The following is a 72,089-nucleotide window of genomic DNA, read 5'->3' as shown; positions in this document are numbered from 1 at the left end:
TAATTTTATAACCTGCTACTTTGCCAAAGTTTTGAATCAGCTTGAGTAATTTGGGAGTGGAGTCTATGGGATTCTTTAAATACAAGATCATGTCATCTGCAAAGAGGGAGAGTTTTATTTCTTCTTTCCCTATTTGGATCCCCTTTATGTCTGCATCTTGTCTTATTGCTGTAGCTAGGCATTCTAATACTAGATTGAAGAGAAGTGGAGAGAGTGGGCATCCTTGTCTTGTTCCTGAGTTAAGAGGAAATGGCTTTAGTTTTTCACCATTCAGTATAATGCTGGCTGTAGGTTTGTCATATACAGCCTTTATCGTATTGAGGAATGTTCCATGGATTCCTAATTTTTCCAAAACCTTCATCATAAAGGGGTGTTGGATCTTGTCGAATGCTTTTTCTGCGTCTATTGAGATAACCGTGTGGTTCTTATTCTTGCTCCTGTTGATGTGATGAGTAATATTAATTGATTTGCGTATATTGAACCAGCTTTGCATCCCTGAAATGAATCCTGTTTGATCGTGGTGTATGATTTTTTGGATGAATTGTTGAAGTCGATTGGCCAAAATTTTGTTGAGAAGTTTTGCATCAATGTTCATCAAAGAAATGGGTCTATAGTTCTCTTTCTTTGATGAGTCCCTGCCTGGTTTTGGGATGAGGGTTATGATGGCTTCATAGAATGTGTTCGGTAGTGAGCTTTCTCTTTCAATTTCATTGAAGAGTTGGAGGAGTATTGGTGTGAGCTCTGCTTTGAAGGCCTTGTAAAATTCCGCTGTAAAACCATCTGGTCCTGGACTTTTCTTAGCTGGGAGGTCTCTTATTGCTGTTTCTATTTCAATGCTTGATATGGGCCTGTTAAGCTGGTTTAACTCATCTTGGTTTAGTTTTGGCATGTCAATATTTGCTAGGAAAAGGTCCATTTCTGCCAAGTTCTCAAACTTATTAGCATAAAGTTTTGAGAAGTATTCCCTTATAATGTTCTGAATCTTGGTTGTTTCCGTGGTGATGTTTCCATTCTCATCTCTGAGTTTATTAATTTGGGTGTGTTCTCTTCTTTTTCTGATAAGATTTGCTAAGGGTCTGTCAATTTTGTTAAGTTTTTCGAAGAACCAACTCTTTGTTTTGTTGATTCTTTCTATAGTTTTTTTGGATTCTAATTCATTTAATTCTGATTTAATTTTGATTATTTCTTTCCGTCTACTGGATTGGGGTTTATCTTGCTGCTCTTTTTCAAGGAGGTTTAGATGTGTCATTAAATTGCTAGTTTCAGATCTCTCCAATTTGTTGATGTAGGAGCTCAGAGCTATAAACTTGCCTCTGAGTACTGCCTTTGCTGTGTCCCAGAGGAGCTGGTAATTTGTGTGTTCATTTTTGTTGAATAGCATGAACATTTGAATTTCCTTTCTAATCTCTTCCATGACCCACTCTTGATTCAGCAGTATGTTGTTCAGCCTCCATGTGATACTGCACTTTCTTTGGTGGCTTTTGGTGTTGAGTTCTAATTTTATTCCCTTGTGGTCAGAGAGAATGCAAGGTATAACTTCAATGTTTCTGAATTTAGACAAGTTTGCTTTGTGGCCTAAAATGTGGTCTATTTTAGAAAACGTTCCATGTGCTGCTGAGAAAAACGTGTATTCTCATGCTGCTGGGTGAAATGTTCGGTAGATGTCTGTTAAGTCTAGTTGAACTATGCAGCTGTTTAGATCTGCGGTTTCTCTGTTGAGTTTTTGCCGAGTTGATCTATCTAGTGGGGAGAGTGGTGTGTTAAAATCCCCAACAATTAATGTCTTTGGATCTATATGGGATTTGAGGGAAAGTAGTGTTTCTTTGATAAATTTGGGTGCTCCATTGTTTGGCGAATAGATATTTAGAATTGTAATATCCTCCTGAAGGAGAGATCCTTTAATTAGTATGTAGCGACCTTCTTTATCTCTTCTCACGAATTTTAATTTGAAGTCTATTTTATCTGATATTAAGATTGCAACTCCCGCCTGTTTATGGGGGCCGTTTGCTTGGTAGATTTTGTTCCAGCCTTTAACATTGAAAATGTGTTTGTTTTTACAGCAAGATGTGACTCCTGAAGGCAGCAGATAGAAGGGTCTTGATTTTTAATCCAACTAGACAGTCTATGTCGCTTAATTGGAGAGTTCAGTCCGTTAACGTTAAGAGATAAGACTGAGAGATATTTGGGAGTTCCTGCCATGTTATCCAGCTTCTTGGGGTCTGCGAAAACTGGGTTCTTCCTATGGTTCTTGGATTCTCAGTTTGGGTGCAGTTTCTTGGCCTTTGTTGCGGTCTTGTTGGTTTTCTATGTGTAGGACATCTTTAAGAATCTTTTGTAGGGCTGGTTTGGTGGAGATGTATTGTTTCAATTTTTCTTTGCTATGGAAGGTTTTTATTTGGCCTTCAGTTATGAAGGAGAGTTTAGCTGGGTACAGTATTCTTGGTTGATAGTTGTTTGTTTTTAGGGCATGGCATACATCATTCCAGGCTCTTCTTGCTTTGATTGTCTCTGCTGAGAAATCTGAGGTGATTCTAATTGGTTTCCCTTTATAGGTGATTACCCTTTTCTCCTTGACAGCTTTAAGGATCTTTTCCTTGGTCTGAGTTGATCCTGTATGGATTATAATGTGACGGTGGATGTCCTATTCTGGTCTGGTCTATTTGGGGTTCTAAAATCTTCTTGTATCTGAATAGGCCTATCTTTTTGTATGTTTGGGAAGTTCTCTGCTAGGATCCTGTTAAACAAATTTCCTAGACCATTAACTTCTGTTTCTAGGTGCTCCTCTACACCCATTATCCTTAGATTAGGCCTTCTGATGGTGTCTTCCAGGTGTTGGATAGATCTATCATACTTCTTGGACTTGTCTTGGATGGTTGTATGTTCTTTCTCTATAATATCTAGGCTGTCTTCAATCCCTGAGATTCGATCTTCTGCATGGTCTAACCTGCTGTCAAGACTCTCTACTTTGTTTTTTATCTCTTTTCCTTCTAATTGGTCAGCTTTGATGGCTTCAAGTTCTTTGTTGAAGCTCTGTTTTAGGTCTTGTATGAATTTCTTTACTTCCTTAATTTGGTGTTCAGTGTTTGTTCTCAAATCACTTAGTTATTGGTTATGGTTTCTTTGGACTCCCATTCCTTCTGTTGGGTTCCATTCAGCATTTCCTTTGTGGTCTCCCTGACTTCCTTCAGCTCTTTGTTAATGGATTCCATAAATGCCTTTAGTGATCTTTGTGTGTTCTCTACCTGGTCTCTCAATTCCTGAATTACTCTTTGATTAGCTTCCTCCCGTTTGTGGGATTCCTGCAGTTCTCTTTCCTCCCGTTAGTGGGATTCCTGCAGTTCTCTTTGAGTGTTCTCAGCCTGCTCACGCCATTCCTCCCTTTCTCTTTGAGTATTCTCAAGTTGTTCACGCAAATCCTCTATCAGTTTTTGAGTAGCTTCCTCACGCTTATGATATTCCTGTATAAACTTCTGGGATGCCTCCTCTCTCTCCCTATCACGCTCATACAGAGTCCTTTGTAAGTTGTCAAACTTCTCATTTATCATGTTTGCCACCAGTGTTTGTAGAGCTATTTGGGAACTCTCCTCTGGATTGTTCATTATCTGAGCTGACCCCTGATTATCAAGATTGGGAATTGAGATACCCGGATTTGCCATTTTTCTTGTGTTTTTCCGGCTTACTCTGCCCATTTGAGATGAAAATAGCACCAGTTTTGTGCTAGAACACTATCTTAAGGCAACCATCAACCAACGTTTGCATTTATACAGTCAATAGTCTACAGATACAATCTAGTTCAACAGATACATCTATTCAACATCAAACAACTATATGTTAATGGGCTTCGAACCGCAGAGAAGAATTTGGAAAACCAGAAATTTTTAGGGTTAGGGAGAGATGTGGGTAAAAATTAGGAATAGATTGGTGTGGGGAGGCACAGGGAGAGTTAACTATGTCCTAATCTCAATGCAGGAAATAGGTTGGGTAGGATGCAAGTAGAGAGGGAGAGAAAAAGAAGAAAGGGAAAGGGAAATGAAAAGAGACCAGAAAAAAAATTAGAAACGTAAAAATTAATATAGTTATGGAGATTCAAAGACCATCTATTTAGGGAGGAATGTGGATATAATGAGAAAACAGGAGGGAGATAAAGGAGATGTGAAAAACTTAAAAAATGCTTAAAATATTATATAGGTATAAAGAGGTAGTACTGCTATTAAGGAATTTAAGTCTCAGAGGTTTTGGATTGAGTAATAAATTTGTGGATTAAGTGTGTACACAATGGGGGATAGGGTCTACTAGTTAACTATGGGTTTATCTGAGGATGTGCAGGACAAGAGTTAAGTCACATACAGAAGAACAAAAGAAAGGAAAAGGTGAAAAGGATAAGAAAGGGAGAAAAAAAAAGATCAGAAGTTCAATAGAGCTAGACAAAAAACAAAAAGATAATTAAGAAAGAAAGAAAAAGAGAGAGAAGACAAGAAAAGAAAGGAAAACGTACATTCACGTATTCCTAAAATAAGAATTATAAGAGGGAAAAAAAAGTTACTGGAAAACAATTATTTTTTCAAAAAAGGCAAAAATTAAAGATTAATAAAAGTTTTAGAAAAGGAAAAAAAAATTTATATATATAAGGTACCAAAAAAAAAAAAAAGAAAAGAAAAAAGAAAAGAAGAAAAAAAAGTTCTTTGATTTTTTGGGGAGGGGTGGGAAGAATCCTGTATCTCCCTTTTGTCTGTACCCAGCCTCTTGTTGGAGTCTCTGGTCAGCTTGAGGTCCTGTGGCTTGATTGGTTTCTTGAGTCAGTTTGTTCAAACAGGCAGAAAAATGCTCTGCTTTACCCAAGATTTTGAGATCCCCCTCCCAGGTTAGTTTAATGGGAGGGTGATCTGCTTTGAGAATCACAAAAGAGGGGTGATGAGGCTAGGTTCTGGTAGAGTTGAGGCCTTTCAACAAACAGTAGCTTTTCCCTGGGGCTATTTTGTGAAAAATTCACAGAGCCCACCCTGGAGCCATTTCTGTTTTTCAATTGATTGTGGAGGCTGCTAGAGGGAGGGGCAGCCTCTGGCTCTGGTTACCCAGTGAGGAAAGCCACTCCAATGGCTGGTGCCTGAGCTGGGTGACTTTTCCCTGGATGGAGCTGAGTCTGGCAGGTCACTTTGCCGTTAAGTTCTTGTGACCTGTTATATGACTCGTTTTATTCCAAGGCCTGAGTTGGAGCTAGCAGCTCCTCCGAGCTTTGTCGGTATCCAAGATGGAGATCACCAGTGCTGGGGGGGGAGGGGTGGCCTTCCCTCCTCTGCTCCTGGAGAAGGAGTGAGGATGTCGGGCTTCTACTCACGCCAAATCTTGGATCCTGGGTCGTCTCTGGTCTGCAAACTGCAGGATGAAGATGTCCGCTCCTTGTCAGTTCTTGCTGGTGTTGAGTAGAATCCTCTCACCCGCTGCGTCTGGCTCCTTCGTCCCGGACTCTCTGTGTGAGCGCTCAGGTATGGCCGCGGCTGCGGTCACCGCCGCGACCCTGCCGCCGCCGCCGCGGGCTGGCTTTTTTCTTTTTGCTTGTGTGGTGCTGAGGAATCGAACCCAGGGCCTCAGGCATGCAAGGCAAGCGCTCTACCACTGAGCCACCTTCCCAGCCCTGGCTGATATTTTTCTTACTCTTATATTCTGGCCACATTCTAGATCTATGCAAATGCAATGTCAGAAGCAGAAGTAAAAATATTTTATATAAATAGTACGTATACACACATGTATATGTATATCTGTGCATGTGACTCCTATGTCCTAACAGGGAATTCATTACCAAAGAAAAGTATTGGGCAGAACTTTTTAATACGAAAGATGTAAACCAACAATACACCATAAATGTGTGACTCATTATACCAAGAATATAGACAACTGCCAGTGTTCGAGGAGCAGAAGCAATGCTTATCACACTCTAAGTAAAGTAGTAAAGGATGGATTTGGTTTATACAAAATATGAGTCAATACTAGACTATCAGCCTGAAGCCTATTCACTGGGGAACAAATCTCCCCATTACAAACCACATTGCTTAGATAGATTGACAATATTCAAGTCAGTGGTGGGCACTTATTGACCTAAATCAATCATCATGTTATCCACCTAAACATAGTGATAGATTTAGAAATATATGTGTATATAAAACATAAATTATTCTAGTTAACATAACATCCAGAATTTTAATTTTAAAGTTAGGGGACAAGGAGTAAATCTCTCTGAGTGAACAAGAAAAATATATCCATTTTACAAGGAATCACTCACATATGAAAACTATATTTTTGACATTGTTCAGTTAATAAATTTATTAAATCATACTTGATGTTGTATTATTTAATGTAATTTATACAGGATATTCAACTACCTGCAAAAAATACCCATAAATAATCCTGTGGTCTATTAAGACTTTAGAACACTTGCCTTAGGATAACCACAAGAAAGCAAGGGTTCAGGATGTGTCTTAGAAACTCAGTTGAAAAGAACTTGATGATATAAGCTAGTAACCTACTGTTGACCTGTGGTTCTGAGCTTGCCAACTTTTCCTACAGAACTACCTGCCTCTGGCAATGGCAAAAGAAAATCTTTGATGCCCTTAAGATCATCTGAAATCATGACAGGAGAAGCAATAAAACATAGAGGGAAAAAAGGAACTGAAAAAATTCCACAGGGTTTGCAGATAATTTAACCCTATACTACATATAGTCTGCCAACAAAAATAGAAGACATAAAAATCTACCAAGTTAACTAACTTGATAAATGTTAGGCAACCAGTACTTATTTTTGTTAATGACTTTCAGTTTGAGTGGAAGCCTTGGAAAAGCAAAGTCGCCCAATGAAAAAAAGCAGAAGATCAGAGAACACTACATTTCAATTCTAGGAACTGGAGAAAATTTGAAGAAGAATTTAGGGCTTGTAGGCATGATGAAATTTGGAAGAAAAGTTTAGATACTTCAAGATTAAAATCAAATCCACAAAATAAGTCGAGATGACATTGCACACTATGCTAACATAAGTAGTGTGATTTTACTTTCAGCATATCATTCTACAGAATCAGTGTAAAAATTCACTGTCACTTGACCCACAGAGGAGCCTTAAAATTGGTGGTGATCATTAACAAACCTAAACACATCTGCAGTGAGTACACATTGGTTAGAAGACATGGCCCAATAAGTATGCTTTAAATGAGCCGGCCTCAGAGTCAACAACTTTAAATTCTACTCCAAATGTTCTGATAATTAGCAAAGAGAGACTGGCTAAGTCTAATGGGGTGGGGGTGGGGCTAGTATTTGATTGCCTTTGGCTCATTGCATCAATGAAAAGAAAGAAGTAATGAACTTAAAATATTAACTCATTCCTTTAATATTCATCCTTGCTACTTAATATTTATTCCTTCAATATTTACCTAATTTCTGCTCCAGTTACTCTGCTAGCCTGTGGTAAAACACTAGTATGTATTTGTATATGGTTCTCCAACTTCCAAATTCTTTCTGACATGCTCAATTTCCTAATAAATTTCCCATGCAGGAGTACTGCAAGTGGATATGATGACCATGTCACTAATGAAGAAATGAGTAAAAAGATAGGGCAATGGCTAATGCTGACCAATGTTCTATAATTAGCAAATTAATTAATAAAAATTAGGACTTAAGATTCTTTATATCGTAACAGGATATTTGGACTGTGTGTATTTTATATTTACCTCCCCAAATAATTAAACTTTATAAAGAATAAATAAACTATCTAAAGACAATAATAAGTGATAAAGAAAATACATATCCCAATACACCAAAATGAAGACATTCTGGAGAAATAAAACTATTCAGATGGACAAGTTTGCAGCACGTAGACACTGGCATTTTTATGAAGGAATAATATCCCAGATCTGACTCAAGTAAAGCACAGTCATAAATTACAGTGCCCGAACTTCAGTGAGTTTTAAAAAAAAATACATCACCAACCAAAGATTGATCCCCAAGGCTCACAAGCCCTGTTCACAACACAGAAGAGTGAGTCGAGAGACAAATGGCTCAGAGACAGGAGGCCCTTAAAGGTGAAGAGCAGCGACAAGTAAAGTGCCCTGGGAATTGATGGGAAGACCACTGTGGTTTCTTTGCTTTGCTTTTCTTTGCTTTGTTTTTCTATTTTAATTTCCCAGGCTGGAACAGGAGCAAACCCTAAAAGCAGTGAAGCTTATAAATGCTAAGAGAGAAAAAAGGAGATTATATAGGAAAACATAAGTGAGTTCAGAATAACATTGAGAGAACTGGAGTCCAGAGAAATTATTTACTAATCTAAAACCATATAAGCAAATTAATATGAAATAATAAGACTAGAAATAAAAATACTATGACAAGTAACACACAGCAATGATAAAAAGAATCTGTAACTCTTAAGGTTTGCACATGCCCAAGGATACCACATAATCTGCACAATTGGGCACTGGATCCCTGCCTAAACGGAGTAGCATGGCACATCTATCTTTAGTATCTCAGTTGCAGAATGAAAATGAGGTGGTCTGCAACTCTCGCATTGTTCCACAAATTCTTTCTTTTATATGTTTGCCTGGTTGTATTTTCTCCTTCATCTCCTTGATCAATACACTTCTATTTTCCTTAATTATATCATTTGCTATGAGTTTTTGATCCTCTTTCACATATAAAATAACCTTTTTTTTTTCTTTCATACAAGTCAACCTAAGGGAATGACAACCCACCAGATTCAACAGCTTTTTCTTGTAGGTGATAATGTCGGTATCAATTTTCTATAAATCTAGAAGATGGTTTGGTCATATCAAGCTCTGAAACTTTTGAATATCTGCATGTCATTCCATATACAGTATGTGACTCTGGCCTAGTCCTGCCAGGCATTAACAAGGGAACACTTATAACCTGGGTGACTAATCCAGTTTATTGTGTGTGATAGTCCAGTTCTCACTGCTCGGCCATAAACCTGAGAGAAAAACAATTGACTGGGAGAAGTATTAATTTTTGCTCACAATTTCAAAGTCTTAGCCCCTGTGCTATGTGCTACACATTATGGTAGCAGGAGAGTGTGACACAGCCAAGTGGCTCACCTCGAGATAGCACTAGGAGGCAGAGGTAGATTGATGAGAAGTCCCAGGGACAAAATACACCCTCAAAAGCACTCCAAACTCAACCACCACTCAAAATAGTGCCACCAGCTGTGGACCATGACTTCAGGCCATGAGCCTATGGAGAACATTATATATTCTGACCATAACGCTGGCATACTTGCATTTATCCCAAATGTCCACAATATAAATGCTATATGTCTACATTTCTTAGCTCTAATGAATACTATTTTTGCACTTGTACTTGATAAGGGGAATTAACATTTCAACCTGAATTAGAAATGTTAGATTTAATAGCTTCCCCAGGATTATACTACTGGCTATAACTCCGAAATTCCCTTACAATTTACCATGGGACTCATTATCATCACTCTATACCTAATCTCAGCTCTGTGCCAAAGCTATTTCTGGTTTTCTTTCTTTAAGAATCATATTTTGTCCCTTGTAATGAGGACAGTGAGACCTGGGGACGGCCTGGACAGGAGTAGGAATTCAAAGGCCCTGAGACAGTAAAGACTCTGGTTTATCTCTAGAGCAGTGGCATCGCTAAAGATGATCTATTAGGTGAAAGACAGGCCAGAAGTGGAAGGGTTTTGAGGGGCTCATAGAATAGCATCACTGGAAATCTTAGTGAAGAGCTTGTTTAGCTACTGTGTCAGCCTGTCCTCCACTGTCTCCCCTGCCTTCCAACTCCACAAATACTCCCACCAGGGGTGCTAGGTCTGGCGAGATGTAAACCACTTCATAACAATAGAAAGAAAGATGAGCAAGAAAAAGCCTGCTCTGTTGAAAAGACAACCACAACCCAGCTCACATGGCCAAGAGCTCCCAAGACCAAATCATGGACTTCCTTTGTCCAAGGAACCTGCAAATATAAAATTTATGCACAGTATTGATTTCTTAGAACCTTGACAACTAAGTGAGTTTTATTTTTTAAAATATCATATTAACCACAGAAAATCTATCTTCAGGCCATCTGTATCCTATATCAGTGAATTGGCAATTTGCATCCTGGGCCAAATTCTAATGTGTAATACCAAATCATATCCATTCCAAATACATCTCATGATGATCTTATGTTCTTTGTTATTTTGTAGAATATAACATTTCTCCAAGTTTTCAATAAAAAAAGGAAACTGAGTCATGGGAATTTGTTGAAAGACCAGCAGGAAGTCTTGAATCATAGATTATCAGCTATCTAATTTCACTTTAATCTCTACAAAAATGTTTGAAAAATTGGACTCCTACTAACAGTGATTATAATAGTCTGTAAGTGTACTCAATGTCAAAACAAAAATATTGGCTATTATACCTTATCAACCTGTCAAAATGAAATTAAGACATATGACATCAAATATATATCTAAGATCTATGTTCATAATGACATAATAATTCATTGTAAGTTGTAATAATCAAGTGAAAGGAATGCTTTAAAGTCACTGATCTTGCTACACAGAAAGAATAGGCCTTGAGTAAACAAAATTCTATGACTTTATTATAAATATTAACATTGTTTGTGATCTTAGCTGTTTTGATTATTTTGGAGGGTCTGAAATATAGCTCCACTAATTAGTGTATGAGTAAGAATCAACTCAATGAGGAATGGATTTTTGTTTATTAGGCTTTTATTTTTAAGCCCCGCTTCCTTCATGTTTAGATGCTCAATAAGTCAAAAATGTTTAGATATACAAGTTTGTTCTTTTACTATAAAATAAAGATCCATAAAAAATAGACAATGAAAGTAAATAAGTTTAAAGAATAAGAAAAATAATCCCAATAACTTTTCAGAGTCAGATTTCAAATATTAGCAATCATCATCATCATGATATACAGTGCAAATTTATAATTCAAATGAAATTAGTTTGAATTAAGGAAAATCAGTGTTTGTAATTTTTTTCTAGGTATCAGTCCTGAGGCTTGAATTCGGGGACTGTATGCTGTCCCTAAGCATTTTTGCTCAAGGATAGCCTCTACCACTTAAGCCAGAGCTCTCCTTCTGGCTTTTTTGGTGATTGATTGAAGAAAAAGAGTCTTCTGAACTTTCCTGTCTAGGCTGGCTTCAAATCATGACCCTTAGATGTCAGCCTTCTGAGTAGGTAGAATTACAGGTATGAGACACTCACTTCTAGCTCAAAAATCAAATTTTAAGCCACAAAAATCATATTGTCATCCCAGCTACCTGGGAGGCTGACATTGGGAAAATCACAGTTTTAGGCCAACCTAAAGAAATCTATTTTCAGAACCCCACGTTAACCAATAAACACTTCATAGTGGTGTGCACCTATCAGCCTACCTGTACAGGAAGTCTAAATAAAAGGATAGTGGTCTATGCACCCCACAAAAGCAAGAGTCTATTCTAAAAGTCTTTAAAATGAAAAAATAAAGAAGACTGAAATATGGCTTACATGGTAGAGCATCCGCTTATCATGCAAAAGGCCCTGAATTTAAAATGTAGCCTTTGCAAAGAATAACAAAAAGAAAAGGAAAAATAAATACAATTTTGAACTCAATATTATATTGGAAATATGCTACTTGTAGGCTAAACACAAAGTTTCTAGATACTACTGATCTTACTATTTATTCCCTTTTATGTCATTGGGCTGAAAAAATAGTATTAACAGTAGATTGTTTTGTATCTAGTCCTTCCATTATATGTACAGAAAAATAAAAGAAAACTTTCATACCTAAAACTGTTTAACACCTGGTGTCATTACTCTGAATGAAGGCTGTATTTCCCAAAGGGCACCCAGTTAGATGTGATGTTTGGTCAGTTTCTAACCATTGGGAGTCATCCTCAGTGATTTGGGCTCTGTATTTTAGTAAGTAAGCCTCCCATTTCACATCATGGGTGAAAAGGAAGGTAGGCGAATGACTTTTCAAGTCATTCTTAGGTGATAAGCTGTTCCTGTCACTTATGCCACAGAACGTGAAGCCAGTCCAATAACTAGATCATTCAATTTCAGTGTAATAACCAACACTTTCTAACTTCAATGGAATGTGTAGTCTATGAAATAGGAAACAAGGATATATTCAACCTTCTTCCCTTCCCTGACTTCCTTAGATTTGATAAATGAGGAGAGGGTAAGAAAGGGCAGAGAAAAATGATGGATAATCTACACCAATGCTCAGCTCACCTGTAGTCTCTACTAACTGCATTTGCATCTCCTATCTAATCAAGTTGAACACACTTTCTCAAATCCTGGGTACCTGCTGATGGCTCTAGTTGTGTTTTGCTTCTTTTTTTCCTATTTCTACTGGGCATGATGCCACTCTAAGCTTTGCTCTTGTAGGTAAAGCAAAGCAAGTACATTCACTGTATTTCACGTTGGCTTTTATGTTCCTTTCACATGGTTCTTTTCTATACATGGAGATACCATTGTGCTCTTTGCTCTGACAAGCCCTGCATTTACAGAAAACTTACTTTTCCCCCTCTGCCATCAGAAAAACCAACCAGTCTTTGTCTCATCCAATGAGGTTTTTGAAGCGTGAGCGTAACCTCAGTTCACTTGTGTCCTGCATGGTACACGAACTAGACACATCAAACTTTCTCAGTGGCCTCAAATCTCTTCGCTGGGCTTAAAGGGTCTCAGACTCAGAGCACTTCTATTTTTCCAAAGGTTTCCTCAGACCTCTGTTCTTTCCTCCAGACTGGTCTGCAAGCTGTCATCCATAATGACAAAGGCAGTTTGGAAATTTTCTTTTGAAGTCATACAGGGGCTTGTGTGTCTCTTCTTAAAATGCAGCAGCAAATGCCTAGAGACAGACCTGAAGTCAAGACCAAAGCTGCTTTGGCTCATCCTTCCTTCATGCAAATAACTTCTTTTCTCCTATTGCTCCTATTATTGTGGTAATTTTCTCAATTCAATTTATTCATCTTGCTTTTACTTTTACAGCAGTGAAACATGTGCCTAGCTGGGCACAAAGCATGAGAGATAGCACAATACCCAGCACAGAAAACTCTGCTCAAAACATACTAGTTCCTATTTTCATTACAAATTACATTCACTTTGTGTGTGTGTGTGTGTGTGTGTGTGTGTGTGTGTGTGTGTGTGTGTACAAGTGCCAGTCCTGGGAGTTGAAATCAGGGCCTGGGAGCTATCACTGAGCTTTTGTACTCAAAGACTTCTCCTACCTGGTCTGGCTTTGAACCACAATCTCAGCCTCTTAAATAGCTAAGATTACAAAAGTGAGCAATGAGCACCTGGCATGCATGCACTTTTGACCATGATATTTGCTGTAAAAATAACATTATTTGTATACATACATTTGTATAAGATTATTTGTATACATATATGTATAAGTATATATGCACATGTTTATTATATATATAGTATTTTATATATACACTATCATATATAATATATAATAAGTTATATATAAATATATGTGTGTATACATATATATATATATATACATATATATATATATATATATACATACATACACACAGAGTGTGTTTCTGGTGTGCATTTGTTTGTATGCTGGTACTGAGGCTTGAACTCAGGGCCTCGTACTCTTGCTAGTCTTTTTCACTCAAGGCTGGTGCTCTATCATTTGAGCCCTCTATTCCATGTATTTCTAGTTTTTACTACTACAAAGTAATTTGGAAATACAAGCCATGCAAAAGCTATAAAATAGAAAAATACTATAGACAGGAGACTCTTGTCGATTCCTAAATCAGAATTCTTTACTTCCCTCTGGTGGTCATTGCCTTAATATAAAAATGGCTAAAGGAAACAAGTTCAAATAATATATCATAGTATAATAGTCTAAACAAAAAATTTATATCATAATCATTCAAAAATTCTTATTGAGCAATCTGTATTAATAGAGGAATTATTAGACATCTATAATTATATCTTTCCCCTTGATTATGAGAAACTAAGTCAAATGACTGCCACAAAAAAACCTCTTATGCTTATTAAAATAATCATCTAGGAGTGTTTTTTGTGTGATGACTCTGGGACTTGAATTCAGGGCCTGAGAACTCCTCCAGGGTTTCTATGCTTAAGGATACCACTCTGCCACTTGAGCCACAGCTCCACTTCTGTCTTTTTAGTGGTTATTGGAGATAAGAGTATCAAGAACATTCCTGCCCAGGCTACCTTTGAACAACAACCTTCAGATCTCAGCCTCCTGAATAGCTAGAATTACAGGCATGAGCCACGGGTACCCAGCTTAGGAATTTATTCTGTTTTGAATTAAGGAGTTGGAAACTTTCACATCATGGTGTTGTTTATGGACTTCCTTGATTATATTTTGGAGAAATACTAGCACAGATCAATGCTTTTGCAGCTTGCTTTATACATCTGACCAAAGTTTTGTGGCTGTTTCTGATCTATATGATAACTTTACTTTTCATCTTCCCTCAGGTTTATATCTAGCCCAAATTCTAACACTATAGGGATTCTAAAGTTTTCATAATATTTTAAGGTACTTTCAGTATACAAATGAACTTTAAAGGTCAGGTTCTTTGGAAGACTGATGGTCTACCCATTGTCTGGAGATAAGTTAGACAAAAATGATGGTCTGACTTTACTTACCCTACTGAAATCCCACAAAATTATGTTTCATGTTCAAAATCACCTTAAAGTCTTTCAAAATTTTGCTCACATACAAGTCCTATAATGTATCTATGTTCACAGTCTCTACTTCGCTGGCTTACTCTGTGGTCTGCACTAGTTTTATCTGGAAGACTCTAGTCCATGAAGAATTAATTGGAAAGTTACTATAGGCACACCAACCTATATACCTATGCTGAAACACTATGTCTAGCTTCCTACTCAACGCTCACTTTTGAAGTACAAGACGGTGGATGCGTGATGATCATTTGTTGATGTATATTTTGCATGTAGCATCTTTGAAGCATCTCTATAACATTTTAAACCACCCATTGCATTAAGAAGCAATGTCACTACTGGTTCCCTTTGAATGGGAGCTGTTCGTACTGAATCATGCATAATTCATAGTATGCAGCAGAAGTGACATGATATGATTTCCAAAGCTGAGTTATTTTTTTAAGGTTTTGTTTCTACTGGCTCAATGGAGCACTCAAGCTTGGCTCCATGAGCCACCAAGGAGAGCTTCTTGACACACTATTTGGGGAGAAATGCAGGACACCCAAGAAAGGATGAGAGGATGCTCTGGTTGAAAGGTCCTGTTACTGCATGTGTTCACATTACCTGTTGTACATCAAAGCTGCCTTGAGCTCTATTTACTTTGGACTCAAATGGCTTATCTCCATATCATGATGTCCCTAGCTGTTGGGCATCATTAGAGAATGTGTACTAGATAACCTACTCAGGATTTATCTCAGTGTATTTTCTGAGATTGCTTTCTTTTTAAATCAGGAAGTATAGCTTTCAAATATTTTCAAATTACTAGCCATTTCAAATATGGCTAATTACTAGCAATTATTTCTCAACCACAGCAACTACAACTACAACAGCAACAAGACTCTGGTGCAAAACATTGGTCAGAGGTTTTTATCACACTCGATAAGAAACCTCCAGAAATTTAAACGAGAACATTTGAAAGCTGACATTCCTTCTTGTAGTTTATTTAATGCCAAATGTATCCTTATCTAGAAAGGATTAGAGACTACAAGGAACGTTTTTGCTTGATATTTTTGACATGCATTATTCATTAAGTCATTTGCTCTTCTATGCATTTAACAAATCACTAAAGAAAGTGTCTTTGGAGAATTACCATAACTAAACATCTATTTTTAAGAGAATGGAGAGAATTTCAGAAGAATTATTAGAAACATTTCCTCTTCTGATATCCCACTCTAAAATTAGGAAGTTGAAACTGGGAAATTAATTTGGAAAAAAAGCATGCCAATTTTTAAAATTATATGATCTTTAAGTAGTTTAACAGAGGAGTTGTCTACCTTTTAACGAATTAGTTTATAAATTCAGTATCTTGATCTGTATGACCCTTTTCATCTTTTTTCCCATCCCATCAAATCAATCCTCCTTCTCAATTTTCTTAGTTTCATAGGACATGCATCAAATATTATACCACATTCTCCACTTCCCTTCCTGCCATCCTCCATTTGCACAATTATATTCATTGCTATACTACATTCCATAGCCAATGTATGAAAACAGCACAGACACTTATTCAATTAATAGATTAAGAAAACGTGGAATATCCATACAATGGAATTTTACTCATCCATTAGAAAGTATGATATTACATCATTGGCAAAGAATTGGATGGACCTGGGAACACTATGTGGAGTGAAGTAAGTTAGTCACAGAGAGACAAAGGTTGTAGGTTCTCCCTCATATGTGAACTAACTTATGAATGTACAAATAAACATATATAGGGTTGTATGCAAGTGCACACAATATGTTATGCAAAGTATGGTATTTGCAGGTAGGTATTCAAATGGTATAATTCAATAGGAAAAACAAATCACAGTTCAACAAAATGAATGACAATTTTGCTTTATACCTAAAAAGAATAGAATGATGGGACACACAAATTTTTGATGCCCTAAAGTTATGAGAAAAAAAATATTCTAAACCAAATTTGAGAGTTAAACCAGTGGTTCCAAATGTCAAAAATTAAGATTATATACATTCTTATCTTTCTTAAGAAATGCACATAATCATGCACATTATTAAGATTATGTTCATTCTATCTGTCTTGTGCTAATGAACAAGAAAAGTAGTGTATTGAAGTAGTGTATTTACTGGTCTGTTATGATTGAAAACAGCTTTCCTCTGTCTAACCAAATGCTTTATTGTTTTTATCATCCATACATCAAGCAAACCTTTCTTTAAGATATATATTTGTTGCCATCATAAGCCTGTGTCAAGAACTAATATAAAAGCATCCATAACAAACCTGGCTCATAAAAACAGTACTTCTTTGGAGGCTGGTATAAACAGCTTTACAATGGAACCAGAAATTTCATGCACACTGCTGAGAGAGCAGAGGCTGACAGATCAACTGAGTGCCTTCACATGGAGCCAATCAATACATCAAGCCACAGGCCAGACCACAGCATGCAAGCATAGGTTTTGTGTGTGTGTGTGTGTGTGTGTGTGTGTGTGTGTGTGTGTGTGTGTGTGTAGAAATGCATTAGCCCAGTCCTTCAGATTTCCCTTTAATGTATTATTACTGGCCCACTATGAACATAATCATGCAAAACAAACATTTCTAATATTTGAATATTCTTAAGCAGAAATTGAGTATATAAATCAGACAAGGACACAGACTAACAACTGTTACTAAGTGCCACCTATGTGTTGTGTCAATTCTGAGTTCACTAATTTGGATAAATCCCAATCAATTCTGAAAAAACTCTATTTTTCAGCTGAGGCCCTACAGAGATCTCAAGTGGTTTGCCCTTGATCATGTATCAATGAGGTGAGTCAATACACAACATGGCATTGTCCCTGGGTCTTTCAGAGCTCTGTGTCCGGTTAAGTTACAAAATGATTTAACACAGTAAAACTTTCCTTCCCACCAACAAAAATGTGGCAAGAAAATTTGAAGAGTGAGTTCCGGGAAGATGGCGGAGGAGAAGCTGGAATCTGAACAAGCCCTTGCATAGAAAACAGTTTCAGAGTTCCAGTGAACAGTCCCAAGCCAGAGAATCACACCAAGTGTGCCATCACAGGACAGAGAGTGAGTCAAGAGAGGGGAAGCCAAGCAGACACATCTGAGCGCCTGCCAGCAGCTGCTGCTGCGGCGGCAGGGTCGTGGTGGTGACTATCGCCGCGGGGGCACACCTGAGACACAGTCCGGGACGAAGGAGCCAGACACAGCGGACGAGCGGATTCTACTCAACACCAGCAAGAACCGACAAGGAGCGGACAACTTCATCCTGCACTTTGCAGACCAGAGACGACCCAGGATCCAAGACTCGGCGTGAGTAGAAGCCCGACTTCCTCACTCCTTCTCAGGGAGCAGAGGAGGGAAGGCCACCCCTCCCCCCCAGCACCGGTGATCTCCATCTTGGATACCGACAAAGCTCGGAAGAGCGGCTAGCTCCAGCTCAGGCCTTGGAATAAAACGAGTCATTTAGCAGGTCACAAGAACTTAATGGCGAAGTGACCTCACAGACTCAGTTCCATCCAGGGAAAAGTCATCCAGCTCAGGCGCCAGCCATTGGAGTGGCTCTCCTCACCGGGTAACCAGAGCCAGAGGCTGCCCCTCCCTCTAGCAGCCACCACAATCAATTGAAAAACAGAAACCCAGAGAATGGCTCCAGGCTGGGTGCTGTGAGGTTTTTTTTCACAAAATAGTCCCAGGGAAAAGCTACAGTTTGTTGAAAGGCCTCAACTCTACCCAGAACCTAGCCTCATCACTGCATCCCCCTCTTTTGTGATTCTCAAAGCAGATCACCCTCCCAGTAAACTAACCTGGGAGGGGGATCTCAAAATCTTGGGTAAAGCAGAGCATTTTTCTGCCTGTTCCAACAAACTGACTTAAGAAACCAAACAAGCCACAGGACCTCAAGCCGACCAGAGACTCCAACCAGACTCTGGTTATAGACAAAAGGGAGATACAGGACTCTTCCCACCCCTCCCAAAAAAAAAAAAAACCAAAGAACTTTTTTTTTCTTCTTCTTCTTCTTTTCTTTTTTTCTTTTTTTTTGTTTTGTTTTGTTTTTTGTTTTTTGTTACCTTATATATATAAAAAAACTTTTTTCCTTTTCTAAAACTTTTATTAATCTTTAATTTTTGCCTCTTCTGAAAAAATAATTGTTTTCCAGTAACTTTTTTTTTTCTCCTCTTATAATTTTTATTTTAGGAATACGTAAATGTGTGTTTTCCTTTCCTTTCTTGTCTTCTTTCTCTTTTTCTTTCATCTTAATTATCTTTTTGTTTTTTGTCTAGCTCTACGAACTTCTGATCTTTTCTTCTCACTTTCCTATCCTTTCCACCTTTTCCTCTTTTGTTCTTCTTTATGTGAATTAACTCTTGTCCTGCACATCCTCAGATAAACCCGTGGTTAACTAGTAGACCCTATCCCCCTTTGTGTACACACTTAATCCACAAACTTATTACTCAATTCAAAACCTCTGAGACTTAAATTCATTAATAGCAGTACTACCTCTTTATACCTATATAATATTTTAAGCATTTTTTTAAAGTTTTTCACATCTCCTCTATGTCCCTCCCTTTCTCTCAACATATTCACATTCCTCTCTAAATAGATGGTCTTTTAATCTCTAAAATAACATTAATTTTTACGTTTCTATATTATTTTCTGGTCTATTTTCATTCCCCTTTCCCTTTCTTCTTTTTCTCTCTCTCTTTACTTGCATCCTACCCAACCTATTTCCTGCATTGTGATTAGGACATAGTTAACTCTCCCTGTGCCTCCCCACACCAATCTATTCCTATTTTTTACCCACATCTCTCCCTAACCCTAATAATTTCTGGTTTTCCAAATTCTTCTCTGTGGTTCGAAGTCTTTTAACATATAGTTGTTTGATGTCAAATAGATGTATCTGTTGAACTAGATTGTATCTGTAGACTATTGACTGTACAAATGCAAACTTTGGTTGATGGTTGCCTTAAGATAGTGTTCTAGCACAAAACTGGTGCTATCTTCATCTCAAATGGGCAGAGTAAGCCGGAAAAACACAAGAAAAATGGCAAATTCGGGTATCTCAATTCCCAATCTTGATAATCAGGGGTTAGAACAGATAATGAATAATCCAGAGGAGAGCTCCCAAATAGCTCTACAAACACTGCTGGCAAACATGATAAATGAGAAGTTTGACAACGTACAAAGGACTCTGTATGAGCGTGATAGGGAGAGAGAGGAGGCATCCCAGAAGTTTATACAGGAATATCATAAGCGTGAGGAAGTTACTCAAAAACTGATACAGGATTTGCGTGAACAACTTGAGAATACTCAAAGAGAAAAGGAGGAATGGCGTGAGCAGGCTGAGAACACTCAAAGAGATCTGCAGGAATCCCACGAACGGGAGGAAGCTAATCAAAGAGTAATACAGGAATTGAGAGACCAGGTAGAGAACACACAAAGATCACTAAAGGCATTCATGGAATCCATTAACGAAGAGCTGAAGGAAGTCAGGGAGACCACAAAGGGAATGCTGAATGGAACCCAACAGAAGGAATGGGAGCCCAAAGAAACCATAACCAATCAACTAAGTGATTTGAGGACAAACACTGAACACCAAATTAAGGAAGTAAAGAAATTCATACAAGACCTAAAACAGAGCTTCAACAAAGAACTTGAAGCCATCAAAGCTGACCAACTAGAAGGAAAAGAGATAAAAAACAAAGTAGAGAGTCTTGACAGCAGGTTAGACCATGCAGAAGATCGAATCTCAGGGATTGAAGACAGCCTAGATATTATAGAGAAAGAACATACAACCATCCAAGACAAGTCCAAGAAATATGATAGATCTATCCAACACCTGGAAGACACCATCAGAAGGCCTAATCTAAGGATAATGGGTGTAGAGGAGCACCTAGAAACAGAAGTTAATGGTCTAGGAAATTTGTTTAACAGGATCCTAGCAGAGAACTTCCCAAACATGCAAAAAGATAGGCCTGTCCAGATACAAGAAGCCTTTAGAACCCCAAATAGACCAGACCAGAATAGGACATCCCACCACCACATTATAATCCACACAGGATCAACTCAGACCAGGGAAAAGATCCTTAAAGCTGTCAAGGAGAAAAGGGTAATCACCTATAAAGGGAAACCAATTAGAATCACCTCAGATTTCTCAGCAGAGACAATCAAAGCAAGAAGAGCCTGGAATGATGTATGCCATGCCCTAAAAACAAACAACTATCAACCAAGAATACTGTACCCAGCTAAACTCTCCTTCATAACTGAAGGCCAAATAAAAACCTTCCATAGCAAAGAAAAATTGAAACAATACATCTCCACCAAACCAGCCCTACAAAAGATTCTTAAAGATGTCCTACACATAGAAAACCAACAAGACCGCAATAAAGGCCAAGAAACTGCACCCAAACTGAGAATCCAAGAACCATAGGAAGAACCCAGTTTTCGCAGCCCCCAAGAAGGTAGATAACATGGCAGGAACTCCCAAATACCTCTCAGTCCTATCTCTTAATGTTAACGGACTGAACTCTCCAATTAAGCGACATAGACTGTCTAGTTGGGTTAAAAAACAAGACCCTTCTATCTGCTGCCTTCAGGAGTCACATCTTGCCCGTAGAAACAAACACATTTTCAATGTTAAAGGCTGGAACAAAATCTACCAAAGCAAATGGACCCCATAGACAGGCGGGAGTTGCAATCCTAATATCAGATAAAATAGACTTCAAATTAAAATTCATGAGAAGAGATAAAGAAGGTCGCTACATACTAATTAAAGGATCTCTCCTTCAGGAGGATATTACAATTCTAAATATCTATTCGCCAAACAATGGAGCACCCAAATTTATCAAAGAAACACTACTTTCCCTCAAATCCCATATAGATCCAAAGACATTAATTGTTGGGGATTTTAACACACCACTCTCCCCACTAGATAGATCAACTCGGCAAAAAGCTCAACAGAGAAACCGCAGATCTAAACAGCTGCATAGACCAACTAGACTTAACAGACATCTACCGAACATTTCACCCAGCAGTATCAGAACACAAGTTTTTCTCAGCAGCACATGGAACATTTTCTAAAATAGACCACATTTTAGGCCACAAAGCAAACTTGTCTAAATTCAGAAAACATTGAAGTTATACCTTGCATTCTCTCTGACCACAAGGGAATAAAATTAGAACTCAACACCAAAAGCCACCAAACAAAGTCCGGTATCACATGGAGGCTGAACAACACACTGCTGAATCATGAGTGGGTCATGGAAGAGATTAGAAAGGAAATTCAAATGATCATGCTATTCAACAAAAATGAACACACAAAATACCAGCTCCTCTGGGACACAGCAAAGGCAGTACTCAGAGGCAAGTTTATAGCTCTGAGCTCCTACATCAACAAATTGGAGAGATCTGAAACTAACAATTTAATGACACATCTAAACCTCCTTGAAAAAGAGCAGCAAGATAAACCCCAATCCAGTAGACGGAAAGAAATAATCAAAATTAAATCAGAATTAAATGAATTAGAATCCAAAAAAACTATAGAAAGAATCAACAAAACTAAGAGTTGGTTCTTCGAAAAAATTAACAAAATTGACAGACCCTTAGCAAATCTTATCAGAAAAAGAAGAGAACACACCCAAATTAATAAACTCAGAGATGAGAATGGAAACATCACCACGGAAACAACCAAGATTCAGAACATTATAAGGGAATACTTCTCAAAACTTTATGCTAATAAGTTTGAGAACTTGACAGAAATGGACCTCTTCCTAGCAAATATTGACATGCCAAAACTAAACCAAGATGAGTTAAACTATCTTAACAGACCCATATCAAGCATTAAAATAGAAACAGCAATAAGAGACCTCCCAGCTAAGAAAAGTCCAGGACCAGATGGTTTTACAGCGGAATTTTACAAGGCCTTCAAAGCAGAGCTCACACCAATTCTCCTCCAACTCTTCAATGAAATTGAAAGAGAAAGCTCACTACCGAACACATTCTATGAAGCCATCATAACCCTCATCCCAAAACCAGGCAGGGACTCATCAAAGAAAGAGAACTATAGACCCATTTCTTTGATGAACATTGATGCAAAACTTCTCAACAAAATTTTGGCCAACCGACTTCAACAACTCATCCAAAATATCATACACCATGATCAAACAGGATTCATTTCAGGGATGCAAAGCTGGTTTAATATACGCAAATCAATTAATATTATTCATCATATCAACAGGAGCAAGAATAAGAACCACATGGTTATCTCAATAGACGCAGAAGAAGCATTCCACTCGCAGAAGAAGATCCAACACCCCTTTATGATGAAGGTTTTGGAAAAATTAGGAATCCATGGAACATTCCTCAATATGATGAAGGCTGTATATGACAAACCTACAGCCAGCATTATACTCAATGGTGAAAAACTAAAGCCATTTCCTCTTAACTCAGGACCAAGACAAGGATGCCCACTCTCCCCACTTCTCTTCAATCTAGTATTAGAATGCCTAGCTACAGCAATAAGACAAGATGCAGACATAAAGGGGATCCAAATAGGGAAAGAAGAAATAAAACTCTCCCTCTTTGCAGATGACATGATCTTGTATTTAAAGAATCCCATAGACTCCACTCCCAAATTACTCAAGCTGATTCAAAACTTTGGCAAAGTAGCAGGTTATAAAATTAACCCCCAAAAATCAATGGCTTTTCTGTATGCCAACAATGAGAAAAGTGTGGCTGAAATTAGGAAAGCAACTCCATTTGTAATAGCCCCACAAAAAATAAAATACCTAGGAATTAACTTAACTAAAGAAGTGAAGGACCTCTATGATGAAAACTTTAAAATCTTGAAAAAGGAAATCAACACAGAACTTAAAAAATGGCAAAACTTCCCATGCTCCTGGATTGGAAAGATTAACATCGTGAAAATGGCAATACTTCCCAAGGCTATCTACAAATTCAACACAATACCTATCAAAATTCCACCCTCATTCTTCATTGAAAGAGAAGAGGCAATCCAAAAATTCATATGGAACAATAAAAGACCCCGAATAGCAAAAACGCTCCTCAACGGAAAGAACTCTGCTGGAGGAATATCAACACCAAATTTCAAACTCTACTATAAAGCCATAGTAATCAAAACAGCTTGGTATCGGCATAAGAACAGACCTCAGGACCAATGGAATAGAATTGAAAACCCAGAAATGAACCTACAGACCTATAGCCATCTAATCTTCGATAAGGGAGCTAAAACAATAGAATGGAAGACAGACAGCCTCTTCAGTAAATGGTGCTGGCAAAACTAGTTAACTACTTGTAGAAAACTAAAGCTAGATCCTTATATATCACCCTGCACCAGAATCAACTCCAAATGGATCAAAGACCTTGAACTCAAAGCAGACACTCTGAAAACATTACAGGATGGAATAGGAGAAACCCTGGGTCTCCTTGGCTCAGGCCGAAATTTTCTGAATAGAGACCCGGAAACACAACAAATCAAAGAAAGGTTGGACAAATGGGATTGCATAAGGTTGCAGAGCTTCTGCAGGGCAAAGGACATAGCTAGCAAGATCAATAGAAAGCCCACGGATTGGGAGAAGATCTTTACTAGCCATACAACGGACAAGGGTCTCATATCTAAAATATACTTGGAACTCAAAAAATTAAACCACCCAACAACAAATCCTCAAAGAAACAACTGCCCAATAAGTAAGTGGGCGAAAGACTTAAAGAGTAATTTCTCTGAAGAAGAAAGAAGGATGGCCAATAGCCACATGAAGAAATGTTCAACATCCCTAGCCATAAAAGAAATGCAAATCAAAACAACATTGAGATATCACCTCACTCCAGTTAGAACAGCAAAAATCAAGAACTCTAACAACAACAGATGCTGGAGGGGATGTAGACAGAAAGGAACCTTACTTCATTGTTGGTGGGAATGTAAACTTGTTCAACCACTTTGGAAAGCAGTATGGAGGTTCCTCAAAAGACTCCACATAGAACTCCCCTATGACCCAGCAATCCCACTTTTGGGCATTTACCCTAATGTTTACAAAAAAGACCACACTAAAGCTAGCAGCACAACTATGTTTATTGCAGCATTATTTACCATAGTTAAGATATGGAACCAACCCAGATGCCCCTCAGTAGATGAATGGATCAAGAAAATGTGGTATATATACACAATGAAATTCTATGCCTCCATCAGAAAGAATGACATTTCCCCATTTGTTAGGAAATGGAAAGGCTTGGAAAAAATTATATTAAGTGAAGTAAGCCAGGCCCAAAGAAACGTAGGTCCCATGGTTTCCCTTATTTGCTATATCTAGTATAGGTATGAGTCAAGCGGAAAAAGTCAGAGAATGTGATGTTAGGAAAACGAACCCTCAAATATGTATTTTAATGTTTTTGTTTCTTTCATGCATGTGTTTCTAACGCATTTATAAGATTATTTCTTTGTTGCTTTGTATGTCCCTCCCCCACAGTGTAACACCCCCCCCCCCCCCCCCCCCCCCCCCGCTTTCACTATATTTGATGTCAATATAACATGTGGAGGAGATGGGGACAAACAAGTCGTTTAAGGATTCAGGTGGACCTGTTGCAACAATGAGAAGTACAAAATGTCATGTCAAAACCAGCTTTACAATGTCGGTGGGGGGGGGGTATGATTGGGTGGAGAGGAGGGGGGAGGCTGGGAAGGGAAGTGAAGGGTAAACAAAGGAGGAGGCTGCAATGCTTGGTAAGAAATGTATGCATTATCCTGCCCATGTAATTGTAACCCCTCTGTACAGTATGTTCTCAAATAAAATAAAATAAAATTTAAAAAAATAAAAAAAAAAAAAGAAAATTTGAAGAATCTGGGCTGGGAAGGTGGCTCAGTGATAGAGTGCTTGCCTCCCATGCATGAAGTCCTGGGTTGGATTCCTCACACCACCTAAGCAGAAAAAGCCGGAAGTGGTGCTGTGACTCAAGTGGTAGAGCATTAGCCTTGAGCTGAAGAGCTGAGGGACAGTGCCCAGGCCCAGGGTTCAGACCCCACGACCAACAAAAAAAAAAAAAGAAAGAAAGAAAGAAATCTTTGAAAAATCTTTTAAATACTATAATTTATTTGATTTAAGTGATTTTTGTTTATTTAAATGAACTTTATTTAAATTGTTTCATTTATTTAATTTAAATACTATATTTTATATATATGGTTTATTTCATATTTAAAGTTTAGATTTGTATCTTTCTGATCATAATTTCCATGGCCACCAGTATTCTTAATTAGTTATTGTTATTTTATGCTATTTTTCATACTCAACCACTTCCATTAATTCACTGATTTTTTTTGTGTTTAGAAACTCTGCCTATCTGATCTACTTCTGATATACAACAAAATTCTACCTCAACCCTTTACATTTCTCTCTCCAATTTCTCAACTTCCTTTCCCCATTAGACTTCTGTCAATCCGTTTCACAAATATTTATCCTGTCTAAATCTAGTTGGCTGATTTGTCTCAACAATGAAAGGGTTACTAAAAATATTCTCACTACTAGACATATTTGTGCCTCGATAAGTATATAACCACTTTTATCACTGAAAAACATGAAAGCAGAGAAGGAGACATTATGACAGACGCAAGTCCAGATGACACAAAGTAAGGACACAATCTCTGGCTTCTGACTTTTAAGATGGAGGAAAGAGGCCAAGAGCCAAAGAGTCTGGGTAGCTTTAAGAACAGAACTATAAAAGGCAAAGAAATGGATTATCCAATGTAATCATAAGTATCTATTTTTCTTTTAGAATTAAATTTTAATTTATATTTGATTTTTTTGCTCTTATGACAAAGTTCCACATTTCTAATGACTAGAATAACAAAAACTTTATTATCTTTGAATTCTAAGGCCAGAAGTTTGACACCAAGTTCACTGGGCTAAAATGGAAAGATTACAGCAGGGCTGCATTCCTTTCTATAAGCTGTATGGGAGAATCCATTCCAATTACACTAGACTCACCTAAATAATCTCAAACAACCTCTCACTGAAATAGCCTTGATCACATCTGGACATCTTTGAGAACATTATTCTGCCACTACCACATCTTCATCTCTCTTTTGAATTTCTTACAAAAACAAAACTCTCAAGATACAAATACCCAAACATCCACCTAATATCTCTGAAGAACCATTTTCAAATGCATCTAAGGAACTATTTATGATGTTCATTGAAGCATAATGCAAAATATAAAGCACTTCAGGGTCAGCTAGACATCATGACTCTCATTTGTAATCTTACCTACTCAGGAACTAGAGAGCAAAAAGATTGTGGTTCAAAGCCAGCCATGGCAAAAAGTTCACAAGATCTCAACTCAAACAGTAAAAATAAATAAATAAATAATAAAAATAAACAAAAAGCTGATATGTTGGAGACTTTGTCATCTCAGCTTTATAGGAAGTGTAACCAGGAGGATTGTGGTTCAGTTTAGCCCAGGGATAAATGGAAAACCCTATGTAAAGAAAAACTAAAGCAAAAAGGATTGGGGAAATGGCTCCAGTGATAGAGCACCTACTTAGCAAGTACAAAGCTGAGTTCAAATCCCAGAACCAAATAAGAAACAAAAGAATAAAGACTTAACTGTCTCTTCAAAACATGAAGCATGTTGCCTCTATAGAGAAGTAAAAATAAACAAAGTCAAGTGCTGGTAGCTCCTGCCTATAATTCTAGTTTCTCAATAGGCCGAGGTATGAGGATCCAGGCTAAAAGCCAGTTCAGACATACAAAAACCATGATACCCTTATCTCCAACTAATTACCAAAAAGTGGGGAATGGAGCTGTGGCTCAAAGTGATAGAGCAAAAGGCTAAGCTCAGGGACAGTACTTAAGGCCCTGAGTTCAAGCCCCAGGACTGGGATAAAAACAAGCAAGCAAACAAATGTTCTTTTAAATCTATTTATAACCAAAAAAGTATATTTTATCTGAAACTAACCACTATAATATTTTAATAATTGTTGCTCTTTGAATAATATAATTATACATTCTTTTAATTGACATCTGTAAATGCCTTTGTTATCTAAAACAAATTCAAGTCTTACTTTTCCACCCAGTCACACCATCTCTGCCTTTTCATTGGAATTGTTTATGTCATTCATATTTAAAGTTATCCAAGATATGGCTACATTTACATCTAATATCCTTTTTTCTTATGTTTTTTTCTCTCTATTCTTGCACTACCTTGTGTTTTAGCAAATTAACATTTTTAATATTAATATTTGAATTTTAATATTTTTTCCTTTTTAAATTATTTATTCATTAGTTCTCTAAGCCTTACAACAGACATCTTAACTCATTAGAATCCACTGTAGGTTTCTGCAAGATTAATTTCCATTTAGATACAGAAATACTATTCCTTTTTTTCAGGGGGGGTGTTCCGGTCATAGGACCTGAACTCTGGGCCTGGGCGCTGTCCCTCAGCTCTTCAGCTCAAGGCTAGCACTCTACCACTTGAGCCACAGCACCACTTCGGCTTTTTTCTTTTTGCTTATGTAGTGCTGAGGAATCGAACCCAGGGCCTCATGCATGCACAAGCACTCTACCACTGAGCCACCTTCCCAGCCCCCAGAAGTATTATTCTTTTACAGCTTCATTCTTTTCCACAGGCACTTCTGTGGTGTGATTGTACATATCATATTTAAATATAATACACATCCAAATCAATTGCTATAATTATTGACTTACACTATTTTCTTTCAAAGAAGCAGAGGAGAGCAAATATGTATCCTCAGCATTTATTCGTTGCTTGTTGATTTTCTAAGAAACTCTATCGGGTTATGCTCATTGTCCCTGTGGATCTGAGTAACACCTGGTATCAGAACCCTTGTGAAATTTTGTAGCTATCCACTTCTTTTACCCTATTATTAGGAAGTATAGAACACTTTTTATGTTACAGACCAAGTAATTCAATTACACAAATTGCTCTCTGCCACCTATTTTTAAATCAGTGAAGAGAAGAAATAAACTCCTTAAACATTCTCTAATCTTTGAAAACTACATTATTGCTTTCATAAACCTCGAACCATAAATATCTGTGGCTTAGCAGTGAGGAATTTGTATTTGATTCTCAATTAGAAGTGATTAAAGAGATAAAGATTCAAAAGAACAGTCCCTTCCATTTCTCCTCAAAGCACAAAAGAATTACAAATTAAATTTATTAATGAGTTAATGAGTCATGCACACTAATAATAATGCTTCCAAAACAACTCCTAGATTCTGAAATCTTAACAATTTTAAGTATGTTTTAAAGTCAAATTCGTAAATTGACAATGTTGTACCAGTAGATTGTGATGACATACTAAGAAAGATTCCACACCCAGTTTCTTGGCTTCTTTAACAAAAAATTTAAATAAACTTACATACAATACACAGGGTACCAAAATCAAATACAGTGACAACAAGGGATAAGCCATAGGGGAAAAAAAGAAAAAATGCAAGTAAAAAGAAATAATTTCACATAGTGCATAACAACAACAAAGAAAAACCTCTTGTTTCCATATCATCGGTTCATTTCACTTAGCATCATCTTATATGGTCATATGATCTATAGCTATTGAGCTATTGTAATCCTCTTCTAGCACTATTCTAGATATATACTAATTATTACAAATGAGGGAAACCACAGAGCCTATGTTTCTTTGGGTCTGGCTTACTCCATTTAATATGATCTTTTCCAAGTCTTTCCATTTCCTTACAAATGGAGTGATGTCATTCTCTCTGATGGAGGAATAGAATTCCATTGTGTATATATACCACATTTTCTTGATCCTTGTTGTTACTGTATATGATTTTGATATCCCGTGTATTGTATATATGTTTATCTGAATGAGGGAAGGGAAGAGGAACAACAAAATGGTGAGACAAAGGACAAAGTATGAATCAATGTAACAGCAATACTCACAAGACAACATGTTGGAAACAAACTTTACAACTTGGGGGGGAGCATTATGGGGTTGGAAAGTGGGAGAAAAATGAGGGAGGAGGTAACAATGTTTGACAAGAAATGTACTCACTACCTTACATATGTAACCTCCCTATATATCACCTTGACAATAAAAATAAATTTTAAAAAATAAATTTAGTTATTATTGAAGAGATGAGAAAACCATACACTCAACTTGTCAATGTACAATTGTGCCATGAATTTTATGATTTCAATGTCACAAAGATTATTATGCATCTCCTCAGTTTTTTCCCTAATTTTTTTAACTAGAATGTAAAATCAGAAAGTAGATCTCAAAGAACAAAGCATTTATGGAAAGGTAAAAAGAAGTTTTACCTGAAATAAGCACAACTTTTCATTTTACAACCATGGTATCAAAAGAGACTTACACCTTGACCTTGCATTAGAAAAAAGGCGGTATGCAGTGTGATTTTTTTAAAAAAAAGTCATTGAAGGATTTGGCAGACTTGTAGGTTCAGGGTCCAAAGGTAAAGATGCAAAAGCAAAAGTTTAAAAATAAAATAAAATTCTCATCAAGTCACAGTGACTCCTTCCCTCTGGCAAAATCACTGCCTCCCAGAAATAAAATGTCACATCCCCATCTTTTCAAGTGAGACCCTCTGATGTTTCCTTTCCAAGGCCCTGGGGCCAGACCCAAAGCTATCCTGCTCTTAATCAGGTTACAATGAATATTCAACCCACATAAGGGTGAAATGTAGCTCTAAGTTTTAACTCTTAAGTTTAAAAGAGTGGGAGGAGACTACACTGGTAGGCTTCAAAACAAAGATGTGAAAATTATGAAAAGAGGAAAATATGCATTTAAAATATCAGAAAAAAATAAAATGAATTCCTTTTACTTTTGGTATTTTCTCATCTAAATCTGAAAGAAATCTGACAGTTTGTCTAATTAAACATTCCAGTCCTAGAAAACTGAATACTTTCTAAATATATTGTCTAAAATTTTTTCCATCTATATTTCTGTAGAATAATAGACTAAAAGAAAAAAATGGATGGAGAGGGCTAATACAATTGAAAGAATAGAGACTAAATTTTAAGTAAAGCAAATATATTAAAAATAGAAGGATAAATTTAAATATAGCTTGCTTCGTGATTGTGTCCCATTGTGATTTAAAAAAATTAAAACCTGAAGTACCATTTTTTAGGTCCCTATTGTTGCTTATTAAAAGGTTTATGAACTGGAAAAAATCATACTACTTTAGAAAGAACTAATTGAGATATGTAAAATATATTGTATTATGTTTATGACATGGAAATCATGTATAGAAGTAGAACATTTCCTTAATGAAATGATTAGTCTTCAATGTCTCTAAAAAACTGGATAATGGTGAATGTTTATCTCTGACTTGAAAATGAAGAAGGTTGATAAAGGACTTGAAACAGATTCAACAATCTAGATGGCACACAGCCATATTCACTACACAGGAAGATTATTCAGCTTAAATAAAGAAAAAAGAGTCTTCAAATGCACAAAGAGCTTTATACAGAGGATAAATGAGTGGGTTCTTTATTATCTGGGAAACAACAGAACAGACATTTACAAGGGAATGAAAGACATGGGGACAGAGACTTTCTTAGAAGTGTTTCTTCAAAGGCTCTCTCTCTCTACCTCCCATCATTAGTACATTTTGGGAATCTGAATATAAACATGCTACAAGACCTGTTACACTCATGTAAGAAGAAGTATTATATTACCATCTACCCTTATAAAACCTACATGTCCAAATATTGCTTTTCCCTGCATATACCTAAAATCTTATTGTAATTCCTCTTCCAGAATTCTCATTTGCACATAATCAAGGAAAAGTGAAGACAGAAAGGAAAAACTTTAAAAAATGTGACTCTTGTACCTGCAGGTAAGTATATCTGTCTGCCTGTAGTTGACTCTTGAAAGTATTTTCATTTGGAAAAATCAATAGGAACTTACATCTTCAAAATCTAATTTGGCAGGGCCTACAACATCTTAGATGTTCAATAAATATCAAATGAAGTCAGGGGTGAGACAGGATTTATTTCTTATTTTGAATGTGTATTCAAAGGCATCATTAGCAACAAGAAGTCTGAAAATAACATAGGCCTAGCTGCTCATTAAGATTCATAATAAAAACTGATTGGTTAAAAAACAAGGAGACATTGAATATTAGAGAGATGGATAGCACTCTCTGATTTACCCCTTGATGTGAAAGCAATGGGATAATAACCTGACCACTTCCTTATCATCATTGCCTCATAGGATTGTTCCTTTGTTCGTGTGTATGTGTGTGTGTGTGTGTGCGCGCGCGCACGCGTGTGTGTGTACCAGTACTGGAGCTTGATCTCAGGGCCTAGACAATAACCTTTAGCTTTTTCACTCAAGGATGGCACTCTAACATCTGAGCCACCCCTTACTTCCAGCTTTTTGCTGGTTAAACATAAAAATCTCACAGATTTTCCTGCCTGAGATGGCTTCGAATTGCAACCCTCAGCTTCCTAAGTAGCAAGGATTACAGGCATGAGCCACCTACGCTTACCTTGGTTTTGTTCGGATTCTTTTTTTTAAAAAAATATTTTGATTTTTAAATCATTGTTGTATAATTAATAATTATATTGTTATATAACTAATAATTTACTTTTCTATTTTCCAAGTCTATATTTGCATGCACTAATATAATATGCATGACTACAGTGAATGATATTTGACTTTTGACTAACTTTTGAGAACAAAATCAACATAACCTCTCTATGCCCAGCAATTCAGGTTTCTGAAACTATCACGTTATGATGCCCAATAATTTAAGCAGTTCTCTCTGACAGGCCTGAAGAAAAATGGACTAGGGATATAAGAAACTTGGTATAGTCATTTGATTTGTTGACTATTTCTCATGGCAATTTAATTTCACTTTGCAACCACAACACTAAACTATATCACTGTTGTTCATAATGCATATGGCCTGTGTACATTCTAAATATCTGTAGAATAACAATAGGATTAGAATTTAATTAGCCTAGATTCTTACTTTAATGGTTGCTTGATAAGTAACTACTAGATTCCCACAGCTTCATTATCAGTGTTATCAAGAGATACTATGTGGGATCATCTTAAAGTAACATACTCATATGTCTGGGCACCTGATCTTACCTCTGAATGATTGGTGCTCATGCTAAGAGTTGTTAAGTTCTATGAAAAACACTTGTGCTTTCTATATGAAAGAATTTTCTGAGGGATTACACAGATTTTCTTCCTTCAAGTTAGCATCATTAAGAAGTATATAACACTAAGTCATAATTGTACATTCAAAGGCAAGTTGAACATGATTTAATATAGGGATAATAAAAGAAGACACAGGAGACGGGAGGAAGATGGCAGAGGAAAAGCTGGGGCTAAACAAGTTCTCACATAGAAACCAGTTTTAGTGTTCCATGGAAAAGTCCAAGGCTAGAGAGTCACACCAAGTGTGCCATCATAGTTACAGAGAGTTTGGCCAGAGATGAAAAATCCAGGCAGCTTGATTAAGGAGACAGATTCGAGTACTCACCAGTGTCTGTTGCAGTGGCAGTGGCAGCTGCTGCTGAGGCTGGCATATCAACAGAGAGAGCCTGAGACAAAGACACCAGAGGTGGTGTGCGAGCAGTTTCTATTCACTTCCAGCAAGAACTGACAAGGAGCTGAAATCTTCACCCTGAGACTGTGGATGGACCAGAAATCAAGGGAAAGGTATGAGTACACCACAAGACTTCACTCCTTCTCACAGAGCAGTGGTGGTAAGGTAGCCCCACCCCTAGCACTGGAGAAGAACTCCATCTTTGATACTGACAAAGCTGGGCTAGAGCAGCTAGCAAATAACTCAGGCCTTGGAAGAAAATAATAGGATCCATTCAACAGGTCAAAGGAACCTGACCTGCAGAGCTCAGCACCACCCAGGGGAAAGTTGTCCTTCCTAGGCAGAGAAAGCTCCACCCATGGAGGAGTGACTTTCTTCTTTGAATAAACAGAGCCAGAAGTTATCCCACCCCCATTGCAGCACAGACAGCAGACCTAGCTGCAAGAGGTTAAAAGAAAAACAATTTGAAACTTGGTAAACGTAAATCCTGAGAATGGCTCCAGGTTGGGCTGGGTGAGTATCTCAGGAGCTAGTCCTGCAGGGAAAAGCTACTGATTTCTGACAGGCCTCAAACCTACCCACAACCTAGCCCCATCACAGCAACTCCAAGCTTAATGAAACAGCCATCTCCCTCTTTCATGATGCTCAAAGCAGATCACCCTCCCACTGAACTGGACTAGAAGGAGGGTCATAAAGTTTCCGGTAAGGCAAAGCTTCATTTTGCTTATGCAAACTGATTTAAGAAACCAGTAAAGCCACAGGAAAAGCAAACACCATAAGCAAACCAGACACAGGAGAGACACACCACCACCACCACCACCACCCAAATAAAATTGAAGAACTCTTTTCCCTATATAATTTTTTAATTCTTTTCTTTTTTTTCATCATTTTTATTTTAGGTTTTTTTTGTAATTATCTTTTTACTCTTTTCCTTTTTGGTCCTTTTTGTTTTTTTGTTTTATTTAACTGCTGTTTTGTTAATGCCAAATATATACCTATCTTTGATTATTAGCCCTTATCCTTCATTGTGTACTACTTTATTCAGATATAGATTACTCAATTCACAAAGTTTCAGCCTTAACTTCCTTAATTGTATTTTATTTCTTTATACTTATATAATTTTAAGTGCTTAATTTTTACTTTTTGTTTTACTTTTCTATTTCCTTTTGGTGTATCTTGCCTCTCTTTTCCTTCTATTCTTCCTCTCTCTGCATTTAGGTCTTGGTTATATTCCATCTCACCCTTTTCTTCCCCACATTCCTCTAATCTTATTTTCTCCTCACAATTCCCCCTAAACCTATTAATTTCTAGTCTGCTGACTTGTTCATTGATTTTCTTAGTCCATTGGTCCCTAGTTGTTTGTTGTTGAACTAGATTGTAACTGTATTCATTTTGACTGCATCAAACAATATGTGTGAGTACAGGGTTCTGCTTGCCTTAAAATAGTTTTCTAGTATGGATTGGTTTTGTTTTCATACCCAAATGGGCAGAACCGCCCAGAGAAACACAAGAAAAATGTCAAGTCCAGGTATCTCAACTCCCACTCATGATAACCAGGCAACAGAGCACTTAATAATCCAGAGGAGAGTTTCCAAAATGCTCTATAAAAACTACTGGTAAACATGTGGAATGGATAGATTGAAAGCCTACAAAGGACTCTGTGTGATCATGAGAGGGAAATGCTTGAGCATGATGAAGCTAACCAAAGATTAATATAGAAATTTCACAAGCATGAGGAGGCTAATCAAAGATTAATTGAGCAATTGTACAAGTGGAATTAGAATTAAAAAAGATTAATAGAGGCATTCATGGAATCCACAAACAGAATGCTGAAGGAATCCATAGAGGCCACAAAGGGAATGATGAATAAAGCCCAACAGGAGGAAAGGGAGTTCAATGAAGTTATAATCAATCAAATAAAGGATTTGAGAATGAACACTGAAAACCAAATTAAGGTGGTAATGAAGTCCATACAAGATTTAAAACAAACCTGCAGCAAAGAGTTTGAAGCCATCAAATCTGACCAGTTAGAAGAAAAGGAAATAACAAACAAAGCAGAAAGTCTTGACAGTAGGTTACACCATACAGAATATGGAATCTCTGGAATTGAAGACAGCCCAGACATTATAGATTAAGAACAGAAAAGTATTCAAGACTAATCCAAGAAATATGATAGATCTAGTCAACATTTTGAAAAAACCTTCAGAATGTCTAATTTAAAGCTAATGGGTGTAGAAGAGGGCTTAGACACAAAACCAAAAGGTCTAGAAATTTATTGAACAGGATCCTAGCAGAGGACTTCCCAAACATGGACAAAGCTAGGCCTGTTCAGATCCAAGAAGCCTTTAGAAACCCAAAGGAACTGGACCATTGTAATCAGCACAGGATCAATTCAGACAAAGGGAAGAATCATTAAAGCTGTCAGAGAGAAAAGATCAATTACCTGTAAAGGGAACCAATCAGAATAACTTCAGATTTCTCAGCAGAGACCATGAAAGTAATAAGAATGATGTGTGCCAAGCCCCAAAGACAAACAACTATCAACCAAGAATAGTGTACCCAACTAAATCTCCTTCATAATGGAAGAACATATGGAAACTTTCCACAGCAAAGAAAAATTGAAGCAATATATCTCCACCAAACATCATTAACGATGTCCTACAAATAGAAAAACAACAAAGACCAAGAAATAGTCCAAAAAAGAGAATCCAAGAATCATAGGAAGAACCCAGTTGGCACAGCCACCAAGGAGGATAACATGCCAGGAACTACCAAACACCTCACAGTCCTAACTCTCAATACTAATGTACTTAACTCTCCAATTAAGTGACATAGATTGTCTAGTTGGATCAAAAGCAAAATCTTTCTATCTTCTTCCTTCAAGAGACACACCTTGCCCACAAAAAACAAAGATATTCTGAAAGTGAAAGCCTGGAAGAATATCTACCAAGAAAATGGGCCTATAAACAGGCAGGAGTTGCAATCCTAATATTAGATAAAATAGACTTCAAATTAAAATTAGCAAGAAGAGATAAAGAAGGTCATTAAAAACTAATTAAAGGATCTCTCCTTCAGGAGGATATTATAATTCTAAATATCTATTCACCAAATAAAAGAGCACCCAAATTTATCAAAGAAAAACTACTTTCCCTAAAATCACACATAGATCCAAAGACATCATTTGTTGGGGACTTTAATACAATACTGGCCTTGCTCGATAGATCAACACGGCAAAAACTCAACAGAAAAACCTCAGAACTAAACAACTGAATAGATAACTAGACTTCACAGACATCTACCGAATATTTCACCCAACAGAATCAGAGTACACGTTCTTCTCAGCAGAATATAGAACATTCTCCAAAATAAATCATATTTTAGGCCACAAAGCAAATTTGTCCAAATTCAGAAATATTAAAATTATGCCCTGCCTTCTCTCAGACCACAAGGGAATAAAATTAGAATTCAACACAAAAGACAACAAAGAAAATCTTGTAACACATGGAGACTGAACAACACACTGTTGAATCACCAGTGGATCAGGGAAGAGATTAAAAAAGAAATTCAAATGTTCATGAAATTTAACAAAAATGAACACACAAATTACCAGCTCCTCTGGGACACAGCAAAGGCAGTACTCAGCGGCAATTTTATAGCTATGAGTTCCTACATCAACAAATTAGAGAGCTCTGAAACCAACAATTTAATGAGACATCTGAACCTCCTTAAAAAAGGGCAGCAAGCTAAACCCCAATCCAGTAGATGGAATGAAATAATTAAACTTAAACCAGAATTAAATGAATTAGAATCCAAAAAATACCATAGAAAGAATCAACAATACAAAGAGTTGATTCTTCAAAAAAATTAACAAAATTGACAGACTGTTAGCAAATCTTATCAGAAAAAGAAGAGAAGACACCCAAATAAACAACTCAAACATGATAATGGAAACGTCACCACAGAAACAATCTAGATTCAGAACATTAAAAGGGAATACTTCTCAAACCTTTATGCTAATAAGTTTGAGAATCTGGAAGACATGGACATATTTCTAGCAAATATCAACGTGCCCAAACTAAACCAAGATGAGTTAAACCAAATTAACAGACCCATATCAAATATCAAAATAGAAACCGGAATAAGAGATCTCCCACCCAAGAAAAGCCCAGGACTGGATGGATTTACAGCTGAATTCTACAAGACCTTCAAAGAAGAACTCACACCAATACTCCTCCAACTCTTCAATGAAATTTAAAGTGAAAGTTCACTACCAAACTCTTTCTATGAAGCCATCATAACCCTCATCCCAAAACCAAGCAGGGACTCCTCAAAGAAAGAGAACTATAGACCCATTTCTTTGATGAACATCAATGCAAAATTTCTCAACAAAATTTTGGCTAATCGACTTCAACTCATCCAAAAAAATCATACACCTCGATCAAACAGGATTCATTTCAGGGATGCAAAGCTAGTTCAATATACGCAAATCAATTAATATCATATCATATCATATCCATCATATCAACAAGAGCAAGGATAAGAATCACATGATTATCTCAATAGATGCATAAAAAGCATTAGACAAGATCTAACACCACTTTATGGTGAAAGCTCTGTAAAACTAGGAATCCATGGAACATTCCTCAATATAATAAAGGCTGTATATAACAAACCTACAGCCAGCATTATACTTAAAGGCAAAAAGCTAAAGCCATTTCCTCTAAACTCAGGAATGAGACAAGGATGTCCCCTCTCTCCACTTCTCTTCAATCTAGTATTAGAATGCCTAGCTATAGCAATAAGACAAGATGCAAACATAAAGGGGATCCAAACTGGAAAAGTAAAACTCTCCCTCTTTGAAGATGGCAAGATCTCATATTTAAAGAACCCATGGACTCCACTCCCAAGTTACTCAAGCTGATCCAAAACTTAGGCAAATTAGCAGGGTATAATATTAACCCTCAAAAATCAATGACTTTTCTGTATGCCAATAATGAGAAGAGTGGGACTAAAATCAGGAAAGCAACTCTACAATAGCCCAACAACAACAACAAAAAATACCTAGGAGTTAACAAAAGAAATGAAGGACCTATATGATGAAAATTTAAAAACCTGAAAAAGAAAATTAAAGCAGAACTAAGGAAGTAGAAAAACCTACAAATTCAATGCAATAGCTATCTATCACTATCCCAACCTCAGTCTTCAATGAAATAGAAGAAGCAATCCAAAAATTCATATGGAACAATAAAAGACCCTGAATAACAAAAACAATCCTTAGCAGAAAGAACAGTGCTGGAGGAATATCAATGTTAAATTTCAAACTCTACTACAAAGCCATAGTAATCAAAACAGCTTGATACTGGAACAAGAGCAGACATGAGTACCAATGAAATAGAACTGAAGACCCAGAAATGAATCCACAGAACTATAGCCACCTAATCTTCAATAAGGGAGCAAAAAATAAATAAATAAAATAACCAGAATGGAAGAAAGACAGCCTCTTCAATAAATGGTGCTGGCAAAATTGGTTAAACACCTCTAGAAATGCTAATCAAAACAACATTGAGATTCCACCTCACCCCCCATAGAATGTCAATAATCAAGAAATCTAGTAACAACAGATGCTGGAGGGGATGGTCCAAAAGGGAGCAGCTACACAGTTGGTGGGAGTGTAAACTTGTTCAACAATTCTGGAAAGAAGTACAGAGGTTCCTCAAAAGACTCCACATAGAGCTGCCCTATCAATCCCACTTCTAGGCGTTTATCCAAACAATCACAAACAAGACCATACTAAAGCTACCAGCACAACTATGTTTATTGCAGCATTATTTACTATAGCTAATATATGGAACCAACCCAGATGCCCCTCAGTAGATGAATGGATCAAGAAAATGTGGTATATAAAGAATAACATCGCCTCATTTGTTAGGAAATGGAAAGACTTGGAAAAAATTATATTAAGTGAAGTAAGCCAGGCCCAAGGAAACATAGGTCCCCTGGTTTCCCTTATTTGCAATAACTAGTATATGTCTAGGACAAGCAGAAAAGGTCAAAAGCTATGTACATATGACCATATAAGATGATGTTAAGCCAAATCAACCCCAAGATAAGTTTTATCTTGCTTGCTGTTGTTTTTAACAGACTTTTAAGGTACTAGGTGATTTTTTTGTTTCTTTAATATGTTCTTCCCCCATGGTATAACCCCTTGTTTTCACTGTATTTGATTCTGGTGCCCTGCATCTTGTATACATTTTTCTAATTTAGGGAGGGGAAGGGAAATAACAAAATGCTGAAATAAGGATACGGGTTTACCCACTGTAGCAATGAAATGTGTAAGACTCCATGTTGATCGGGGCACCAGTGGCTCATCCATGTAATCCTATCTACTTAGGAGGCTGAGATCTGAGGATCACAGTTCAAAGCCAGGCTAGGCAGGAAAGTCGGCGAGACTCTTATTTCCAATAAAATACCGGAAAACAGGAAGTGGCACTGTGACGCAAATGGTAGAGCACTAGCCTTGAGCTGAAGAGCTGAAGGACAGCCTTCAAGAGGCCCAGAGTTCAAGCCCCACGATCACCACCACCAACAACAACAACAAAAGACACTATGTTAAAAATGAACTTTGCAGCTTCTTCTTTTTTGGAGGGTGGGGGGAGTTGGTGAGGTGGGGGGGAAGGGACAGTGGGGGGAAAACAAAGGAGGAGGTAACAATGCTCCATAGGAAATGTACTCATTACCTTACTCATATAACTGTAACCCCTTTGTACAGTATCTTTACAATATAAAGTATATACAATTTAACAATATAAAAAGAAAAAAAGAATACAGATATCTTTGAGTATTTTTGAGCAATAACTATTCTTTCCTGGCATATAACATTGACCATTAAGAAGTCAACATTCTAAATGGTCACTATCTAATAAATGGCACTCAATATGCTCTTTTCTGGGGAAATATGAAGAAAAATAGATTCTTTTATACTCTAAGTATTATATCACTTTAATTGCATATGATGAATTGCAACCAAAATTTAACAACTGTATCTTTCCAATGCAATTGATTTAACACAAACCAATTACACACACCCATTTCCAGTTTTCTAAAATACTTTGTATAGAATACCTTAAATGACTATATGTGTGATTTAAGAATTCAGTCATATTGTAAAACAGCAGCAGAGAGAGAACTCTAAAGTATTTCTAGTTTGTTTTGTTATTGTATGGGGTTGTTGTTTTTTTTTTAACTTAGACCAGACTCGGGGCACACTCTTGTAATCCCAGCATTCAGGATCTTGAAGAAGGAGGCTCATCATGATGAAAAAAATAGCAAAATAACAACACAACAACAAAAGGATACGAATATTTTGCAAAGATAGCAATAGTCTAAGATTTAGTCCATAATTTAGTGTTTGACTGCCACCTACTGGGACCTTCAAAGTCTTTTTCTCTTCCATTTCCAAATGATCAGTATACCTAATTTTCCTTTAATTGGATAAATTTTGAGAAGAAAGACCTTCTTAATATATTCTTTTGTTTCACTTAAGGACTGCTTTTAAGAATAGCTAAACAATCACTGTTAAATGTTTGTATGTGTCTTTGGTGAAACTTCATTTAATCCCTTGTAAAACTAAGGGCTAATAATTTGTATTTACATGGAAGATACTTAGTAACTTCTTTTTGGACTACAGTACATATTAAAAGATATTTATAAATTCATCATAATGTGATGGCTTATTCTTATTAGTGCTGAAAACTTAATTTCAACAAAATTCCTGAATACTTTTACAAGGTATTAAATGGTGGTGAATGAAGTGAGTATGAGGTGTATGTCAAGGATCCAAAGGTGAATGAGAGAACATTTTCTTGGATATGTAATCATGTTTCTTAAGCCTGAAGTTTCCAATAAGTTTTTAGTAAATCTAGCCTATTAGGACTTCTCTCACCATCTTCTAATTCTAATGTAAGTAACAACTATTTCTCTATAATTCTCTATAATTCCAGCTGCAAGCTTTTTCTCATCTTCTCTACTTCCAGATAAGATTTATTAAGATAGCCATAGAATTTATCCAGCTTAGCAACAGCATTCATCCCGAGTCAAAAAAAAAAATAATATAGCAAAACTGCTTCAAAGTACTTCCTATACATATATACATGCGAGGAAAAATTATATTCATATCTTCACATAATTTTAAAGTGTTTTTTTCTTTCAAAAATCTTCTTTAAAATGTTCTTTATCTTAGAAAACTTTCCTTCACTAGTTATGTGGTTTAGGTCTCTGCTGCAAATGAAATATATCTTTTTACTTTCAATAAGATTATCAAAGAAACTATAAATTTAGTATAAAAGATCTCATTGATGGATAATAATGGGAAAGCAATGACAAATTTTTAAAAAATCCTACTAAAAGCAAGTTGACAGATTAGTTATTCTCATCTATACATTTCATCTTTCTCCATTAGTTGAAATATAGATTTTAACTTAGCATTCGATATGCACTATCACATAAACATCATTCAATAAATTCAAGGGCCTCTAGCCCAGAAACATATTTAGAGTGAAGTAAAAATCAAATTGAGAAGCACCTTAAAACGCTACACAATTTTATATAAAATTGTAAACATTAAACAAAGATCATAGAAAAATAGAGCTCACACCCTGAATATTTGGTTTAACATGCAGTCACACTCTACAGAATATACTTTTTAAAAGCAGTAAGTGAGCAATCACCCAGAGAAGCCTCAAATAGCAACTCAGGTTGATAGATGGAGCTTCCTGAGTTGAGTTTCTGGTAGTGAAGCTCATGTAGCCACAATGGAAAACATTTCTTGCCAGTACTGTTAAAAAAAAAAAAATCCCATTAAGACAAGCACCAGTGGCTCACACCAGTAATCATAACTACTTAGAACACTGAAATCTGAGGATTGTGGTTCAAAGCCATCTGGACAAGAAAGTTTAAGAGATTTATCTCCAATTATCCAAAAAAAATAGAAGTAGAGCTGTGGATCAAGTGGTAAAGCACCAGCCTTAAGCCAGAAAGCTCTAAGAGAGTGTGTCCAGGCCCTGAGTTCAAGCCCCAGGACTGGTACTCACACACTTACACACACTCACATACACATATCCCGTTAACACACAAATCCTAAAGAAGTGTGTTATCCTCCAAGTTTCCATTTCCATTCCAATAGCAAAAAAAAAAAAAAAAAACCTAGAATGGCATCTGAAAATCAGAGGAAGGCCAATCATTTGTGAATAAGAAAATAGCCTTAATAACATGTCCATAGCTCACTGATCTGCAGCAAGATGAAGAATACAACCCAGGATCAGAGAAGAATTTGTGTGAAGGGAGATACAAAGAGATTTTGAAGAACTGGATGCCAGACATCCTCCTTGCACACAGATATCCCTTTTCCAACCTGTTTAACTACCATCTGTTGGGGCAGAAGAGAGATTGCAGCAAAACTCAACTCTAGGAAGAGCATTATTTGGACAATCTGGAAGCTGAATTATACAGAGGATAATTCAGTGAACAGAATGTTCACTGAGGATGTCCTTGAATAATGCTTGGTGATGAAACTGAGAAAATGTTGAGAAAAAAACGCTGCGAAAATGTACTGTAGTATTTCAACTTGATAAGATACACGCTTACTGCAGAGGATAGAGACTTAACATGACATTGTCTCAGGTCCAGACTAACTTCAGGAGCAAGGAGACTTCATTTAATATAAAGTGTTTGGATGAGCATTTTCATGGCCCAAGGTTGAGGATCATAATGAAAACTACCTAGATGTGTTTACACAGGTGAAGAAAACAATAGGTCGAGAGACCTGCTCTAGCACTGTGATACGTATATCCTACCATATAAAAGCAAAGAAACAGAGAAAAGTAGGAACACTTTCTGTAGGATGTAGTTTTACAGTTACAATCCTAAGTCATGCATTCATTCATACATACATACATTCATTTGTTTATTTGTTTAACCATTTCAATAGATGACCTTTGTTGAATGTCTTCAACTCCCAGCATGTCATGGGATGCTAACTGCATAGGGCATGGGCTAGAATTTAGTTTTAATATGTACTTCCTGTGTAGCTCTGATGTCAGTCTACCAAACAGCAATGAGAAGTTGGGATCCTGCGTCCAGAAGGGATTCTGAGAAGAGTGAATGAAAATGGAAGAAAAGTTTAGCTTTAATGAAGAACCCAGTTTTGCGTCTCTTTCACACTCAATGGTTAGCCAAAGGTAGCTAATGATAGTGCCACTTTGTGTGCAAAAATGCAATCCCCTTGCCTATTATGTGAATTGAATTCTGTCTCCCTAAATTCAGGTTTCCTAGTTCTAACATGTGACCTTATTTGAAGACAGATTTGTTACACAAGTACTTAGTTAAGATGATGTAATACTGGGGTCAGTTAGGTCCACTTTCAATATGACTGGTGTCCTTGATAATTAAAAATTATATATTGCAAAAGAAGAGACATAAAACTATCAGGAAAAAACGCTAGGTGAACAGTACCATAGAGACTGAGGCAATATATCTACAAGAAAGGGAATGCCAAGGGTTGCCAGCAAGTGTCTGATGGAACAGAATCCCCCTCATAGCTGCCAGAAGAAATCCATACTGCCAACACTAACACCTTGACCTTGGGTTTCTGTCATCCAGTACTAGGAGATAATACATTTCTGCTTCTTATGATACTCAATTTGCAGTATGCAGCTATGGCAGCTGCGATACATTCTTATGCCCAGTGATCATACCAATGTGCCTTAATGCATTGACAGCTAACTGGTAGGGGAGAAAGTAAGCATGAAGCAAGAGAAGAGAGCTTTATAGTTACATATATCTGGAGTTTATTATAACTTGTGTCTAGAATGGTTTTTATAGGCTGTTATGATAAAGTCTTAGTCCTCTAGTAAGAGATTTTAGACCTTGGAGCCAGCCACTCATACTTGTAATTCTAGCTACTCGAGAATTTAGGATCTGAAGATCACAGTTCAAAGCTAGCCCTGGCAGGAAAGTTGATGAGGCTCTTATTTCTGATAAAGTACCAAAAAATGGAACTGGAGCCATGGCTCAAGTGGTAGAATTCTAACCTTGAGCAAAAGAAGCTGAAGGAGTGTGTCTAGGCCCTAAGTGCAAGTCCCTAGATTACCACATAAAAAGAGAGAGGAAGGGAGGGAGGGAGGGAGAGAGAGAAAGACAGAGACAGACAGACAGAGAGAGAGAGAGAGATTTTAAGTGACTGGGGGCATGTCCTTGAAGATTAATATGAGTATGACACTCCAACCCCTTCCTCTTTTTCTGTCCTTTCTCATCCTTGCAAATGAGTTGAATGGACTTTCTTCCATCACATATTTCCACCATGACACACTGCCTTTCCACAGTCTCAAAATCAATGGGTCACCCAGCCACAGGCTCAACCCTAAAACCATGACCCCAACTATACCTTTCTACCATAAAAGTTAATTACCACGGTCACTTTGTGGTCAGAATGGAAAGTTAACACCATGTTTGATGATCTGGACGTTTTAATTACTAAATTAATACCAAGTATACATGTTTTAAGTGAGCCATGTTCTTAAGCAAAAGTAAGATCCTCGTATATTCCAGAGTTTTCATCAGCAGAATCTAATCCCACTAGGGAAATGGCTAAGAAACAATCAGAGAAAAAAAAAAATGAAGTGACAAGATTACAATCACATATGCAGTGTTATATAAGTTCCATGCATCCAGGCTATAAACATTGTGTTCAAGCTGCAAAAGAATTTCAAATATAGCAAACAATCCTCTCAATACATCACATTATTATCTAGTATTTTTTAAATTTAAAATATTTCCTTTTTTCTTGTTCAGTAAATTCCCTAGTATCTTCTTCCTGAGGCTTTCTCTCTTGCCCATATCTAATGATTCTGCTATATTGTTTGCTGGATTAATTTGTCACTGTGGGAGGTTTTTTAAAAAATAGATAAAACAGGTTCATCTTCCTATATGCCAGCTTATATGCAATGCAGCCTTTTAGTTCTGCAGATTGAGAAACAAAGCTTCTTTATATTTTTTAATCTGCCCACCTAGTAAATATCAACTGGCCTTGTGACTTTCTTTGACCAATAGAACGTGCTAGAAAACATTTTCAGTCCCAAGCCTAGGCCTCAACATGGTTTTCTCTCTTGAAATTGGACCTTTGTTGTAGGAGTAAGCCCTGATCGATGGTGCATTAAAAACAATGAGTCAGGCAGACTACCAGCTGGCAACCCTGACCCAAATTGATGCCACCCTTTTATGAGCAGAACTACCCCAAACAGAGAAATTCACCCCCAAATTCCAACATCCAGGCCTCTGAAATAGGTGACATTCTAGATAAGCCACTAAACTTTTGATGATATAGTCCCTCATAAAGTTATTTGATACAGTCTCCAAACTTTGCAACCAATGTCTATCTTATGATGTTCATAATTTTACTTTGGCCAACTTCATAAGCTATTTGGTAACTACATATTTTATAGTGTATCATCCCTCCATTCAGAGGGATATATAAGCATATTGCATGTCCATTCATTGGTCTTGTACTTAATGATCACAATGAAGAAGTACAAATAGCATACTTTCTAAATAACAATTCTGGATAGGGTACTCACACAAGCCTCTTGTTTCCAGATAAGATGATGTTAAGCAAAATGAACTCCAAGATAGGGACACAAGTGGTTTTTTTCTTTCTTGCTATTGTTTCTAATGTATTTATAAGGTACCATGTGATTTTTTTGTTGCTTTGTATGTCCCTCCCCCACAGTATAACCCCTGCTTTCACTGTATTTGATGTCAGTATAATTTGTGGAGGGGAAGGGAAAAAAACAAAATGCTTAAATAGGGATACAGGTTGACCCATTGTAACAATGAGATGTACAAGACACTGTTGAACAAGAAACTTTACAATTTAGGCATTGGGGGTGGGGGCTTGCGGGGGGGGGGGGGGGTGTAATTGTGGAAGTGGGAGGGAAGAGATGGTAGGGAAAAAACAAAGGAGGAGACAACAATGCTTGATAAGAAATGTACTCATTACCTTGCTCATGTAACTGTAACCCCACTGTACAGGTTTTTTTACAATAAAATAACAAAAATAAAAAAGAATAACTCTAGAAATTAGGCAGGAAAAGTAAGTAGACAGTCTAGCCATTTGCAGCATTTTTTATTGCTCAAAAGACACTGTAACTCTTTGTTTCCTTTAGATAAAATTTTATGACTTCCTCATATCATATTTGTTGCTATTATATTTTAACTTATAAGTTCAAGTGAATGTTATAAATATTACTAAGTAAAATGATACAGTAATAATATTACATAATTCTTTTATTCTCAAAAGCATCTGTTAATCTGTCAAGCCACATCTCTAAATTCTTTACACTTTTGAAACATAATATTTACATCATAAAGCTGAAAACAACTCACCCCAGCTTCTACAACCCACTGTGAAACTCAGACAGTACCAAGTGTGATGTGGAAATAATAATTATTCCTTGCTACATGCTCAGCAGATGGCAATGCCTCAAGATGGGAAATTATCAAGTAAACACCCCGTGACTCTGAAATCTTGTCTTTTAAGATCAGATTTACACAAAAAATGATGTGGTTGTTCTAGCAATAAAGTTTATCTATTTGAGGGAATTACCTAATCCTTGCACTTATCCTTAGACTTCAACTCCTGCTTCAATACCTTTCCTTCTACCATCCCTCTAGATATGACTTAATTTCCCACTAAATCAAATCATCATCATCATCATCATCATCATCATCATCATCAGAAAGTTTCTGGAAAGTCTCAACATCACATTTAATATCTTCTACCTGTGCACAAAACCTTTTCCTTGTCCTCTTTCTATTAATATAAATGAACACGTATCCAAACCCGGCTCCTCTAGCTACTCCTACATATCTTTCCATGTGAATTTCCTTAATAGTTTTCTTTATAGCTAGCTCTGCATCTTCAAATTTTCCTACATAAATACAGAGGAAAAATTTGATAGGTCATGGTTCCAAAGTACAACTTACCAACTGTAACCCACAGATCAATAGCAGCTTGCCCAGGATGCAAATTCTCAGGTCCTGTATCTGACAATGAGTCAAAACTCTCACTATGGACCTAGTCATGTGTATCTTCACAAGACCTCCAAGTGATTCTAATACATGCCAATATTAGAGAACTACCATCCTAGAAACCAATCTCCAGGAACAAGTGTTCTCTCTCTCTGTCTCTCTGTCTCTGTGTGTGTGTCTCTCTCTGTCTCTCTGTCTCTCTCTGTCACTCTCTCTCTCTCTCACACACACACACACAGACACACACACACATCTTGCCTATTAGTATATGCTCATGCTTTGTTCTTTCCTATCTTTACATTAAATAGGGGCCTCTTTTTGGTCCCATGTAATTCTTTTTCTATAGCACCGCCAACTTTTGTTCTTTTCATAGAACGATTTTCTTAAAATTATTACTTACACATACAGCATTGTTTTTTTTTCTTTATTTGCTCCTACTAAACTCAATCCATCAAGAGTTTTATCAACCTCCTTGAGATAAAATTACATTGACCAAGAACTCCAACAACCACTATGTGACTAAAGTTAATTTAATACTCAAAGTCCTCTTCTTGTTTGGACTACAGCAGCATATTCTTCCTCATTGAAACATTTTCCCCCACTTTGTTTACAAGACACTTCTGGTTTTGTCATATCTCAAAGTAATAGTGTCTGTCTTTAAACACATAATCACTTTCAAGTGATCATATTGGAATTACAAACTTGAATAATAGTTTTTAAAATGGTTAATACATTGTACAGCATTCATTGGAAAAATTGAATATGTTTTATCATCATAGAAATAGAAAGAATAGCCAGGCACCAGTGGCTCACGCCTGTAATCCTAGCTACTCAGGAGGCTGAGATCTGAGGATCACAATTCAAAGCCAGACAGGGAAGGAATATCCATGAGACTCATCTCCAATTAGCCACCAGAAAACCAGAGTGGCACTGTGGTTCAAGTGCTAGAGCACTTGCCTTAAGCTGAAAAGCTAAGAGACAGTGACCAGGCCCAGAGTGCAAGTCCCATGACCAGAAAAAATAAAAATAAAAAGAATATAGTTTTTTTTACCCTGAGACTTTTTAGAAAAGGGAGGGTAAAATGCAAATGATGGTATATTTGAAATCACTAAAGAAATATTTTCTTTATGTTTTAGAAGACAAACATGTTTCCTAAAGATCTTCCAAATTTATCTTTATTTATCCCCTAAAAGACATATTTTGCTGGACATCAGTGGCTCATGCCTTCTAAACCTAGTACTCAAATAGATAAGATCCAAAAATGCTGATTCAAATCTAACCTGAGCAGAAAAGTACAATAGATTACATCTCCAAAAAGTAATCGGCAAACTAGAGTCAGACTGGAGTCATGACTCAAGTGGTAGAGCACTAATTAAGCAAGAGCCTAAGTTCTCCTATTACTGCCAAAAATAAAAACAATAAATGGAATATTTTATATTTCATTTTAATTTATACATAAAATCCCTCATAAAAAATGTTCATGGGTTTGATTTCTGCAGCAGGATGTTGACACTCAAAACTAATATATCACTTGTTCAAATATTTTCCATTGAGCTCTAAATTTATTTTAATTACATTTTTGACAGAATCCAAGAACTTCATTAACTTCATTGACAAGGAGGAATTAATCCTTGTTAAATGAAGTAAATTTTCTGAAGTTCAGAGGCATTGTGCTCAAGATTTTCTAAATGAACATTTTTGTCCCATATCTCTTCAAATGCAATTGTCCTGGTTCTATGAGTGCAATCTTACATAACTTTGGGGGGGAATGTCAAAGTATTAGGCTATATACGTAATACTAATAATGTGTTGGTACCTGTGACTAAGTGCATTGTTTAAATATTACCCACAATGCATTCTCTGGAAATTAATATAAATCTAATACGTACATAGAAGAAACTAGTGAGCATTTGTATACATTGTTGATGGTTAAGAGACACAGGAACCCTGCATGAAAATGCAAATAAATGTAGGTTTAATCTTTCTAGAAACATCAGAAAAGTTAACAAAAATATTTCCAGAAATTGAATTATTTTTATTAAGAATAAAATTTGCCCCTAGTGTATCTACCTCCTATTCGGAGAAATATCATTGATCTGTCAGAATTAGTATGGAATTCCCTCCTGAAATCACATAAAATCTGTAGTTAAGAAACAGAGAAAATAGCAACTTTTTTAAAGATAATAAAAAAATGAAGAAAAAAATAAAAAGACACAGAGAATCACTAAATACCTCCTTATTATGAGAATGAGAAAAATCCCAGGTGCATCACACAGATCATTATGTCTTTGACAAGTCTTTAACATTTCAAGGCAGATGAACAGATAAAGCTTGGAGCCTTACAATGCGTTTAGCTCTTGGCAGTACTAAAGAACTTGATTATTTCTTTTCTATGGGTCTCTTGCATTGCATTTATGAGGCTCTTCCTGGGGAAGCTGTATTTGGGGACAAAAAACATTGAGAGAATTAAAAAAATTCTATTTCTTTGATTAAAGAATTCAAATTGTAACAAATTTGTTATCACAACACTCAAACGTGCCCATGATATCCCAATGAAGACAAATCATCTCATTCCACAAGCTACCAAATGTATGTTGAGAGAGTCACAAAAATCTTGTAATGGGATGATGGTGATCACATTGTTATTTCAAATGAGCCTTTACTTAATTTTTAGTTTTTAATTTTTATTGTAAAGGTGATATGCAGAGAGGTTTCTCTTTGAATAGTGTCATCCCCTCCTTCATTTTCTCCCATTTTTTCCCTCCAGATATCCTTCCCCCATCCAAATTGTATAGTACATTTCCAACATAAAGTATCACTGCTGATTTGGTCCACCCTTTGTCCCACCATTTCTTTTTTTTTTTAATTGTGAACATACTGTACAGAGGTGTTACAATTACATGGGCAAGATAATGAGTATATTTCTTATCAAGCATTGCAGCCTCCTCCTTTGTTTCCCCTTCACATCCCTTCCTAGCCTCCCCCCCCCCCCCGCCCCCCACCCAATCCTTTCCCCCACCCCCCAACCCAATCCTCCCCCAGACCCCCCAACTAATCCTTCCCCCTCCCTCACCCCCCCCCCCCCCCCCGCACCAAAGTTGTAAAGTTCGTTTTCCACATGACAACTTGTACTTCTCATTGTTGCAACGGGTCCACCTGTATCCTTATTTAAACGACTTGTTTTTCCCCTTCCCCTCCACAAATTATACCGACATCAAATACAGTGAAAGCAGGGGTTATACTGTGGGGGAGGGACATACAAAGCAACAAAGAGATAATCTTATAAATGCGTTAGAAACAAATGCATGAAAGAAAAACACGTTTAAATACATATCTAAGGGTTCATTTTCCTAACATCACATTATCTGACCTTTTCTGCTTGACTCATACATATACTAGATATTGCAAATAAGGGAAATCATGGGACCTATGTTTCTTTGGGCTTGGCTTACTTCACTTAATATAATTTTTTCCAAGCCTTTCCATTTCCTAACAAACTTTTTCCCACCATTTCTGTGTTCCCCTTCCCCTCCCCAAATCAGATACATTTACTTACAAGACAAGAAGCACATGTTGTCCCTCATTTGTAATCATTACAATGTGCCTGTAAATCTACAGATAAGCCCAATAGATAGTAAAAGACAAAAAATTACATTTGGCCATAATTAAAAAGGACTCTAAACATTCATGCAGCGAGACCAAAAGAGGTATTATTAGGAGAGAATGACAGGGCTCAAAATCTCTGCATATGATCATATAAAACAATGCTTATCGAAATGAAAACCAAGAAATGGAACCAAGAGGGTTATTATTATACTGCTTGTGAGTTTTTTCTGTTTTCCCCCTTTTGTCGCTAATTTTAATTTCACATGACTTTTTAAAAATAACTAGAGTTTTTTACACTCCTGTTGTGAGTCGGAGTAGTCCTGAAGATAGGCAGGAAGAATATGAGAAAGGAGAGAAGCATGACCCATCAAACTAAGGAACATTTTGAGACAGATATACTTGAGAAAAAGAAGATTATATCAGACTGAAATTCTAGACATTCGGTGCAATAAAATTTACATTTTCTAGAGAGAGGCATTGAGGGAGATATTATGATATAGTATATGATTTTAGAGACTGTTCTTGAGATCAAAATTAGTCTGGGGGAAGAAAGAAGGAAGCCATATTGGAAAAAAAGAAGACACTGGGGTACAATGCAGGATAGGCACTGGTACCCGCGGAGAAATCTGGACTTGACATTGTTGTCAGTCCTGACTTGAGAGATGGGGCTGACAGTTTATGACACTCTGTGGAAAGCACTCATAAGTTAGGACAGCAAATTTGTCCTGCATTTCAGATCTGTAAAACACATTACCATGTTCATTACTCTATAGCTGAAACTTAACAAGTATTTGCCCAAGAACACTTATGTTACTAATTTGAATGCCATTTTTATCGCAAACTTGAACAGAAAAAAGGAGACATTTTATCCGGGTATGAATGCATGATTCCTGGACTCGAAGAGTAACAAGATTCACTGTGGGACAGAATAGTTTTTCTCTCTCTCACCACTTATTCCCTCTATGCGACCATAGAGTGATTGACACTATAACTAAACTCCAAAACACAAGTTGCTGTCTTAAAAGTATAATAAAAAGATGACTTGAAAAAGAGGTAGGGGCAGATGTAATCATCAAGGATGCTAAGGGAAAAGACACTTGTCCTATTTTACTAAGAGCAGTGGTAAATTTTTGAGACCTCAGAACTCACATTCACCAACTAGGTATTTGATGATTTTATTCTGAGCATAACCTTATTATATAAATGGTATCTTTAAAAATAAATCTCCCAGTGGTATAAAAGATGGATTGAAGTAGACAGAATGAAGGTAGAGAAACTATTAGGATATTAGGGTGGGATTCACATACCTTGATGAGGAAGATGGTGACAGATAAGAAGGTATGCTGGAATAAATAAATCAGAATGACCTTTAGTTAAATGAGTGCAAGAAAGGGAGAAGTCAAAGAGGACCTAAATTTTCATCCAATAGAGGTAAGGATGAGAGGAACACCCGTTTCCAAGGTATGATCTATGTTCTATGGCTATTTTCAGATACACTGCAATGTGTATCTGAGAGCTATCACTTCAAATGTTAACTTGACATCAAAGAGGATGCAGGAGAGAACAGGACTTTCTGAGAGATTTTAATACAATCATATTGAACGAGTTCAAGGTTTTAAAGGCATATTCCAAATGACTTGATTTTGCCAGCTCATATTTTTAAAAAGGATAAATGGACCCCTGAAGATATCAATATGAAATAATACTTTTTTTTCTATTGCTTGTGTTTGAATTCAAAACTGTCAATTTGTTTGAAGCTGTTTTCAGTTGATTGATTGTTGTCTTTAAGTAGTTGCACAAAGGGGTTTCAATTCAACTTATGGGTTTATGAGTACAGTTCATCTTGATCAATGTTAGCCCAACTATCATATACTCCATTTCTCCAAATCCTGCCCTTCACCAAAGAATCTTCCATATCTTCATCTACCACTTGAATCACATCTCTGATTCTGTTATTTTAGAGATAGTGTTTCATAAAGTTTTCTGCCTTAACTGGCTTTGTATTGCAATCCTATACAATTCTATGGATCTCTGCCTAGAATGACAGGTGTAAGCCATCAGCATCTTACTAGAATAACACTGTTTGATAAGGTATGTATCCAAGCTAATTATAATTTTTCACTCTGTAAATTTTAACTGACATCTTAATTAATTGTGAGCTAATCATTACTTCACATTCACATCAGCCATATTTTGCTGTAATTTTACTCTCAGATGTAGTAAATCTGAATGAATGTAAAATATAATTGTGATTCCATTACAAAGTAGATATATAAGATTTTTAAGCTTTATCAATTGAAAATTTCAATGTCAATTTAACTAAATTTATTTTATTGGTGGTACAGAAATTGTTCTCACCATGTCTTTTGCAAAAATGCAATGATAAATGTGTTAAATGGAATGAGTTCAATTATTACAATTCAATCTTTTGGGGAATGATATTTGTATCTAATACTGACCACAGGCACTAATCAAAGTTCATATTTTATACTATTCTTGTAAAACTAATATTTTGAAATTATTTAAGGGCAGAGATTAGGCAAAGCATGGTAGTTCATGTCCATAATCACAGCTACTTAGAAGGCACAGAGTGAAAAGATTGCAATTTGAGATCAGCCTAGGCCAAAGGTTATTGAGACACACATCTCACCACACGAGCTAGACAGTCACATAGACTGTAAACCCAGCTACACAAAAAATACATGCAGGAAGAACTATAAATTTATCTACATAAATAGTATATAAAATGTCTATACCTATAAATATAGAGCATATACATGTCTATCTCATATATTATCTATATATATACACATGTGTATACATAATGATTCTCAATTAAATATATTTACAGTGCAGGAAAAACTAAAATATCATATTAGAAGTCAAGATGGTGGCCTAATTTGGGGACCAAAGTAGGGATTATATTTTGGAGCCATTACAAAGGTTTCTACGGTTGTCAGCACCCTGCCTTTATCTTCGGCATTGGTGATGTGTATGTTCAGCTTGGGAGAATTTGCCCAGCTGTTAATTTATATTTATGTGAAAATTGTTCATTCTTCACAAAGAAAAAAGTCCTGAGAAAAATTATTTCCAAATTCAGAAGTTCACTTTAATTTTGGCAACACAGTCTTTTAAGTTACATGTTTCTTCCTAATGCTGAATAAAAAGGAATTGTTAAAAATAGTTCAGGTTCATGAAGCATAAATCTTCTGCAGTGTTTCATATGGAATGCCAAAATTTATGTTACCTCATACAACAGACTTCTAATAACTCTCTTCCCTTAGTTAAAAATCCAAAAGTTCAAAGGTACATGTTGCTAATGAACAAATAAAAAACAAAGAAAATAATTCCATGCTGCATGGACTTTCCTTGGCCTTCATCTATATCTCATTCATAAAAGGTCTTTTACTCTGGGAAGTATGCCAATTCCAAATAAATAAGGATGGGCCTGCCATCAGCTGGGTGCCAGTGGCTCATGCCTGTATTCCTAGCTATTCAGGAGGCTGAACTCTGAGGATTATGGTTCAAAAGCTACCAGGGCAGGAAATTCTGTGAGATTCTTAACTCCAATTAACCACCAAAAAGCCAGAAGTGGGGCTGTGGCTAAGATGGTAAAGTGCTAACCTCAGAGACAGAGCCCAAGTCCTGAGTTTAAGTCCTGAGACCAGTACTAAATAAACAAATACTACTTTAAAAAAATTTAACTTAGATGCTGCATTCATATTAGAAATTTTGATCTGGATTTTTTTTCATTGCATGGAATGCTGGAAAGCCTTCTCTAAAGAAATTCAGGTCGTAAGCAGAGTAAAGTTCCCTGAAGAAATAGAAATAAAAATCTTCAACAGCCAAATTCTGTCAAAGAATAATGCTGCTAAGCAGTCCATAGGCAACCTGAAGGTTGGAACTTACCAGATTAACTCTGGTCCCTCAAAGGGTCACACATTTCTGATGCTACTCATGAAGTGAAGTGAGAGCTATTAGGCTTCAGGGAAAAGAGTTGGGCACATTGGGACCTAATACTTGTCTCTGAAGCAAGACCAAAGACTGAATTCTGCTCTGAGCAAAGAAAATCAATGTGAAAAGCAGCCTCTTTCTTTTTTTTTATATCCCATGGGTAATGATAAAATGTTGAGTGAAGGAAATGATGAAAACCTTTCTAGGTTATTAAACTGCTTATATATTGTCCTTGAAACATGGAGCCCAAAGTCAGTTATTTCTGTTGAACACAAAATAAAAATCTGGGCTCCATGGAACATTCAGAATTTTTTTTAAAAAAAAGATAATGATGAGCAATCCAGTCCTTGAGTATATGCCAAGACAGTTATGGGAAGAAATCAGACCCTGTCCATCTGAAGTATTCAAACCATAATGAAACCAATCCACTACCTAACAGCCCAGCACTGCAGGGAAGGGAAACTTATTGCACATTACAGGGTAAGCCACAGCTACAGGAGTCAATCAAAGAATAAATGCCACAACTTTTCTCTTTTTTTGTCCAATAAGCATAGCATTCCGTGAAAAGATTTACATAAAGCAGAAATAGAAGCCCATTTCCATGAAATAAAACTCTAGAATGAAGAAAAGGAACCTGTACTCTCTGTATCTTCCTGTCCATAAGGAAAGTACACTTTATTTTGCTTTATGTGTGCTAGAAAAAGGAAAACCCAGAAAATATTAGATGCTTGTTTGGTTAAAGTAAAGTGCATGTAATTTTTCCAGGAAAGTACTCTCAGCCACTGTAATTGCTTTAATTTCTCTAATGGGTAAATATATCCCCACACCTCATGTGGGAGGACATTTAATCACCATTGATAGCCTTACAATAAATGGAGTTTTATTCAAGTTAGGACAACAAATATCTCCAAAATCAAATGTCCTTTCTAAATCTTTAATAGTTCTTTAGCTCACTAATTAGGTTTTCTTATCCATGGACCTAGTTAATATTTGTTTAGTCTTACCCACATTTTATCATTTATGTTGGTGGTCATTTTGCTTCTCATAGATATCATTCCCATAGATATGATTTTCCATCTTAACCACATCCTTTAGCATTTTTTTCCCTAACTATTCTATTAGTAATACACTTTCTTGAGTTTTCTCTGTTTGCCACTATCTTTATTTCACCCTTGTTCTTCAAATATTTTCGCTTAGTCTACCATTTTAGATTGCTAGCAGTTTTCTCTATATACTGTAAGCTTATTATTCCCCAGTATTCTGGCTTCCTTGGTAGTTCTTAAAAAAAGAATCAATCTACCTGCTATTTATTTATGTGCAACGTATCCTCCACTCTGACAACCTTTAAGACTTTGACTCTTTATTGCAATACCTGTAATATAAAGATTTACTTTCATTTACATTTTAGATTATATATACATTATAATCTCATAGTTGCAGATAATCATCTGTGCTCATTTGTTTACATTTTATGTGCTATTTATCTTTTTCTATAGTAGTTTTCATTCTATCATTTTTCTCAGAGAATTCAGAGTATAACATAGTAGACTGTCTCTATCATCTATTATCCTGTATACCAATAGGAAATAAAGAATCAAATGACACACACTAATTAGAAAAATAGATAGGTTGGTTATATAATATCATTAAAGGCTGAACAGGATTAGATATGCAGCTCAATGGTAGAATGTTTGTTTAATATACACAAGACTTCAGTATGAATAGACAAAATAGAAGATCGATGATACATACATATATATGTAATAAGACCTCAATGTATTTTTAAATAAGTGCAAAATACAAATTAGGGGAAGAATATGTAAAGCAGAACTATAACTTGAATAAGAACAATAAGTGAACATGTATGGAAAAAGATACTAAGGAAAGAATTTGATTTGCATCAGACTCAAGGCTACATTACAACATCTGAAAGACAATGAAGGAAAAGAATAACTGGGAAATTAAACAGTAAGCTAAGTCATGGCTAGACTGTGGAGATTACAATCACTATGGAATCTCAGTGGATGTCAGACACATTGGTATGGCTAGACCACACCTAATCCCACCCCTTGCTCCTTCTTCCTATTTCCACTAAGTATGTAGGAGATAAATGCTGACTTTCTTAGCAACACACTTTGATGAAGTCAGGTGAAAAAAGTGCCTAACAATGACTCTGAAGTGGGAAAACTCTGGGAATTTTCAAGCAAATTCTTTACTTCCTGGGAAGAGAGGAAATGGAAATGACAGTCCTACCTTTCTGTCTTTCATTTCCTTCTTCAGATGAAAGAATTGGTGTAAGGAGGACAATTTTATGGAGAAGATAATAAGATAATATACCTAACTATTATTTAAAAGTTGCCAGATCTGGTCAGAGCACTTAAGGCTCACTCCTGGAATCCTAATTACTCAGAAAGCTGAGATCTGAAAATCTTGGTTTGAAGCCAGCCCAGGTAAAAGAGTCCATGAGACTCTTATCTGTACTTTACTATCAAAATGTCAGAAGTAGAGCTGTGGCTCAAAGAGTAGAGCACCAACCTTGAACAAAAAAGCTAAATGACAATACCCAGACCCTGACTTCAAGAACTAGTCCCAACAAGTTACCAAATCCTACCCAGATGGTATGGAAGTGCCAAATATTTTTAACCAAATAAATAGAATTTTTTAGAATTATTAATCTGGCTGGGCGCCGGTGGCTCAGGTCTATAATCCTAGCTATTCAGGAGGCTAAGATCTGAGGATAACGGTTCAAAGCCAGTCCGAGCAGGAAAGTCCGTGAGACTCTTATCTCCAATAAAACACTAGAAAACCAGAAGTGGCGCTCTGGCTCAAGTGGTAGAGCACTCGCCTTGAGCTGAAAAGCGCAAGGACAGAGCCCAAGCCCAGAGCTCAAGCCCCATGACCAACAACAACAACAACAAAAAGAATGATTAATCTGGTCATGGCAAAGGCATGAATTACCAAGTCTGACTTCTGTTTAGAGCAAAAAAAAGTAATGGTGTTTGTAAGTGAATAGCCTTAAATAATGTGGTAAATATGTGTTTCTATTGGAGCCAAAGAAATTTGTTAATTGCATACAAAAGGTATACCTATCATTATAGTTGACTGTGAAAAATGTCAAACTCTCCCACGTTTAAGTGCAAGTGAATGGGTAAGCTAAATAGGATATATGTCCACCTAATGTCCTGCTTCTCAGCTCTATTAAGTTATAAACTATTGATGTATTCACTAACGTAGAGAGATTTCAAAATAACTATATTAAACCAAAGAAGGTAGACCAAGAGAATGCACCGGCTTTAGTCCATAGATACATTAAGTTCTATCCAACAGAAGCAAAGAATGGCAAATAGAACATTTTGCAGTGAGAAAGGGCATGAGGAAATTGGGCAGAAGGATTACATGATGGTATATGAAAATGGGGGTGATGGATAGGGTGGTCATCTTGACAGTAATAATGATTTCCTGAACACATATGTGTCCCGAGTTATCAATGTGTATATTGAAAACGCAATATATTGTATACCTTCATCAATATGAGTTTATATTTGTTCTATAACAGCAACTTTAGAGTATTGCACAGGTTTGTTTTTTTATATCACCTTCATTCCTTAACATATTTCCAGTTAGACCCAAGCCATCACTTAATTCAGTTTTCATAGGTATTTCCTTGTCTCTGGGGTTTGTTCCCTGATGCATACATTGGAGTTGACCCATTTCCTGCTTTATTTTTCTCATGACCTCTTTTATGCCCTTTCTTTCCAAGTTATTTTGATTTCTCCATGTCTCAGCAAGAAGGAAAAGGAAAGTTTATAAAACTATGTGAAAATACATGTCATTGGCTTAGCAGTCATGCCTAAATGGAGTTCCCTAGTCTGGTGACCCTTATGGACAGTAGAATGTAACAGTGAATAGCCCAGACCCTCAATGAGTGATGGTAGTCATTCATTTAATGTACTCTCCTATTTTGAATGTAAGTGATGAAGGTAGGATTATAACAATTGTTTAGAAAAGTGCAGAAATAAATGAGAAAAGTTTGGTCAGGTAAAAGAATATCCTAGTCTCTATAATGCTTACATGCTATTTTTCTTGTAATTCTTTCTGTATCAGGAAGATCATTCAAAAAGCATTATTATGTATTACTTAAATTGTCTTAATATTTAAGGCAATCTGATAGCTTTTGGAGATACATACATGCCAGTTTTCAAGAATAGATAGATAGATAGATAGATAGATAGATAGATAGATAGATAGATAGATAGATAGATAGATAGATATCCTCCCTCAATCCCTCTCTCCTTCTGTCTCTCCTTCTCTCTCTCTCTGTCCTTCCCTCTTTTTCCCTCTCACACACACAATCTTACAAACTAATTAAAGAGTATTTCTCATGGGCTTTAGGGTCTATAAGCTTTACAACTACACTTAAAGAAAAATAAAGTTATCTCCTTTGTGAATATAAGGAATTGAGGCACCTAGACACTCAGTAATTTTTCTAAAGGTCACTAGCAAGACCTTCCACTATGAGTTATTTACTATAATTATAAGAAAGAGGGGAGTCTGGAAGAAGATGGTAGAGGAGAAGCTGGAGGCTAAACAAGCTCTCTCATAGAAAGCAGTTTTAGTGTTCTAGTGAACAGTCCTAGGCTAGAGAATCACACCAAGTGTGCCATCACAGGACAGAGTGTTTGGCCAGAGAGGAAAAATCCAGGCAGCTTGGTCAAGGAGACAGATCTGAGCACTTGCCCATATCTGTGGCTGCCGCAGCTGCCATATCAACAGAGAGAGCCCAGGACAAAGGTGCCAGAAGAGGCATGTGAGCAGATTCTGCTCACCACCAGCAAGAACTGACAAGGAGCAGATATCTTCATCCTGTTGATTGCAGACCAAGGAAGGTCCAGAAACCAAGAGGCTAGAATGAGTTACACCCAAGACAACCTCACTCCTTCTCATGGAGCAGGGGTAGGAAGGTAGCCCCTCCCCCACCACCGGAGAAATATTCCATCTTTGATACTGACAAAGGCCTAGCCAAGCAGCTAGCTCCAACTCAGGCCTTGGAAGAAAACAATAGGAGCCATTCTCCAGGTCACAGGAACCTGACCTGACCTGCCAGGCTCAGCTCCACCCTGGGGAAAGTTGCCCTTCACAGGCAGAGAAAGATCTGCCCTCAGAGGGGTGACGTTCTTCACTGGGTAAACAGAGCCAGAGGCTACCCCTCCCCACTGCAGCCTAGACAGCAGGATGGGGTAAAAGACAGACAATTGAAACTCAGTAAACATAAATCCTGAGGATTGCTCCAGGCAGGGCTCTGTGAGTGTCTCAGGATCTAGCCCCTTAGGGAGAGGCTACTGATTGCTATTAGACCTCAACCCTACCTAGAACCTAGCCCCATCACAGCAACTCCAAACTAGAGGAAACAACCATCTCCCTCTTTTGTGATACTCAAAGCAGATCTCTCTCCCACTGAACTAGCCTGGGAGGAGGATCACAAAGTCCTGGGCAAGGCAGAGCATTTTTCAGCCTGCTCAAACAAACTGACTTAAGAAACCAATCAAACCACAAGAAAACCAAACACCACAAGCAAACCAGAGACTCCACCAAGAGACTTGTTATGGACACAGGGGAGATACAAGATCTCCTTCCCCCTCCGCCCCCCCGCAAAAAAATAAGTAAATAAAACCAAATAACTCATTTTCTACCTAATTATTTTAATTAAAAAATTGTTTTCTATTTTTTTCTTTCATAATTTTTATTTTAGGGGTGTGTGTGTGTGTGTGTGTGTGTGTGTGTGTGTGTGTGTGTGTGTGTGTGTGTGTGTGTTTATTGCTTTTAACCTTTTGGTCTGTGTGTGTGTGTGTGTGTGTGTGTGTGTGTGTGTGTGTGTGTGACTTAATTGCTGTCCTGTCGATTATTGGACCTTATCCTTCACTGTGTACATACTTAATTCAATTGATTACTCAATTCACAACCTCTTAGTCTTAACTTCTTTAATAGCAGTATAATTTCTTTATACCTATATAATTTTTTAGTATTTCATTTTAAAATTTTTTTAGTTTTTCATTTTTCCTTTTTATCTCTCTCCTCTCATCCTATCCTTTTCTTCTCTCAATTTCTTTATACTTAGATAATTTTAAGTGTTTCATTTTTTGAATGAAAATTTTTGTTTTTTCATTTTTTCTTGTTTCTTTATCTCCTTTCATTCTGTTCTATCCATTTCCTCTCTGAGATTCAGACTTGGTTATATTCACTCTTTCCTTTTACCTCTCCACATCCCTCTAATCCTATTTCTCCCCACAATTCTCCTTAAACCTATTAATTTCTGGCCTACTGAATCCCTCTTTGATGTTCTTAGCCCATTAATCCATAGTTGTTTCATGTTGAATAGATTGTATCTGTTGAACTAGATTGTATCTACAGCCATTTTGACTGTGCAACTCAGGGCTTTGGTTGATGTTTGCCTTAAAATAGTGTTCTATTGCGAAATCAGTGTTACTTTCATACCAAATGGGCAGAACAAGCTGGAGAAACACAAGAATAATGGCAAGTCCAGGTACCTCAACTCCCACTCATAATAATCAAATCACAGAATAGTTAATGAATAATCCAGAGGTGAGTTCCAAAAAGCTCTACAAACACTACTGATAAACATGGTGAATGAAAAGATTGAAAGCCTTCAAAGGACTCAGGGTGAGCATGATAGGGAACAAGATAAGGCTAACCAAAGATTAATACAGGAACTTCGAGAGCATGATGAGGCTAACAAAAAATTAAAACAGAAGTCTCGTGAGTGTGAGGAAGCTAATCAAAGATTAATACAGGAATTGTGTGAGCAGGCTGAAAACAGACAAAGACTAATACAGAATTGCATGAGTGCAAGGAAGCAAATCAAAGAGTAATGCAGGAATTGTGTGAGCGGGATGAGAATACATAAAGATCAATAGAGGCATTCAGGCAATCCATAAACAGGCAGCTAAAGGAATCCAGGGAGACCACAAAGGGAATACTGAATGGAGCCCATCAGAAGAAAAGGGAGTCCAATGAAACCATAACCAATCAACTAAGGGATTTGAGAAGAAACACCAAAAACCAAATTAAGAAAGTAAAGAAATCCATAAAAGATCTAAAACAAAGCTCCAACAAAGAATCTGAAGCCAACAAAGGTGACCAATTAGAAGGAAAGGAAATAAAAAACAAAATAGAAAGTCTTGGTAGTAGGTTAGACCATGCAGAAGATGGAATCTTGGAGATTGAAGACAGCCTAGACATTATAAAGAACATACAACTTTCCAAGACAAATCCAAGAAATAGGATAGATATATCCTACATTTAGAAGACACCCTGAGAAGGCCTAATCTGAGGAAAATGGGTGTAGAGAAGCACCTAGAGAGAGAAATTAATTGTCTAGGAAATTTATTTAACAGGATCTTAGCAGAGAACTTCCCAAACATACAAAAAGATAGGCCTATTCAGACACAAGAAGCTTTTAGAACCCCAAAGAGACTAGACCAAAATAGGGCATCTCACTGTCACATTATAATCCACACAGGATCAATTCAGAACAAGGAAAAGATCCTTAAAGCTATCAAGGAGAAAAGATCAATCACCTATAAAGAGAAACCAATTAGAATAACCTCAGAATTCTCAGCAGAGACAATTAAAGCAAGAAGAGCCTGGAATGATGTATGCCATGCACTAAGGACAAACAATGATCAACAAAGAATACTGTAACCAGCTAAACTCTCCTTCATAATCGAAGGCCAAATACAAACCATAGCAAAGAAAAAATGAAGCAATACATCTCCACCAAACCAGCCCTACAGAAGATACTTGAAGATGTCCTAAGCATAGAAAACCAACAGGACCACAATAAAGGCCAAGATACCACTCCCAAACTGAGAATCCAAGAACCATAGGAAGAGCCCAGTTGTCACAGCCTCCAAAAAGGTAGGTAACATGGCAGGAATTACCAAACACCTCTCAGTCCTAACTATCAACATTAATGAACTTAACTCTCCAATTAAGGGACAGACTGTCTACTTGAATTAAAAAGCAAAATCCTTCTATCTACTGCCTTCAAGAGTCACATCTTGCTCAGAAAAAACAAACATATTCTGAAAGTGAAAGGCTGAAACAAAATCTACCAAGCAAACAGCGTGCATAAACAGGCGGGAGTTGCAATCCTAATATCAGATAAAATAGACTTCAAATTAAAATAAGTGAGAAGAGATAAAGAAGTTCGCTACATACTAATTAAGGGATCTCTCCTTCAGGAGGATATTACAATTCTAAATATGTATTCACCAAACAATGGAGCACCCAAATTCATCCAAGAAACACTACTTTCCTCAACTCACATAGACTCAAAGACATTAATTTTGGGGAACTTTAACAACCACTATCCCCACTAGATAGGTCAACTCAGCAAAAACTCAACAGAGAAACCGCAGATCTAAACAACTGCATAGATCAACTAGATTTAACAGACACCTACCGAATATTTCACCCAGCAGCATCAGAATACACATTTTTCTCAGCAGCACATGGAACATTTTCTAAAATACACCACATTTTAGGTCACCAAGCAAACGTGTCCAAATTCAGAAACATTGAAGTTATACCTTGCATTCTCTCTGACCACAAGGGAATAAAATTAGAACTCAATACCAAAAGCTACCAAAGAAAGTCCGGTATCACATGGAGGCTGAACAACACACTGCTGAATCATGAGTGGGTCATGGAAGAGATTAGAAAGGAAATTCAAATGTTCATGCTATTCAACAAAAATGAGCACACAAATTACCAGCTCCTCTGGGACACAGCAAAGGCAGTACTCTGAGGCAAGTTTATAGCTCTGAGTTCCTACACCAACAAATTGGAGAGATCTGAAACCAACAATTTAATCAGACATCTGAACCTCCCTGAAAAAGAGCAGCAAGCTAAACCCCAGTCCAGTAGACGGAAATAATTAATTAAAATTAAATCAGAATTAAATGACTTAGAATCCAAAAAAAAAACAAAAACAAAAAACATAGAATCATCCAAAGAGCTGATTCTTCAAAAAATTAACAAAATTGACAGACTGTTAGCAAATCTTATCAGAAAAAGAAGAGTACACACCCAAATAAACTCAGAGATGAAAAGGAAATATCATCACAGAAACAAAAAACTAAGATTGAGAACATTATAAGGGAATACTTCTCAAACTTTTATGCTAATAAGCTTGAGAATCTGGAAGAAATGGACGATTTCCTAGCAAATATCATGCAGAAACTAAAGCAAGATGAGTTAAACCAACTTAACAGACCAATATCAAGCATCAGAATAGAAACAGCAATAAGAGATCTTTCTTCTAATAAGAGTCCAGGACTGGATGGATTTATAGCTGAATTCTACAAGAACTTCAAAGAAGAACACACACCAATACTCCTCCAACTCTTCAATGAAATTAAAAGAGAAAGTTCACTACCAAACTCTTTCTATGAAGCCATCATAAACCTCATCCCAAAACCAGGCAAGGACTCAACAAAGAAAGAGAAGTATAGACCCATTTCTTTGATGAACATCGATGCAAAACTTCTCAACAAAATTTTGGCCAATACACTTCAACAATTCATCCAAAAAATCATACACCATGATCAAACAGGATTCATTTCAGGGATGCAAAGCTGGTTCAATACATGCAAATCAATTAATATAATTCATCACATCAACAAGAGCAAGGATATGAACCACATGGTTATCTCAATAGATGCAGAAAAAGCATTTGACAAGATCCAACACTCCATTATGGTGAAGGCTCTGGAAAATCTAGGAATCCATGGAACTTTCCTCAATTCAATAAAGGATATATATGGCAAACTACAGCCAGCATGTGGGGCATGTGGGCAGCAAAGATGGCACTGAGAGGGAGTTGAGTGGGCAGAGCCCTATTTGTTTACAATCAGTCTGTAAACAGCTCCTGGAAGTTTAGGTGCATGATAGGGTGTGACCTTTGCAGTGATTGGTTGGTTTCTTTTCCTCCCCATGCCACCAGGTCTCTTTTGATTTAAAAAGTGCTTGCTGTGTGTTAATAAACAAGTTCCTGCTTGACTTGACTTCCCGCTGCATCTGATTGTCTCCCTGGCTAAGGGAGGCATCTGAGTGTCTCCCGGATTAAGGGAGGCTGGGGAACTGTCAAGCAGCGCACTTACCTCTCCTCGGACCCAGTCTGTCTCTCGTGGGACAGGCGAAGACCTGCATTATAATTAATGGCAAAAAACTAAAGCCATTTCCTCTAAACTCAGGAATGAGACAAGGATGGCCACTCTCTCCACTTCTCTTCAATTTAGTATTAGCTAAAGCAATAAGACAAGATGCAAACATAAAGGGGATCAGATAAGGAAAGATGAAGTAAGACTCTCCCTCTTTGCAGATGACATGATCTTGTATTTAAAGAATCCCATGGACTCCACGTCCAAATTACTCAAGCTGATTTTGGCATAGTAGCAGGTTATAAAATAAACCCTCAAAAATTAAAGGCTTTTCTATATACCAACAGTGAAGAAGAGAGCAGCTGAAATCAGGAAAGCAACTCTATTTGTAATAGCCCCACAAAAAATAAAATACCTAGGAGTTAGCTTCACTAAAGAAGTGAAAGACCTCTATGATGAAAGCTTTAAAAACCTGAAAAAGGAAATCAAAACAGAACTTAGAAAGTAGCAAAAACCTGCCATTCTCCTGGATCGGAAGGATCAACATAGTGAAAATGGCAATCCTTCCAAAGGCTATCTACAAATTCAATATGATACCAATATTCTAACCGCATTCTTCAATGAAATAGAAAAAGCAATCCAAAAATTCCTATGGAACAATAAAATAGCAAAAATAATCCTTAACAGAAAGAGTAGTGCTGGAGGAATATCAATACCAAATTTCAAACTGTACTACAAAGCCATAGTAATCAAAACAGCTTGGTATTGGCACAAGAACAGATCTGAGAACCAATGGAACAGAAGTGAAAACCCAGAAATGGACCCACAGACTTATACCCACATAATCTTTGATAAAGGGGCTAAAAAAATAGGAAAAAAGACAGCCTCTACAGTAAATGGTGCTGGTAAAATTGGTTAATCACCTGTAGAAAACTAAAGCTAGGTCCTTTTTTTTTTAAGTGTAATTTTATTTATTTATTTTTTATAGTTTTTTTATTTTGAAAATGCTGTACAAAGGGCTTAAAATTACATGGGCAAGATAATGAGTACATTTCTTTTTTCCAATTTTATTTTATTTTTTTGTGAACATACGGTACACAGGGGTTACAATTACATGGGCAAGATAATGAGTACATTTCTTATCAAGCATTGCAGCCTCCTCCTTTGTTTGCCCTTCACATCCCTTCTGAGCCTCCTCCTGTCCCCCCACCCAACCCTACCCCCCCCACCAAAGTTGTAAAGTTCGTTTCAACATGACAACTTGTACTTCTCATTGTTGCAACAGGTCCACCTGTATCCTTAAACGACTTGTTTTTCCCCTTCTCCTCCACAAATTATTCCAACATCAAATATAGTGAAAGCAGGGGTTATACTGTGGGGGAGGGACATACAAAGCAACATAAAAGCGTTAGAAACAAATGCATGAAAGAAAAAAAAACATTTAAATACATATCTAAGGGTTCATTTTCCTAACATCACATTATCTGACCTTTTCTGCTTGACTCATACATATACTAGATATTGCAAATAAGGGAAACCATGGGACTTATGATTCTTTGGGCTTGGCTTACTTCACTTAATATAATTTTTTCCAAGCCTTTCCATTTCCTAACAAATGGGGCAATGTCATTCTTTCTGATGGAGGCATAGAATTCCATTGTGTATATATACCACATTTTCTTGATCCATTCATCTACTGAGGGGCATCTGGGTTGGTTCCATATCTTAGCTATGGTAAATAATGCTGCAATAAACAAAGCTGTGCTGGTAGCTTTAGTGTGGTCTTGTTTGTAAACATTTGGGTAAATGCCCAAAAGTGGGATTGCTGGGTCATAGAGGAGCTCTATGTGAAGTCTTTTGAGGAACCTCCATACTGCTTTCCAAAGTGGTTGAACAAGAGTACACTCCCACCAACAATGAAGAAAGGTTTCCTTCTGTCCACATCCCTCCAGCATCTGGTGTTATTATAGTTCTTGATTTTTGCCATTCTAACTGGGGTGAGGTGGTACCTCAATGCTGTTTTGATTTGCATTTTTTATGGCTAGGGAGGTTGAGCATTTCTTCCTGTGTCTATTGGCCATCCTTCTTTCTTCTTCATAGAAGTTTCTCTGTAAGTCTTTAGCCCACTTATTTATTGGGCAGTTGTTTCTTTGAGGATTTGTTGTTGGGGGATTTAATTTTTTGAGTTCCAAGTATATTTTAGATATGAGACCCTTGTCCGTTGTATGGCTAGTGAAGATCTTCTCCCAATCCGTGGGCTTTCTATTGATCTTGCTACCTATCTCCTTTGCCATGCAGAAGCTCTGCAGTTTCATGCAATCCCATTTGTCCAAACTTTCTTTGATTTGTTGTGTTTCTGGGTCTCTATTAAGAAAATTTCGGCCTGGGCCAAGGAGGCCTAGAGTTTCTCCTATTCCATCCTGTAATGTTTTCAGAGTGTCTGCTTTGACTCCGAGGTCTTTAATCCATTTGGAGTTGATTCTGATGCAGGGTGATATATAAGGATCTAGCTTTAGTTTTCTACATGTAGTTAACCAATTTTGCCAGCATCATTTACTGAAGAGGCTGTCTTTCTTCCATTCTATGTTTTTAGCTCCCTTATCGAAGATTAGATGGCTATAGGTCTGTAGGTTCATTTCTGGGTTTTCAATTCTATTCCATTGGTCCTGAGGTCTGTTCTTATGCCAGTACCATACTGTTTTGATTACTATGGCTTTATAGTAGAGTTTGAAATTTGGTATTAATATTCCTCCAGCAGTATTCTTTCGGTTGAGGAGCATTTTTGCTATTCTGGGTCTTTTATTGTTCCATATGAATTTTTGGATTGCCTCTTCTATTTTCTTGAAGAATGAGGTTAGAATTTTGATAGGTATCGCATTGAATTGGGAAGTATTGCCATTTTCACAATGTTAATCTTTCCAATCCAGGAGCATGGGAGGTTTTGCCATTTTCTAAGTTCTGTTTTGATTTCCTTTTTCAAGTTTTTAAAGTTTTCATCATAGAGGTCCTTCACTTCTTTGGTTAAGTTAATTCCTAGGTATTTTATTTTTTGTGGGGCTATTACAAATGGAGTTGCTTTCCTAATTTCAGCCACACTTTTCTCATTGTTGGCATACAGAAAAGCCATTGATTTTGGGGGGTTAATTTTATAACCTGCTACTTTGCCAAAGTTTTGAATCAGCTTGAGTAATTTGGGAGTGGAGTCTATGGGATTCTTTAAATATAAGATCATGTCATCTGCAAAGAGGGAGAGTTTTATTTCTTTTTCCCTATTTGGATCCCCTTTATGTTTGCATCTTGTCTTATTGTTGTAGCTAGGCATTCTAATACTAGATTGAAGAGAAGTGGAGAGAGTGGACATCCTTGTCTTGTTCCTGAGTTAAGAGGAAATGGCTTTAGTTTTTCACCATTAAGTATAATGCTGGCTGTAGGTTTGTCATATACAGCCTTTATTGTATTGAGGAATGTTCCATGGATTCTTAATTTTTCCAAAACCTTCATTATAAAGGGGTGTTGGATCTTGTCGATGCTTTTTCTGCATCTATTGAGATAACCATGTGGTTCTTATCCTTGCTCCTGTTGATGTGATGAATAATATTAATTGATTTGCGTATATTGAACCAGCTTTGCATCCCTGAAATGAATCCTGTTTGATCATGGTGTATGATTTTTTGGATGAATTGTTGAAGTCGATTGGCCAAAATTTTGATGAGACGTTTTGCATCAATGTTCATCAAAGAAATGGGTCTATAGTTCTCTTTCTTTGATGAGTCCTTGCCTGGTTTTGGGATGAGGGTTATGATGGCTTCATAGAATGTGTTCGGTAGTGAGCTTTCTCTTTCAATTTCATTGAAGAGTTGGAGGAGTATTGGTGTGAGCTCTGCTTTGAAGGCCTTGTAGAATTCCGCCGTAAAACCATCTGGTCCTGGACTTTTCTTAGCTGGGAGGTCTCTTATTGATGTTTCTATTTCAATTCTTGATATGGGCCTGTTAAGATGGTTTAACTCATCTTGGTTTAGCTTTGGCATGTCAATATTTGCTAGGAAAAGGTCCATTTCTGCCAAGTTCTCAAACTTATTAGCATAAAGTTTTGAAAACTATTCTCTTATAATGTTCTGAATCTTGGTTGTTTCCATGGTGATGTTTCTATTCTCATCTCTGAGTTTATTTATTTGGGTGTGTTCTCTTCTTTTTCTGATAAGATTTGCTAAGGGTCTGTCAATTTTGTTAATTTTTTCGAAGAACCAACTCTTAGTTTTGTTGATTCTTTCTATAGTTTTTTTTGGATTCTAATTCATTTAATTCTGATTTAATTTTAATTATTTCTTTCCGTCTACTGGATTGGGGTTTATCTTGCTGCTCTTTTTCCAGCAGGTTTAGATGTGTCATTAAATTGTTGGTTTCAGATATCTCCAATTTGTTGGTGTAGGAGCTCAGAGCTATAAACTTACCTCTGAGTACTCCTGTGCCCCAGAGGAGCTGGTAATTTGTGTGCTCATTTTTGTTGAATAGCATGAACATTTGAATTTCCTTTCTAATCTCTTCCATGACCCACTCATGATTCAGCAGTGTGTTGTTCAGCCTCCATGTGTTACCGGACTTTCTTTGGTGGCTTTTGGTGTTGAGTTCTAGTTTTATTCCCTTGTGGTCAGAGAGAATGCAAGGTATAACTTCAATGTTTCTGAATTTGGACAAGTTTGCTTTGTGGCCTAAAATGTGGTCTATTTTAGAAAATGTTCCATGTGCTGCTGAGAAAAATGTGTATTCTGATGCTGCTGGGTGAAATACTTGGTAGATGTCTGTTAAATCTAGTTGATCTATGCAGTTGTTTAGATCTGCGGTTTCTCTGTTGAGCTTTTGCCGAGTTCATCTATCTAGTGGGGAGAGTGGTGTGTTAAAATACCCAACAATTAATGTCTTTGGATCTATGTGGGATTTGAGGGAAAATAGTGTTTCTTGGATAAATTTGGGTGCCCCATTGTTTGGCGAATAGATATTTAGAATTGTAATATCCTCCTGAAGGAGAGATCCCTTAATTAGTATGTAGTTCCCTTCTTTATCTCTTCTCACGAATTTTAATTTGAAGTCTATTTTATCTGATATTAGGATTGCAACTCCCGCCTCTTTATGGGGGCCGTTTGCTTGGTAGATTTTGCTCCAGCCTTTAACATTGAAAAATGTGTTTGTTTTTACGGGCAAGATGTGACTCCTGAAGGCAGCAGATAGAAGGTTCTTGTTTTTTAATCCAACTAGACAGTCTATGTCGCTTAATTGGATAGTTAAGCCTGTTAATGTTGATATATAGGACTGAGAGGTATTTGGGAGTTCCTGCCATGTTACCCACCTTCTAGGAGGCTGCGAAAACTGGGTTCTTCCTATGGTTCTTGGATTCTCAGTTTGGGTGCAGTTTCTTGGCCTTTATTGTGGTCTTGTTGGTTTTCTATGTGTAGGACATCTTTAAGAATCTTTTGTAGGGCTGGTTTGGTGGAGATGTATTGTTTCAATTTTTCTTTGCTATGGAAGGTTTTTATTTGGCCTTCAGTTATGAAGGAGTGTTTAGCTGGGTACAGAATTCTTGGTTGATAGTTGTTTGTTTTTAGGGCATGGCATACATTATTCCAGGCTCTTCTTGCTTTGATTGTCTCTGCTGAGAAATCTGAGGTGATTCTAATTGGTTTCCCTTTATAGGTGATTATTCTTTTCTCCTTCACAGCTTTAAGGATCTTTTCCTTGTTCTGAGTTGATCCTGTGTGGATTATAATGTGATGGTGGGATGTCCTATTCTGGTCTGGTATATTTGGAGTTCTAAAAGTAAACCTAGATCCTTACATATCACCCAGCACCTGAAACAACTCCAAATGGATCAAAGACCTTGGAGTCAAAGCAGATACTCTGAAAACATTACAGGATGAAATAGGAGAAACCTTAGGTCTCCTTGGCACTGGCCTAAATTTTCTTAATAGAGACCCAGAAACACAACAAATCAAAGAAACATTGGACAAATGGGATTTCATGAAGCTGCAGAGCTTCTGCATGGCAAAGGATATAGCTAGCAAGATCTATAGAAAGCCCATGTACTGGGAAAAGATTTTCACTAGCCATACAATGGATAAGGGTCTCATATCTAAAACATACTTGGAACTTAAAAAATTAAATCCCCCAACAACAAATCCCCAAAGAAACAACTGCCCATTAAATAAGTGGGCTAAAGACTTACAGAGAAACTTGTCTGAAAAGGAAATAAGAATGCCCAATAAACACATGAAGAAATGCTCAACCTCTGTAGCCATAAAAGAAATGCAACTCAAAACAACGTTGAGATTACACTTCACCCCAGTTAAAATGGCTATCATCAAGAACTCTAATAACAACAGATGCTGGAGGGGATGTGGCCAGAATGGAACCCTAGTGCATTGTTGGTGGGAGTGTAAACTTGTTCAACTACTTTGGAAAGAAGTATGGAGGTTCCTCAAAAGGCTGCACATAGAGCTCCCCTATGACCCAGCAATCCCACTTTGGGGTATTTACGCAAATGATCACAAACAAGACCATAGTAAAGCTACCAGCACAACCATGTTTATTACAGAATTATTTACCATAGGTAAGAAATGGAACCGACCCAGATGCCCCTCAGTAGATGAATGGATCAAGAAAATGTGGAATAATATAGTGGAATATTTTATAATGGAATTCTATGCCTCCATCAGAAAGAATGGCATCACCTCATTTGTTAGGAAATGGAAAGACTTGGAAAAAATATATTAAGTGAAGTAAGCCAGGCCCAAAGAAACATAGGTCCCATGGTTTCCCTTATTTGCAATAACTAGTATAAGTCTGGGACAAGTAGAAAAAGTCAAAAGCTATGTACATATGAATAGATAAGACAATGTTAAGAGAAATGAACCCCTAGATAGGGGCACAAGTGTTTTTTCTTTCTTGCTTGCTATTGTTTCTAACGTATTTATAATGTTCCACGTGATATTTTTTGTTTCTTTGTATGTTCCTCCCCCACAGTATAA

Source organism: Dipodomys spectabilis, unplaced genomic scaffold (assembly GCF_019054845.1).
Source record: "Dipodomys spectabilis isolate Male_0828 unplaced genomic scaffold, ASM1905484v1 ptg000009l, whole genome shotgun sequence".
In the NCBI taxonomy this organism is placed as follows: domain Eukaryota; kingdom Metazoa; phylum Chordata; class Mammalia; order Rodentia; family Heteromyidae; genus Dipodomys; species Dipodomys spectabilis.
Note: the sequence above shows the minus strand (reverse complement) of the source record.